The 72089-nt window shown below is 42.8% G+C and overlaps 2 protein-coding genes across 2 annotated transcripts; both read left to right on the forward strand.

Moving 5' to 3' along the window:
* The first annotated feature begins 20405 nt into the window (after positions 1-20405).
* LOC117348598 (interferon-inducible GTPase 5-like) lies at positions 20406-39769 on the forward strand. Its single transcript, XM_033920903.1, has 2 exons — positions 20406-20540; positions 38267-39769. The coding sequence occupies exon 2, from the start codon at positions 38333-38335 to the stop codon at positions 39542-39544; it is 1212 nt and encodes a 403-aa protein (XP_033776794.1). The 5' UTR covers positions 20406-20540; positions 38267-38332; the 3' UTR covers positions 39545-39769.
* A 13265-nt stretch (positions 39770-53034) lies between these two features.
* Positions 53035-54258, forward strand: LOC117348106 (interferon-inducible GTPase 5-like). The gene has a single exon (XM_033919806.1). It carries the CDS (start codon positions 53035-53037, stop codon positions 54256-54258), a length of 1224 nt encoding a protein of 407 aa, XP_033775697.1.
* The last annotated feature ends 17831 nt before the right edge of the window (positions 54259-72089 follow it).

Below are 72089 nucleotides of genomic sequence, written 5' to 3' on the forward strand. Positions count from 1 at the left end.
TGAAATATTATTATTGTGCTCAGTCACCTCCACCAAGGTCATTATCTGGGACAAATATTAAGACCAAGGCCCTCTTTTACAAAGACTAACCGCTAACACGTCCATAGGATAACATGCATGTATCAGCGTTTAGCACATGTTTAGCACATGCTAATATTTAACGCGCGCTAAAAAGCTTAGCGCACCTTTGTAAAAGAGGGGGCAAGACTTTCAAGGAACCATCACAGCACAATATTGTTCCTACTCCTCACTAATTCTGTGTATTTCACATTCTGGCAAAAAACATTAAAAAGGGGGACAAATCCTTCTTCAGGTATATTAGTGACAGAACAAGGAACACAGGCGGGATAGTACGCCTTAGAAGACCGGACGGAAGTTACGTGGAAGCAGATTCCGATAAAGCCGAACTACTGAATGAATACTTCTGCTCAGTCTTCACCTATGAGGCACCGGGACACGGTCCCCAGTTGAAGGCAACACAAAGCACAGAAGACCCGTTTCAGAATTTTGAGTTCACACCAGGTGAAGTTTACAGTGAACTGGCAAGACTCAAGGTGAACAAAGCCATGGGACCAGACAATTTGCACCCAAGAATGCTCAGAGAATTGAGCGATGTCCTGGCGAAACCGTTGGCTGAGCTATTCAATCTCTCCCTAAGTAAGGGGAAAGTTCCCCTGGACTGGAAATTAGCTAATGTCGTTCCTCTGCATAAAAAGGGTTGCAGGGCAGAGGCTGCGAATTATAGACCGGTGAGTCTCACATCAATAGTGTGCAAACTCATGGAAACACTAATTAAAAGCAAATTGGACACGATCTTGAATGAAGGGAATCTTCGGGATCCCAGTCAGCATGGATTCACCAAGGGTAGATCCTGCCAATCCAATCTCATCAGCTTCTTTGACTGGGTAACAAGAAAGTTGGACTTGGGAGAGTCTTTGGACGTCATGTACCTGGACTTCAGGAAAGCTTTTGACAGTGTCCCACACCGCAGACTGCTAAGCAAGATGGAATCGATGGGGTTAGGAGAGACACTAACTGCATGGGTCAATGATTGGCTGAGTGGCAGACTTCAGAGGGTGGTGGTTAATGGTACCCTCTCTAAAACATCGGAGGTGACCAGTGGAGTGCCGCAGGGCTCGGTCCTGGGTCCACTCCTTTTCAACATATTCATAGGGGATCTGACTCAAGGGCTTCAAGGTAAAATAACACTATTCGCCGATGACGCCAAACTATGTAATATAGTAAGTGAATGCAGTTTACAGAATTATATGGCGCAGGACCTGCTTACATTGGAAAGTTGGTCCTCAACCTGGCAGCTAGGCTTCAATGCTAAGAAATGTAAGGTCATGCACCTCAGAAGCGGAAATCCATGCAGGACGTACTTCTTGAACGGAGAAACTTTAACTAGGACTTCAGCAGAACGAGATTTAGGAGTAATCATCAGTGCAGACATGAAAACTGCCAATCAAGTGGAGAAGCCTTCATCTAAGGCAAGGCAGATATTGGGTTGTATCAATAGAAGTTTCGTCAGCCGAAAGCCTGAAGTCATAATGCCGTTGTACAGGGTCATGGTGAGACCTCATCTGGAGTACTGTGTGCAATTCTGGAGGCCACATTACAGTAAAGATGTGCGCAGAATTGAATCGGTTCAACGGACGGCCACCAGGATGATCTCGGGGCTCAAGGGTCTCTCGTACGAAGAGAAACTGAACAAATTGCAGCTCTACACTCTTGAGGAACGTAGGAAGAGGGGAGACATGATCGAAACATTTAAGTACCTCACGGGTCGTGTCGAAGTGGAAGATGATATTTTCTTTCTCAAGGGACCCTCGGCCACAAGAGGGCACCCGCTCAAACTCAGGGGCGGAAAATTTCATGGCGACACCAGAAAGTATTTCTTCACAGAGAGAGTGGTTGATCATTGGAACAAGCTTCCAGTGCAGGTGATCGAGGCAGACAGTGTGCCAGACTTTAAGAATAAATGGGATACCCATGTGGGATTCCTACGAGGGTCAAGATAAGGAAATTGGGTCATTAGGGCATAGACAGGGGGTGGGTTAGCAGAGTGGGCAGACTTGATGGGCTGTAGTCCTTTTCTGCCGTCATCTTCTATGTTTCTATGTTTCTATTCGATGCTATTGTACATATAAAATTCTCCTTCTAACTATTAAAATTAAGACCTCTCACCTCTCTGTCTTTCTAGATAAATATCTCATGCCACATACCCCTCCTAGGGTCCTTAGATCTACGAATAAAAACCTATTGACAATACCTTCAATCAAGGGCCTATACTATACTGTACTAGAAATTCAATTTTCTCAGTAGTTGTACCCTCACTCTGGAATGCAATGCCATTTTATCTCCACAACAAAAATTCTCTAAATAAATTTAAAGCATTTCTTTTTAAAGATGCCTATCAATAAGTGGAAAAGAAAAAAAAAGCTTTTAAGAAGCGACATCCCCGTTTCCCTCTTGTTACTCCCCGTTAGAGAATGACATGGTGACAAAATTCATCACCGTTCCCGTCCCCGCGGATAACCCCGGGAAACCATCTTCATGTCATTCTTTAAGGAGAGAGGAAAGAATTAGAGTATAATTGGGCACAACCACTGACCCTCAAGCTTTGCTTTGAAGAATGCCGGTGTAGAAGGACCAAGATTGAAATAGACACTAGAAAATGACATGGGATTATTTCCCGTGGTTATCCGCGGGGACGGGAACGGTGACAAATTTTGTCACCATGTCATTCTCTACTCCCCATCCCTCTACCCTTCCTTTTATTTTTATTTATCATTGCAATTAAAACTTCCCTATCCCCTAAAACCTCTCATTTCTAATCAGTCTTAATTCGTCATAGTTTTAGGTTTACCTTCTTTTTATTTCATCTCACCTAAATCAAAAATTTTATTAGACCTTTCTAATTTTTAATATTGTAAACCACCCAGTTACATGTGATGGTCGGTATATCAAGCCATGAATAAACTTGAAACTTGAACTTTAAAGTATATTTTTTTATATATTCTGACATCAAAAGCAGAATTGTAAATATTGCACTTATCTGCGGTGTGATTGAGACGTAATCCACTGCGCTTCCAGCCATCTGCAAATAGATGAATGGTTGCAGCTGTCCGTGATTTTATGAACGTAGCAATTCAACTCCTGCAGTGCAGTTTGAAATTCAACGCCACCGTCTTCTGAAAATCAGACCCCTCCTGCCCCAGACGATTGTGATTAAGCCGTCGTGAAAATAAGGTGAAAATATAAAAATAAAAGTAAAAATAAAGTTTCATGACAAAAAGTTTTCAAATGAAACACTGGCTGAGTCTGCTGTGGTATGGCTCTACCGGTTAATCAATACCCTTAGTGAATGTTCTGCCCCAGCTAATGACCTTGGTGGAGGTGACTGAGCACAATAATAATATTTCACATAATTTTTCTTTAAATATTTTAGACAAAATTATATGATCGATGAGTTGTTAAAATTAAAAATGGCATTACACTCATAGAATCCTTCTTTTCACCTACACAAGTCACTTTTCAATCTAATTTTCAAAATGTTTTTCTCATATCTACTTTCTGCTTAATATTTCACACTTTTTTTTTACACCCTTAGGACCCCTGAAGAGAATGTTCTAATCCAGTGGTCTCAAACTCGCGACCCGGGGGCCACATGTGGCCCGCCAGGTACTATTTTGAGGCCCTCAGTATGTTTATCATAATCACAAAAGCAAAATAAAAGTTTCTTGATCCTATGTCTCTAGCTATAAATTACAATATTATTATTAGGACTTAGCCAAAAGGAAAGATTTATAAACTATAAACCTTGAAACCCATTCTGAGCTACCAGGAGGATGGGATAGAAATTGAATTAAATAAAATAAAGAGTTTTACCTCATGCAAAATTGTCATTTCTTTAATAAGACATTAACTATTTTTTTTTCTGAGGCCCTCCAAGTACCTACAAATCCAAAATGTGGCCCTGCAAATGGTTTGAGTTTGAGACCACTGTTCTAGTCGAAACATGGACTGTGTCGGGTCCTTGTATGCTAATATGTGATATTGTATGAGATCAATACTTATGACTGAATAAATGCCTGCATCACATGCATTTGATCCACAGTACAGTGGTGCCTCACACAACGAACTTAATTGGTTCCAGGAGCAAGTTTGTTATGCGAAAAGTTCGTTATGTGAAACGCGTTTTCCCATAACAATACATGTTAAAAAAAATTATTCGTTCTGCAGCATAAAATAAGCTAAGATGACATAAAAAAAGATAAATTTGTCAAAATGGTGAAAATGGTGGTCTTGCTGAGGCCAAACTCTTTGACGAGGTCACACTGTTTTACCCCACATTCACTCCTTCTAATTATTTCCCGTTTCATTTCAACAGAAATCACCTTCCTGCTTTTTTTAGAAGCCATGATATATAAAAAATATTGAGTTTATCTTAAAAGGACGACTGTATACAGTGAGAGAGGGCAGAGTCTCAGCGGCAAAAACTGGGACTTAACTTTTCTTTTTTTTTTTTTTTTTCTAGCATCGGGGAAGCGGCGAGAGTAGCTCCGCCCCCCCCAACGCATCAGCAGTAGGCGCCGGGCCCCTCCATAAAAGGAGGCGAGCCGACGGTCCGCCACTGCACAGGGAGCCAGGCGAAGGGCTGTGAGAGAGGGCAGTTAAGCGCAGTGACTAACGACTGCCTGCAGTGCCTGCGCGGAAGGATGCAATACATCGGCAGCTCGGGCGACTTCGTTGTGTGAAACGAAGTTCATTGTATGAATCAAGACATGAAGTTCGTTGTGTGCAGCGTTCGCTGTGCGAGGCGTTCGTTATGCGAGGCACCACTGTATCTTCGTTGTGCTTGGTTTTCACCTTTTTTTTTTTTTTTACTGCGGACTGGTTGGGTTCCCCGCTTTTTTTTTTTTGTTTATTTGGAACCTGGTTGGGTTCCCCGCTTTTTTTGTTGTTGTTTTTTTTTGGAACCTACTTAGTTTTAGGCAGGCTATAAGTTTCATTAATTAATTAAGGAGTCCTTTTACTAAGGCGCGCTAACCGAATTAGCGCACGCTAAATGCTAAGGCACCCATTACATTCTATGAGCACCTTGGCATTGAGCGTCCGCTAAATTGGTTATCACACCTTAGTTAAAGGACCTCTAATTGCATATTCTTACAATGCATGCGCTTGTGCTAAGAATTGAGAAAGAGTCCATATTGCAGCCTAGTGGAGTATTTCAGGGTTTTTATCTACACTTTTGCTTTTCCAAAAATCACAATAACAAACTTTCCCTGTGCAAAGAGATTATTAATATTGATTTTTTTCCATTGTATTGTTATAAAAGGAGAAACAGCAAGATGAGTGATGTCATCAAAACTGTGGCTTTTCTATTGATTCTAACTACAGTATGAAGTCACAATGTAGGCGGTGACCAGGACATGTTGACATAGGTTTTTAAGTACTTTTTTTTAACAATCAAAATATTATCTTACCATGTCATGGGGAATCAAATATTCAGACAAAGTCTGAGAACAAAGACTGTGAACTCTGCTTTCAGGACTCCATTATTAATGCCCTTGCCTTCATTAAAATCGCTTTGTGTTTTGTCAAGCCCTCACCAAATTATTTCCAAGCAGGTCGATTGCTTTAAAAAGAGGACATAAATAAAATATTGACTGAATTACTATTTAGCTTCTGAATAAGAAAGAAATACAAATCTAAACTCTACTGTTTATGAAAAACACTTCAGCAATGTTGAAAGCCTATTTCTGCATAAGGCTTCTTGAAAGACACTGAGACATCCAGGTTGGGAAACGCACATTTCTCTGAGTATTTTACAAAAGGCTCATCGAATGCTGAGCCCTTTGTAAGACAAGGACATGAGGGAATGCACACTATAGCACATGGACTATAAACAGCCTTTTAAACAAAGGAACACATTTTAAAAAGAGTGGGATCACTCGAGATTTTGAACATGTAAATACTAATTCTACAGCCTACAAATAGTGCCTCAATTTGGGCGCCCCCCCCCCAAAAAAAAAAGTGGTAAGAGCAATTATATAAGGGCACCCAAATTTGGCAACTGAAATGTGGTATAAAACCTTGCACCTAAATTAGACATGAATCTGCCATATTCTATACCACTAAGTACAATGTCTAGGTAAGCCTCTGATCCACTTATGTACCACACTCAAAATATCTGTGCCATGGAAAAAATTGAATAAAAAAGACAGGCAGGCCTGTCAAAAAAAACGGCAGATCTGTCTGTAACAGGTCTGCAGCAGTCAGGTTTGCTAATAGTAAAACCCGATTCAAAATAGCCAAGCAATATCAAGATCATGATTGCATCCTGGATTGCACATCACTATTGGTATATTCTGTTTTATGACATGGGGGACAAAATTTGTCCTTGTCACTGTTCCTGTGGATAACCGCGAGAAACCATCTTGTGTCACTCTTTAGTGTCTGTCTCAACCTCAGTCCTTCTACTCCAGCATTCTTCAATGCAAGACTTGAGGGTCAGTGGCTGGGCCCATTCATACTCTGATTCTTATTTGAGCCAAGTATAGGATAATGAACCCATTGTGACTTCACTGATAAGCTTGGCTCTTATTGGTCGAATGAGACATTATGACATCACAATTTCTGCTCTGGATACCATAGACTGTCATTCTTTACTGTTTATCTCAACCTCAGTCCTTCTACACCAGCATTCTTCAATGCAAGACTTGAGGGTCAGTGATTCTGCCTATTCATACTCTGATTCTTCCCTCTCTCCTAAAAGTATGACACGGGGATGGTTTCCAGCAGTTAACCATGGGGACAAATTCTGTCTCCTTGTCATTCTCTATCTGTTGTACCTCTTAAGTGGGTAAAAATAAAGTGTATTCACTAACCTTGGTTCACTCCTGAACCTAAAATGTTGAAAGGTAAAGGTAGGAAATTAGAGAAAAATTAGGTTTGGATACAAACAGAGGGAGAAAAATTATTATGGTGGAACACAGGCAATATAAAGTGAGATTTTATTAGCAAAGTCCTTTTTTTTGAAGTTAGCCAAGGAGATAATTTTCATGAGCTATTTCACACTGTTAAATCACTTTTTAAAAATCCAAGTTTAGACATGTCCATCAGTCCATCTGCTGATGAGCTGGCTGACTATTTTAGTACAAAAAAAAAAAAAATTATATTAATCAGAACACAGTTAAAATGTTCAGGGACGCAAAAGTTATTAGAAAAGATTTTGTTACATTTATAATTCTTCAGCTATTGCAGAGGATTATAACTGGGATACATTTGTTCTCATTCAGATTGAATGTGCTGTGTTAGGTGCTTTTAATTTAAATCTTGAAATTTTTGGAGATTAACTCTTTTTATATAACAAAAAAAAAGTTATCTACATTAAGGGGGGGAAGTTATCTAATACTTAGGGCTTCTTTTATTAAGCCGCGCTAGCGGGGTTAATGCGCGTGACTTTTCATCAGGCGCTCACCCCCGCGCTGGCCTAAAAACTACCGCCTGCTCAAGAGGAGACAGTAGCGGCTAGCGCGGCCTGCGTTTTAGTGCGCGGTATTAAGCGCGTTAAACTGCTAGCGTGCCTTTGTAAAAGGAGCCCTTGGTTTTGTACACCGAGACTTCGATCTAAGAGAGCTCGACTCGATTTCCAATAGTTAGATTAAGCTGAAAGAAACATAGTGAATCGCAGTTTCGTAAAAGAGGGGAGTAAGTTTCAAGGTGCCAGAATCGGCGTTGTAGGCGCTTAACGCCACTGTGGATGTGGCTAGCACCGGAACTGGTGTTAGGCAGCCTAAAGCGCGCATGGAAGCGTGATTCGCGTCATAGGTAGGTGCCGGAAATGTCAATAGAAAGAGCGATACCTTATTTATACACCAGCTTATGTATTGTATTGTGTTCTATTCATGAGAGGACATGATAGAAACATTCAAGATAATGAAGGGAATAGACTTAGTAGATAAAGACAGGTTGTTCACCCTCTCCAAGCTAGGAAGAACGAGAGGGCACTCTCTAAAGTTAAAAGAAGATAGATTCCGTACAAATGTAAGAAAGTTCTTCTTCACCCATAGAGAGTGATGGAAAACTGGAACGCTCTTCCGGAGGGATTCAAGACAAAGTTAGACAAGTTCCTCCTGAACCAGAACGTACGCAGGTAGGGTTGATCTCAATTAGGGCTCTAGTCTTTGACCTGGGGGCCGCCGCAGGAGCGGACTGCTGGGCACGATAGACCACTGGTCTGACCCAGTAGTGGCAATTCTTATGCTCTTATGCTCTTAATAAAAAGAGTTAAAAAAAATAGCAATGGCCGTCCAGTTCTAAGCTTCCAAAACACAATGGCTTAGATTTCCCACCCCATAGTATGGTTGTTTGCTCAAAGTTCAACTTCAATAGATGTTGATGAATCCAAACCACAATTTTCTTAAAACAGGTTTATAAATTTGAAAGTCTTAAACAGAGACTAAGTTTATTTCCAAATATCATCCACATAATAATAATAATAATAATTTTATTTCTTATATACCGCCAAATCCATAGTAGTTCGAGACGGTTTACAACGAAGAAGGGCTGAACAATCAGCGAAAATGGTACAATGGTACAATCAGAGAAAATAGGTGGCAGAGAAAAAAAATGGAACAATCAGCGAACAGTGGTACAATCGGCGAAGAATGGTACAATCAGCGAAGATAGGTACAATCATGGCAAAAAAAATGGTACATTGGGGCCCGGATTCTGAAACTGGCGCCATTGTCAGCAGTTGCCTTAGAAGCAGCCAGTCATCATGTATCAATCATGGTGACCCGTTATTACCGCGCCAAATAAAAACGCGCCGACAATCCTGCACAGGACTTATGCGCGCTGGATTAAAACACTTACTATTAGCGCTGTGAAGGGTGAACCCCCCCCCCACTAAACTTAGAAGTTCGCGCTCCCGTTGGGGGGTAAGGTGGGGGAAACTACACTAAAAACTGCCAAATACCCCAAAACAGTAGTTTTCAGTGTAGTGAGGGGGGTTTCCCCCTACCCACACCTCCCCCTACAACGGGAGTGCAAACATTTCTAACATTAGTGTGGGTGGGGGGCCCTCATAGCACTAACAGTAACTGTTTTAAGCCGGCACACCTAAGTCCTGCGTGGGATTGTCGGCGCATTTTTGTCTAGCGCGCTTCTGTTATGGTACCATCAATCATACATACCAAAGCATAGTAAAACATAAAATGACAAACCTGGTATGGATTGGCATAGCATGACGATCACTGAATGCCAAAAACAAAAGATGGCAACTTAGCATGACAAACATTCCCCCTCTTTTACGAAACTGCGATAGCCGTTTCTAGCGCGGGGAGCCGCGCTGAATGGCCCACGTTGCTCCCAAAGTTCACAGGAACTCAATGAGCGTCGGGAACAGCGCGGGCCATTCAGCGCGGCTCCCCGCACTAGAAACTGCTATCGCAGTTTCGTAAAAGGAGGCCGCAGTCTTATATATACAAGCATAGCATGGCAGACATTGTATTATATATACAAGCATGATCTTTCATTGTTTTCATAGTATCTTAGTGTGAAGATTTTTCAGGTAAGGCCCTCGTCTTAGATTTCTAGTGGGGATTGTAAGGGTTAATATGGACACTTTGAATGTTTTCAGCCAGATGATGAGATATTTGAAACAACTATATTGTCAGCATTCACTCCAGAAACTGTTGCCACATGAGGCACCATCTGGACTGTTATCATTTTGGGGAATACTTTGCATTTCCTAATCTTGGAAGTTTTTGATTTTAACAGATGGGTGAATGTTTGAGCATAATTTTTTTTAAATTCTTGAGGGACCAGTGATTACAAGTATCCAGGTGATGTTATGAAAAGATACCCTTGGTGATTTATGACTGTCCTTATTTACTGGTAGCCTTGAGATTTGCATATATCATCATTATATTTCCTTTTTATCATAAATTCAAGCTTCACTTCCTTATCTCAAAGCTAATGAGAAAGCCACCAAGTGCTTATAAGTTTCTTTTAAGAAACACTTTACAGTGCTAAGCGATTTTTGCTTTCCTACTTTTTTGCTTCTGTTTTGCTACTTGGATCTAGCTAGGTACTTGGGATCTGGGTTGGCCACTGTTGGAAACAGGATACTGGGCTTGATGGACCTTCTGTTTGTCCCAGTATGGCAACTCTTATGTTCTTAAGTATAGGACAATCAAGCCATTGTGACATCACTGATGAGGTTGGCTCTTAGGCATTGGTGGAATGAGGCATTATGACATCACAATCTCAGCTCTGGAATGTTGCTACTCTTTGGGTTTCTGCCTGGTACTTGGGACCTGGGTTGGCCACTGTTGAAAACAGGATACTGGGTTTGAAGGACCTTCAGTCTGTTCCAGTATGGCAAGTCTTATGTTCTTAAGTATAGGACAATCAAGCCATTGTGACATCACTGCTGAGGTTGGCTCTTAGGCATTGGTGGAATGAGGCATTATGACATCACAATCTCAGCTCTGGAATGTTGCTACTCTTTGGGTTTCTGCCTGGTACTTGGGACCTGGGTTGGCCACTGTTGAAAACAGGATACTGGGTTTGAAGGACCTTCAGTCTGTTCCAGTATGGCAAGTCTTATGTTCTTAAGTATAGGACAATCAAGCCATTGTGACATCACTGCTGAGGTTGGCTCTTAGGCATTGGTGGAATGAGGCATTATGACATCACAATCTCAGCTCTGGAATGTTGCTACTCTTTGGGTTTCTGCCTGGTACTTGGGACCTGGGTTGGCCACTGTTGAAAACAGGATACTGGGTTTGAAGGACCTTCAGTCTGTTCCAGTATGGCAAGTCTTATGTTCTTAAGTATAGGACAATCAAGCCATTGTGACATCACTGCTGAGGTTGGCTCTTAGGCATTGGTGGAATGAGGCATTATGACATCACAATCTCAGCTCTGGAATGTTGCTACTCTTTGGGTTTCTGCCTGGTACTTGGGACCTGGGTTGGCCACTGTTGAAAACAGGATACTGGGTTTGAAGGACCTTCAGTCTGTTCCAGTATGGCAAGTCTTATGTTCTTAAGTATAGGACAATCAAGCCATTGTGACATCACTGCTGAGGTTGGCTCTTAGGCATTGGTGGAATGAGGCATTATGACATCACAATCTCAGCTCTGGAATGTTGCTACTCTTTGGGTTTCTGCCAGGTACTTGGGACCTGGGTTGGCCACTGTTGAAAACAGGATGCTGGGCTTGATGAACCTTCAGTCTGTCCCAGTACGGCGATTCTTACGTTCTTATTTTGAGGCAATATTAAGAGACAGTTAACCAGTAAGCAGGTCCTGCTAACTAAGGCCTTCTTTTATCAAGCTGCATTAGGGTTTTTTATCGCCAGACTCTGCGGTAAAACCTCCGATGTTCAAAAAATTCATATGAATGTAGGAGTTTTTATCGCAGCGGCTGGCGATAAAAAAAACCCCTAACGCAGCTTGATAAAAAGGGGGTCCATATAAGTGCCAGCAAGAGGGAGATTCAGCACCAACCATATATTCCCTCTGAATTCATTCCCTGGCTGCTTAGGCATGACGGGTCAGATTCTATGGCGCTGAAAATTGGGCACACATAGAATTTAGTACACAACGCTTTTCTATAAAGAGCGTCTTAAAATGAGCACTTTATATAGAATAGCATTCGGCACTCAACTTTGAATGCGAGAACTTATGCAAACTGAAACATGGTGTAAATCCTGGCATGCAGATTGGGCGTGGATCATAATAACAAAAGAATTGCTATATTGGGACACAATGAAGGTCCATCAAGCCCAGTATCCTGTTTCCAACGGTGGCCAACCCAGGTCCCAAGAACCTGGCAGAAACCCAAAGAGTGGCAACATTCCAGAGCAGAGATTGTGATGTCATAATGACTCATTTCACCAATGCCTAAGAGCAAACCTCATCAGTGATGTCACAATGTCTTGATTACTGGGACAGACTGAAGGTTCATCAAGCCCAGCATCCTGTTTTCAACAGTGGCCAACCCAGGTCCCAAGTACCTGGCAGAAACCCAAAGAGTAGCAACATTCCAGAGCTGAGATTGTGATGTCATAATGCCTCATTCCACCAATGCCTAAGAGCCAACCTCATCAGTGATGTCACAATGGCTTGATTGTCCTATACTTAAGAACATAAGAGTTGCCACACTGGGACAGACCAAAGGTCCATCAAGCCCAGTATCCTGTTTCCAACAGTGGCCAACCCAGATCCCAAGTACCTAGCTAGATCCCAAGTAGCAAAACAGATTCTATGCTGCTTATCCTAAGAATAAGCAGTGGATTTCCCCAAGACATCTGAATAATGGCCTATGGACTTCTCTTTTAGGAAATTATCCAAACCTTTTCTAAACCCCGCTAAGCTAACTGATTTCACCACATTCTCCAGTATTGAATTCCAGAGTTTAATTACATGTTATGTGAAGAAATGTTTTCTCTAGTTTGACTTAAATCTACTATTTAGTAGGTTTATCACATGCCCCCTAGTCCTAGTATTTTTGGAAAGAGTAAACAACCATTCACATCTACCTTTTCCACTCCATTCAGTACTTTATAGATCTCTACCCTATCATCCCGAGCCATCTCTTCTCCAAGCTGAAGAGCCTTAGCTGCTTTCGCCTTTCCTCATAGGGAAGTCATCCCATCCCTTTTATCATTTTCATCCTTCTCTGGACCTTTTCTAATTCTGCTTTGCATTTTTTGAGAGACGGCGACCAGAACTGCAAACTGCTGTCTTTAACACCATGCCCATCTTTTGGGAACGCCCATGACCTACCCATTCCTCTTCCACGGCCACAACCCCTTCTGAATTGTGTGCTATCCAGTATTGGCACCTATTGTCACAGAGTAGCATGTAGCCATACCAGTGCCCAAATCATAATTACTGCCAATTAAGTGCTTGCTTTGCTCCAATTAAATCATCAGAGCCCGTAAACAAATATTTTGGAGCACCGATCTGTCATCCATGCCCAATTTCAGTCAATCTTTATAGAATCTGGGTGTAACTTGATAGTGTCAGGCTGGTCCAGGAGTAGAGCTTGGGCAGAGCCAGAGGCTGCCACGTTAGTGGCAATATTCAGACCATTAGATAACTAACTGGATAAAGTTAGGAATTTCTGTGGTTGACTATTTGGTTAGAGGTCAGATTATTGTCCTCTAACGAAATAGCATTTTGGATATTTAGCTCCTACCTGTACTGGAGTATTGGTACCGGATATCTGGTTTCATTTTTAACTACGGCAGCAGGTATTGTACTTGTCAGTCCATTTACAATTTCTATAATGATATCTGTGGCTGGCGTAGAACTATGGAATGCCTTGCCTGGTATCCTGTGGTTTTGTATAGGGAGGATGAATTTTAGGATAATGCTGAAAACTCAGTTATTTGCCAATGACTGCTTATGCTAAGGTGCATTTCAGTTGATAATCGCCTTTTAGAATTTTGTTTGACAGCAATGTATGATTTAAAGCTTGTTTGTATTTTTGAATTGATTGAATTTGCGCTCTATCCCTCTTTATAACAGGGACGATTAATGATGTTATTTAGTCATGTCTATGTTATATGTGATAATCGTAGGGAAACAAGATTTTATGTATGTGATATGGAAACCACATAGTTGTATGCGGTATATAAATTTTTAAATAAATAATCCATCTATTTACATATGCATAATCTTATTCTAATCTTTTTGACATTACATTTTTTTTTCTCTTGTTCCTTTGTTTTTAAGTTCAGCTGGGGGGATTTGGCTTCATGAATCGTCTATTCGGTTACCTAGGAGGGTTTCCCCTCTGTTTTATGTCTCTCTCTTTCTCTCTTTTGCCTTCTTATTGCAGTGTAAGTCTTCAACGTTAGGGGGTGGGGGTGTTATTCACTGCGGCTCTTTCCAGAACTCTTCAGTGAGCACTGAGTATCAAGAAATCACAATTAGGTTGACAATGAAAAAACGATACCAAGCCATAGAAATATTTGTCGACAGAAGAATACACATAGATTTCCATCAGCAAATATTTATGTAGTTTGGTATCGTTTTTACTGTTATCCTAATTTTGATTTTGTGATGTTCAAAGCTCATTTCACAGATTTATCAGGAAAGTGCTGTTTAGAAAACAACATGTAAATAACATTTATGACATTTTGTCTGTGCTATTTCTAAAACAAAGCAACACAAAAAAAAGTTTCATTTTCTTTAGTATGTAAGGTCCACTAAGAGGGGAATTCATCAAGGGGTGATAACTCTGTTAGCACGCGCTAGTGGATTTAGCAGACTCTAATGATTAGTGTGTGATAAACACTAATCCCCCCCCCCCCCTTTTACTAAGCCACGGTAGAGTAGAGAATGACACGGGGGGGGCACATTTTTCCCCCTCCCCGCGGAGACTCATTTACCCGTCCCATCCCCGCGAGTTCTTTTCCTGCCCCAATCCTAACATGCGTAACGGACATCTCACCCTCTAGACTCAAATTCATACTATTTTGTGATCTTGGATATTTTCTAGGTTGATAGATTTCAAAGAACTCCTGTAATACCTTCGGGGAAACCTGATCCAAAAATCTGATGTATGGTTGAGAGAATCTTAAAATGTACTCTTTGCTGCATGGGTAACCAATGCGATTGTTTCAGAACTGGAGTTATTTGTGACATTCTTGAAGCCCCAGAAATCAATCTTGCAGCAGAGTTAATTAACATCTGCAATGCCCTCATCTTCCCTTTAGCAGCTCCCAGATATAGTGAATTACAATAATCCACCCTACGCAGGACAGGTCAAACACATTACAACAACCAACAGAAACAAACATGTACATTTTGTATAACATCATAACCACCATGGTCTATTCAAATGCATACATTAACCATATTTCATAATGATTATTAAAAATTGAGAAATATTTATGATATTGTAGATTTTCACTGAATTGAGCACCGTTTTTTTCACCGAGTTACATAATGGGAACCTCATCCTGCAGAGACGCGTTTGAAAACTTCGGCTTGAATTGAAAACCAACTGAACTGAGGCTTTATTTGAACAACAGATAAATGCTTTAGTTAATTATATGACATGATTAAGTGGTTGTATACAATATAATAATAATAACTATTCTTTTATACTGCCATAACCAAAAGTTCTAGGCGGTTTGCACTAAAAAGAGCTGGACAATCAGCGAAATACAATAATACAGTAAAAAAATGCAAATATTTGTAAAATAGAATTTCAATAATAAAACTCATTAAATAATAAACTTATCGAACAAAGTGGTCTTAATTAATTTCCGAAAACTGCAATAGGATAGCATAGCTTCCTGAATACATTTACCTAACCAAAATTGTTGCCTACCAGCTTGAAATGCCAGGGTCCTATCTAAGAAGGTCTTACATCTACACCCATTAATTTTTGGATAAGCAAATAAGTAGAAGTTTCTAGTTTCTCTAGATCAGGGGTCTCAAAGTCCCTCCTCGAGGGCCGCAATCCAGTCGGGTTTTCAGGATTTCCCCAATGAATATGCATTGAAAGCAGTGCATGCACATAGATCTCATGCATATTCATTGGGGAAATCCTGAAAACCCGACTGGATTCCGGCCCTCAAGGAGGGACTTTGAGATCCCTGCTCTAGATGGTCTATGCAACACAAAATGAGGAAAAAGGTAAGCTGGAGACAATCCCGATATCAGCTTAAAGCAGATACAGGAAAATTTGAATAATACTCTTGCCTCCAAAGGCAGCCAATGAAGTAAACGATAATATGGACTAATATGGTCGTTCTTTTTTAAACCATTGGTTAAATGTACATGAAGTGTCACTTATTCTTGATATGGAGACCACTGTTTAGATGATTTATTAGGGTCATAGAAAGTGCGGTGATGGCCCCTTACTGATTTCTTGGTGGCTTATATGTGGGAGACATGGGTACTGAGCACTTTCATATCTATGTATATATCATATTACACTAGGGTTACCAGATTTTACTGTTGTAAAATCCGAACTCATGGCCCCGCCCTCCAGGCCCACCCAGCCCTGCCCTGTTCCACCCAAATCATGCTCCATTCCGCCCCCCACACACACATCTTCTCGTCCTCAGAGCATGTGATGTCACTGCGTTGCATCCACGCATGCGCAAATGCCCTCCCGATGTGGTCCTAAGCTTGGCAACAAATTTTTCCAAAAGTTTTTCTTCCTTAAAAGAAACTGGTGATTATGATAGAACCCTTAAAAATAAACACAAATATAATTTCCCACTGGCTGTATAATGTAAGAATTTTGAGAAACATGATGGTATCTTTAATTGACTATAACGGGGTTTTTTTTCAGTTCAAAAATTGTATTAATTGTAATGATTTTAATGATTTTTGTTTGTATTCAGTGTCTGGTGCATTTCATTGCAGTGTCCGACAATTGTCAGCCAGCATTGATGGATTCCAGTTGACCTGATATCTTTTTTCCATAGTGGCAATGTCCTGGTGAAACCTTTTGCCAAGTTTGTCACTGACTGCACCAAGATTTATACCACATTCTCGACCAAAAATTAGTCCAATTCCCAAACGCCCAGAACAAGACCCTCTAGATGTAGGATGCCCAGTCCATCCTACAGTAAACACCGAAGCTGGCCCCCCACCTCTGAACATCCATGGCATGAGGAGTGCCAAATTCCTCCTGCTGCTGCCCCACTGACACATCCACCAGCAGTAGGGATGCGCAGTTTCTCCTGCCAGAACACCAGAAGCTAACCCCCACCCCCGAATGTCCGCAGTATGAGGAGTGCCGAATTGCTTTTGCTACCCCACTGACACATCCACTGGCAGGAGGGATGCCCACTCCCTCCTGCCGGAACCCCCCCTCCCCACTCACTGCAAAGATCATCAGCAGGAAAGATGCCCAATCCCTCCTGCAAGAACGCTCCTTTGAAAGCTATGCACTATGACCCCCCCTCCCCCCCACCAAGCCCACATGGACCCCATCAAATATCTTTATTATTAGGCCAGCCGGAGGGATCCTTCATGTCTCTGGCCAGCAGGCCCACCTTCACAGAATGGCGGGCCTTCCCTTCCTGGTGTATCGTGGGATGTTTGGGCCAACCAGAATCTTAGGCCTCTCTCCAAGTGCATTCTGAGATGCACTGGGAGTGGCCTAAGATTCTTATTGGCCAGATCCCTTAGGCCACTCCCATGGTCCCCGTAGACCCTCCCACCACTGGGCTTCATTACAGGGCCATATATCTCTCCCAGATCTCTCTGTCAGCGTATAGTTCCCTGTGGACCCTCCCACCAACAGGCTTTCTACTGCTGCACCAGTCCCCCTTGTCAGGAGCGGTCAGCCTGGCCACTCTACCCCACTGCACTGGTTCCCCTCTCAGCGCTGATCTGAAGTGGCCCTCAGGGCTTACCAGGAGTTAGGCTAGAGGCAAGCATTTCTCTTCCCAAGGGTCACCCAGCTCCTGAAGGAGCTCCCGCTTTCCTAAGCTCTCTGTGCTGGGAGCTGTTCTTTTCAGCACCACAATTCACTCAGGATGAGTGGACAGCTCCCAGGCTCTCTCCATGTGTTTCCCTGCTTGGGCTCCCTCTAGTGGAATGCCAGTGACAGGGAACTTCACCCTGTCACACCATGTGTTCTGTATCCAAACTCAGAATATGTGAAAAATTCAAAATATGTCATCTTTTGTGCATTGAAACACGAGTCAGCGTGTTCATTTTTGAAAGCTCATGATTGGAGGTTACGCCCTGAGGCAGCATTATGTGAAACGCTGGCCATTGTTGGTGTCCCAACCGAGCTCGCAAATAAAAGATAAGTTTTAAGTCACTTTTGGTGACTTTTGAGTCATTACAATTTTAAGAGAGTGACCACTTAGCCATTAACTTCACCATTTATTTATTCACTTATTCATAACACAACACGGGAGGTTTTTATGCCGATGAGGTTCTCCGCCTGAACACCTTGGCCATTGCTGTGGCGGTGGGAGGGCATTGTTTGAAGCTTTTCCTCCCCATGGGGGATTTTTTTTTTTTTTTTTTGCTCATATTGTAGTGTGTTTTTTGCCTTCCACTATATCTTTGTGAAAGTGTTTACTGTTGACACCATGTCTTCTTTACCATATGCAAAGAGCTTCTGTTTAAGTAGAGGAGGTTACAAGCAGAATTAAGTGCTCAGTTGACAACTCAAATTTCTCAAGCCAAAATTAAACAATGCTGAGGGATGTCCCAAGGCACAGTTTCATTTTAGCCACTCAGTGTCAATAGTCAATGGTCACCACTGGCCAGCCATAGTTACCTGGGTAATTCAAGAAATCTAAATAGAAGGCCTGAAGTTAACTCACACTGGTATGTTGTATAAATTCCTCACATTTTTCCATAACATCTAATGTTTTACATTTTAAAACACCTGCGCCTTAGGTTAGGAGACTGTAAGAAATGGAATGTGATAATTAATGCGTGATATAAATTTATGTGTTTTTAATTACTTTAATCAGTTCACGGAGCTATACGTATTCCTATGGGAATTCAGAAACTGACAGGAAACTGAAAACTTTTATTCAACATTTATGTAACTTAAGAAGCTTACTTATAAACAAATTAATTTTGTGTGGGTTAATTTTAAGCTTTTTCTGCAAAAGGGTTATTATATGTTGTCTGACTGCACACACACACACACACACACACACACACAGAAAGAATGGGGGGTCAATATTCAGCATGGTTTAAGAGGGCAGAAGAGAGGTTCCTGTAGCTTCTGCCCACTTAAGCCATGCTCAGCATCCTGGCCACTGATATACAGCAGCACATAATTGATCTGTGCTGCTCAATATTGGCTCTGATGTCCATGGCCTTGTCTGGTTAATAGGTGAAGTTAGTTTTTGCAGGCGCAGCCATACCTAGTGTCAATGTCTGAGTAGCTAAGCGAGCAGTTGGGACTGCGTAAAAGGCAGTCCTATCTTTGCCCTTGTACTAATGTTGGTGCCACTTTGGGCTCAGGTAGGGTTACCCGAAGGAAAATCCGTACCCATGGACACGCCCCCCACAGGCCCGCCCCATTCATCCTGTGTCATGCCCCATTCTGCCCTGCCCCCAGATGACATCCGTGAATGCGTGGACGTGACGCAATGACGGGACTTGTGTGTGACCCGCTCATGCCCTGCCCACATGGTTGCTGCCTTTGCAGTTACACGTTAAAGCATTTGGGGTGTGGGAGATTCATCATGGTATGGTAAAAGATTGCCCTTTACTGCACCTTGGTTCCCCGCAGTATTCTGCAGCCTGTGGGAACCTGGTACTGCAGATGGCTGAATCTCGCCTTACAAGAATAATGTTGCTTGCAAGCCACCTCACGAGCAGTGTTATTCTTGCACCCAAAAGTTACTGGTCTGCATGGAGTGGGTCATCCCCCTAGTCTAGTCTGCACTACTCAAATAAAATCCCCCCCCCCCCCATGCATTTCCTGCCACCCCCCACCCCCAACCCCGGAACTCTTTGTAAAATCTCATTGGTAGTCCAGAGGTCCATGTGTGGTCCAGAGGTCCATTTGTGATCCAGAGGTCCAAGTGTCTGGGGGTGGTGGAATCATCCAATGTCCAGGGGTCCCCGAATCTTTGGGCAGGAGCAAGGCCCAATCGATCCTGCCCTATCTGGCTCCTTCCTGAAAATGGTGCTCCTAGAGGTAGTCTCACGTCACTATCTGGATAAGTGCTTTTGAATATTAGGCCATATATAAATAAAATATAAATAAACTATTATTTAAATGTATTAAACAGAATTTAATATCAATAAGAATGTGTTAATAAGAATCTGGGGAAAATATACAAAGAACAGCAGCCAGAAGACGAATGTGCTAAGCTCGTCATTATGTTATGTTGCCTTTGTAAGTCCTCTGCAGTTACTCATTGCATGAATACCTGAATGAGAAGGGATGTTATTTTAGAATGAGGCAAGTCTAGAGAAACATATTATTGCAGATGCGCTATTTTTTGAAAAATAGGACATTTGAATCATAGTAATTGTTCCCAGGAGGGCCGTTGTGCCGGGTGTGCGACCTGGTTTATAGGCATAATTTAAAACATATTATAATGAAATATGCTGATAATATTAAACCATTAAAATCATAATGAATAAGTATTTATACTTAATATATTTTATGTAGCACAAGAAACAGAAGACACATTATCTGTCTTTTGACCTGACAGGAAGTTTGCTGAGGAACTAGCAAAACCACCATGGTTGCTGAGGTGTTGCAACACATACGCTTATGAGACGATGTTGACCGGGTTAAGTGTGATTTTTTTTGTAAGGAAAAGCACTTCATATAAACAGAAACTGAATGACGATGAGCTACTATAAAACGCTAGTTGGTGAAAGGAAGCGCTACTGCAGAAGGAAGGGCAGTGAGAGAGATCCTCAGAAGACATCTGGATTCTGTAGAACCTTCTGTTCTACTGAGGCCATTGACAGAGAGGGACCACGTGTGCATGAGTGCTGCCGGCCCACTGTGGACCTTCCTGCTAGAGAATATTTAGAGCAGTTTTTGATGTGAGTAAAATTAAATCTTTTCATTCTGTTCCTAATCAGTTAATAGTGTATGTCCTCCTTGGACAGTGATCAGATTGACCAATAAGGACACGAGGGGAAATATTTTCAAAATGTAAGCAACAGCCAGATTTCTGCATCTCAATGGCCACGAATTTGGAATTGGCGGATGAGGTGTACAGCATCAACATCTATGAGACAGACTTGGTTTTTCTTGTTGTATAGATCTTTGTTAAGCTACAGAGTTTGAGATGCACTGCTTTAGAGGGTAGGATCCTGTGATTGGTTTTTTTTTTTTTATAACCGAAGTCTTTTCCCCATAAAATTAAAGTAGCCTTAACACATTTTTCCAATATTTGTTGTCTCAGATTGGGTATATATACTTTTTGATGTAAAATAATACATTGATGGTAGCACACATTGATAACTTAGTACCTTTGTGCTAAAACATTTTTTTTGGAGCAAACTAATGCATTTTTAATTTATATTTGTTGGTCAAGAATGCCATCAGAATTTTATATGCTTTATCTTATATATTTATGATCATATTTTTTTTATATATAGATTGGATCATCCCTTAGTTAGATCCAGTTTTTTTTTAACATTTGAGCTGAAGGCAAATTTATCCAGTTTCCAAACATTTGGGGTAAATATACATTTCATTTTAATTTTGATCATTAAAACATGTGCCTTCATTCTATTGCTTAATGTTGCTGATCTATTTAAGCATGAATTCTAGAGAACTACCATGTTTCCCCGAAAATAAGACAGTGTCATATTAATTTGGGGTCCAAAAAATGCATTAGGGCTTATTTTCGGGGGATGTCTTATTTTTTTTCATGTACAACAATCATCTCTCTCTTCTTCTCCTCTACCCCAACCCTTCCTCTTTCCTTCCCCCCCCCCCCCATGTGCAGCATCCTTCCTTCCCTCTCACCCATCCCCTTGTGCAGCATCTTTCTATCCCTCCCTCCCATCCCTCTGTGCAGCAGAACCCCACCCACCCTCTCACCGTGAGACTGACATACCTACACTCTGAGGCCTCCAAAAGCAGCAGCGGCGGCAGTGTTCAGTGATGTGACATAGGGAAGGCCCCAGCAGGGATGGCCGTGAATCAGCCTATTCAGAGTGCTTGCCACTGCTGCTGCTTTAGGAGGTCTCGAAGCGGAGGTATGTCAGGTCTCACCAGGGTGGGGGTTGCTGAATCGACGAGTCCAATTTTTTCGGTGAATAGGGCAGGGATGGAGCCAGGGAGTATCAGGGACATTTGGGGGGAGGGGAGGCTACTACAGAAAGGCATTACTGATTTTCTAAAAATATTTTTGGGGACCGGATATGTCATGGCAGAGAGTAGGTATAGAGATATTAACCAGCTAGCGCTTTATACTTAATGTGTTCTAACTGGCTAATGTAGAGTTAACGAGTGAACACTAAGCGACTCCTAAATAAGAGGTGATGAGATACTCCTGCAATAACCATGCAGAGAGTACCATAAAATATATTTTTTAAATCCCCCCAAAGTGGTGCATTAAATCTGGGTTTAGGGTGGGGTAAAATCCCACATTACCAGATTTTAAGCGAAGATTCTAGTATAGCTTAGTAAAAAGGCCCCAGAGTGTTTCTGCTACAAAATTTGCAGTTGCACCTGCATGCTAACACCATTTTTAATATATTCATGTATAATATTATATGGTGATTGTCTCTTGTTTATTTGGACCCCCTTTTATCAAACCGTGGTAGAGGGTTTTATTGCGGACCGGCGAGGTAAATGCTCCAATGCTCATAGGAGTTAAATGAGAATAGGAGCATTCACCTCGCTGGCCTGCGGTAAAGCCCTCTACCAGAGCCCTTTGATATTTGTTGTATTATTTTATTTATTTGATCATTTATGGATCATATGTTTGTTGTGAATTTATATAGGTATATCATTGAAACATGGCCGTGTCAAGTCTTCATACAATTCTTGTTGAGAGGGAAAAGAATGTGGCCTAGCGGTTAGAGCTATAACCTCAGCACCCTGAAGTGCTGCTTCTTGCGACCTTGGGCAAGTCACTTAATCCTCCACTGCCCCAGGTATATTAGATAGACTGTGAGCTCACCAGGACAGATAGAGAAAATGCTTGAAGTACCTGTATGTAAACTGCTTTCAGAGTGGTTGTAAAACTACCAAAAGGCAGTATACAAGTCTCAATCCCTTTCCCTGATGTCATAATGCCTCATTCCACCAATAAGAGCCAACCTCATCAGTGATGTCACAATGGCTTCATTGTTCTATACTTGCCTCACTTTTGATATTGTATTGGAGTAGAGTGTGGTGCAGTGGTTAGAGCTACAGCGGCCTCAGCACCCTAGGGTTGTGGGTTCAAACCCCGTGCTGCTCCTTGTGACCCTGGGCAAGTTGCTTAATCCTCCACTGTCCCAGGTACATTAGGTAGACTGTGAACCCACCAGGACAGATTGGGAAAATGCTTGAGTAGTTGATTTGTAACCCATTCTGAGCTCCTTTGGGAGGACGGGCTAAAAAAAAAATTGAATAAATAAACAATAAAGTTCCTTTTTTTCTGTTTATGGACTCCTGATTGGCCTTCTTCTTGTGTCTTCACCTTGGCCATCTTGCTCTCATATACTACTTCTTCTATCATTCTTTAACCAGAAATAACAGGGAAATGCACAATTTCATATCTGTTCCCATGTTGTCAATTTTGTCTGTGCACTATTGACAGCATTGCTCCCCCCCACCCCCAAATGAAAGAACATGTGCACTATTGACAGCATTGCCCCCTCAATGAAAGAACATGTTTTAAAACCCACATAAAAAAGGAAAATCCCATAAATCTGGGATCAAAACAAAATAAAAAAATTGTGGACTGCATAGATCTAAATTGATATAATCTGCCTTGTGCATTTTCACACACTTGCTTGTCATATCAAATCTGGCTTATTGCAATAGTTTTCTTTGTGATGTAAAAACTACTACTCTTAGAATCTACAATTGACTCAAAACATAGATGTAAAATTACTGTCAGGGTCAAGGAAATATAATCCTGTAACTCATCTCTTGCGTGAAAGAACACTGGTTGCTGATGACGCACCGGATTTCTTTCAAAATCTTGTCTATAGTAGACAAGATTTATTATTCTGGCTCCCTCCCCTATATCTTCCCCATCTATGAATTCATTATTGTTCATCTAGAACCCTCAGATTCTCCCAATCAAATGCTCTGGTACTACTTCCATCTTTCCATCATATCTATCTGAAAACAAATTTTTAAAGCACATAGCCGACTATTTGCTGATATTCAGTGGGAGATAGATAGCTATCTCCCGATAAACTTCCTGTTCCCCAGATTGGCTGGTGACTGGCTATGTCATACCAATATTCAGCAGCTGGATGGCTAAGGATGATGGTTGCATAAATCTGCTTAAAAAGCAGGTCTATCTTTGGCCACTAGGTTTCAGCTGGCCAGCCACTGAATACCAGCTTGACCGGATAAGTCAGTAGCGGTGAACCTTGACCCGGATATTCAATGTCAGTGACTGGATACGGCCCTAGCATTGAATATCTGGGATCGCCACGGACCACAAGAAATAGCTGGGCTGTCTCTCACAGTCTCAATATCAGACCCGCAATCTTATTTTCATTTCTTTCCTTTTTTTTTTTTTTTTTTGGGGGGGGGGTGAGAGTGTTTTGTGTCAGTGAAAAGAAAGAAGAAATAACTTGCCTTATGACTACGAACAGTGCAACAAAGAAGTCAAGGGAGGAGACCAAACAGCAAAGGATGACTCTTTGTTCAGAAAATGCAAGTCCCAACAAGGATCCTTGTTGGGACTTGCATTTTCTGAACAAAGAAATAACTTCATGCAGTTTTGCCTAACTTTCAAAGGCCAGAAACACCTTCCTCGGGACAGTAGGTTCCTGAGTATTTATATTATCCTGACCTAAGGACAATAGTCTCATTAAGCTAGTGAAAAATATATTAGGTTGAGTCAATAAAAAGATGTGATCTTATTGCCTTCTTTTGGCTTGTTTTCATATTATTTATTACCTTTAAAGTGGACTAACATAGCACCCAAACAACTTCATCTGTTAATACAGGGAATTGTGCTCTGTGATACTGAGAAGAATTTCTAAAGTGCCACTATATTAAGTTTGAAAATGCCTTCATTGATTGTACTTGATTTGAGTTGTGAAATGAATAAAGTTTTTTGGGGAAAAAAAAAAGAAATGCCTTCATTCACCAAACACAGACTAGGCCAGTTATTCTTGTTTACACTACGATCTTGTGGCCACTACCTCAGGTTCAGAAAACTTTTAAAAACATTTCTGTGCCATGACAAGGAGCCCATCCTAAAGGAACTGTATTGCAATTGCAAAAGCAAAAAACAAAAGGAATTGACCCCAAATTATCCACAAAGAAGAAAATCCAGAGAAAACAAAAAAAAAAACTCTGTGGAGTGACGATGTTCCCAAGCAGTGTCTCACTTCCGGTTCACCACACATTTGTTTCCCACGTACACACCTTTATAGGACCCCCAGGGACCCCTGAAGAAGACTTTTTGTCGAAACGCGGACCGTGTTGGGTCCTGTATCCCTAGCGGACTAGGTCCTTTAAAGCTCTTATGTGGATGATTTACTTTTATGTGGATGGAATTATTTAATGTGGATGATTTCAGTGTACCTTTGGAACTTTGATACTTTCAAATAAAGTCCATTTGGGAACATCGTCACTCCACAGAGTTTTTTTGGTTTTCTTTGCAATTGCAAAAGCCCATTTCTAAATTGTCTAATGCAACTCCTGGGACAAAACAAAGAGCCAACGATGACCTACTTGTACTTGTAACGATGTATTTGTAACTACGACCTAACTGTTCTCTTAGGCTTCCTTGGCTGGTGACATGATTGTAGCAGGTTTCTGGGTCTCGTCGCGTCTGAGTAGAAAGAACTGACATTTTAGCCTGAAGAAAGCCACAGCATCATGGCTGAAATGTCGGTTCTTTCTACAGAGACGCGGCGAGACCCAGAAACCTGCTACAATTAAGACCTAACTACATTGATTTACTAGTATTAGCAACCATATTGAATGGCTGTGTTAAACTGTTCATTGTAACTTCTTGGGTAACTGACCCAACCTCTTGTAGAAACGTAGAAACATAGAAAAAAGCAGCAGAAAAGGGCTATAGCCCACCAAGTCTGCCCATTCCAAGTATCCCCTCCCCTGAATTTACGCCCTTAAAGATCCCACGTGAGTATCCCATTTTCTCTTAAAATCCGTCACGCTGCTGGCCTTTATCACCTGGAGTGGGAGTCTGTTCCAATGATCCACTACTCTTTCGGTGAAGAAGTACTTCCTGGAGTCGCCATGAAACTTCCCTCCCCTGATCTTCAGCGGATGCCCTCTGGTGGTCGAGGGTCCCATGAGCCAGAAGATATCATCTTCTGACTCGATGCGTCCCGTGATGTACTTATATGTTTCAATCATATCTCCCCGTTCTCTTCTTTCCTCAAGTGAGTACAGCCGCAATTTTTTTAATCTTTCTTCATACGTGAGATCCTTGAGCCCCAAGACCATCTTGGTGGCCGTTCGCTGAACCGACTCGATCCTCAGCACGTCCTTTCGGTAGTGTGGTCTCCAAAACTGAACACAGTACTCCAAGTGAGGCCTCACCATGGCTCTGTACAACGGCATCATAACTTCAGGTCTCCTGCTGACGAAACCTCTGCGGATACACCCCATCATTTGTCTTGTAAAGGCAGATAACATAACATAGCACCATAGCCAGCAGCTCATAGCCCTGTTGCATATAGCTTTTTTTATTATATAGGTTTATGTATATCTTAATTTACCTTTGGTTTGTGCACTTATAACTAAAGTGGCACCCCATCTTTTGCCAGCCCTAGAGCACCTTATCTCCACTGAATAGAGTAAAGGAAGTCACAGTAGATGTTACGCCATTATTGATCGACTCCCACTGGCTCCCTATCAGTCATCGCATTCTCTTTAAGGTCATGCTGTTAATATTTTAAACCTTAACCTTTAATGAACCTCAGTTTATAGCTAGAATGTTAACACCCCATAACACTATACGACCACTCAGATCATCCTTCCAAAATCTCCTATCGATCCCCTCTCTGAAAATAGTAGGCACGAGAAGATCTGAAATGTTCTCCGTAATGGGCCCCCAATGGTGGAACTCATTACCACAATATATTAAAAATGAAAAAGATCTCCCCTCCGTTAAAAAAATCCTTAAAATCTCATCTTTTTAAAGATGCTTTTAACATTTAAATTTTAGATTTGTTAAATATTCTCAGCTTTTTAACTTTCCCGTTCCCCCATTGTTCTCTTCCTTTTTTTTGTCTATTTCTTCTAAAAAGAGTTGTAACTTTCCCCTCCTTTCCTCCCAATTCAAGTTTGTCCTGTCTTCAAGAATTTTGTCATTTGGTTTGTCTTTTTTGTAATTTTACCTTTTTTATAATTTTGTACATCGCTTAGTAAATCGAATAAGCGATTCATCAAATACTAATAAACTTGAACTTGAACTTTTCCTGTCTCTAGAGGGCTCATAATTTTTCCAAAAAACAAAAATTACACAAAGCTAAAATTTACATTCAAGTTTTGGATTATAATTTTGTAAATGTGTGATTGATACTGTCCAAACATGTGGGATATCTGTCTAAACCTAGGACATCCTGTAATAAAATTAACCCCATACTGTGGATGTACACGCATCTGTGCATGTAATAAAGAAATCCAGCGTTTGCTGTCCTTGTAGACTCGGAAAGTCTGCAGATGGAAGCTGGGTATAATCAGAGCTGAAAAAAGGATGCTTGTGGTTAGATAATCAGATGTTTTCATCCTATGCAAGTCCTGTATTATGCATGCTGTATCCACTACCAGACGACAGTAAGGAACTTTGGTGTAAAGAAAAGGAAAGTTAGTTGCAGTCGGCCACTGGGGGAAAAATTAAAAAACATTTTCATGAGCTTTGATGTCAAAGAAATAAAACTTAGTAAAAGTCAGACTTTAAGCGGCGGAAGTCATTATGCCATTGTATAGATCCATGATGAGGCCCCACCTGGAATACTGTGTGCAATTCTGGAAGCCGCATTATCGCAAGGATGTGCTGAGACTGGAGTCGGTGCAGAGAATGGCCACCCGGATGGTCTCGGGGCTCAAGGATCTTCCATACGAAGAACGGCTTGACAAATTACAGCTATACTCGCTCGAGGAGCGCAGAGAGAGGGGGGACATGATCGAGACGTTCAAGCATCTCACGGGCCGCATCGAGGCAGAGGAAGATATCTTCTTTTTCAAGGGTCCCACGACAACAAGAGGGCATCCGTGGAAAATCAGGGGCGGGAAACTACGAGGTGACACCAGGAAATTCTTTTTCACTGAAAGAGTGGTTGATCGCTGGAACAGTCTTCCACTACAGGTGATTGAGGCCAGCAGCGTGCCTGATTTTAAGGCCAAATGGGATCGACACGTGGGATCCATTCACAGGACAAAGGTAGGGGAGGGACATTAGGGTGGGCAGACTGGATGGGCCGTGGCCCTTATCTGCCATCTATTTCTATGTTTCTATGTAAGAAACAAAACAAAAACATTTCAGTCCTGCTAAATTATAAACATCTGACAAATGCTTGAAAACGGTTAAGAGGTAGTTTCGATGGAATACAATAACGGAGGGAAAGCTTAACGCGTGAATAAATTGAAAGCCCTATAATACAGCTCTAAAATGCAGAATGGAAAACTGACCCACTTTCATGGGAATGTGGAAGAAAGGATGAACAAGCAAGTAAGAAAATCTAAAGAAAATGTCACCAGTTCACTCAAAGAAAAAATGTAGAAACCAACATTGCTTGAGTACCTGACTGTAAAACCGCTTAGATAACCTTGATAGGCGGTATATAAAATCCTAATAAAACTTGAAAACTTGATTTCAATTGTTTCAGTTCAGTTATTAAAATAGAACCAATAGCTTTACAACTTATGTTCTGTATTCAAAATGGGGACTTCTATACTGCCTTTTTGTAGCTTTGGCATCTCAAAGCTGACATTCAGAGCGATGAGCACTGGAGGATTAAGTGACTTGTCCAGGGTCACGAGAAGCAGCACAGGGAGTTGATCTCACAACCTCTGGGTGCGGAGGCAGAAGCTCTACCAGTAAGGAGGAGAGCCAGTTGCCTCCAGTTCTTGGAAGAGGGTGATCCAGTCCTGGTTTTGCCTTCAATGTATACATGTGAAGATTTCGAGATTTATTTAAAATTTGATTAATCGTTTAATCATACTTCAAAGCGATGAAGAGGCTCCTTGGGTTCTTTGCTAGGAATGGACATGCCAAAGTTTATACCTGGGTGAATTCCATGTACAATATTTAAAAATTCTGCATTATTTGCAGTGTTTTCCCAAAAATTTTCCCATCATTAGTCCCCGCCTTAAGAACATAAGAATTGCTGCTGCTGGGTCAGACCAGTGGTCCATCATGCCCAGCAGTCCACTCACACAGCGGCCCTCTGGTCAAAGACCAGCGCCCTAACTGAGACTAGCCCTACCAGCGTACGTTCTTGTTCAGCAGGAACTTGTCTAACTTTGTCTTGAATCCCTGGAGGGTGTTTTCCCCTTTGACAGACTTCGGAAGAGCGTTCCAGTTTTCTACCTCAGGCACTAACCTCTCCAGTTCCCTCTCTCACTCCAGCTGCAGCTCTCTCTCTAACTCCCAGCAATACCCCTAATTTTGACATCCAAAGTCTTCCCCCACATTCAGTACCCCCACTTCTCATATCCTTCCCCCCCCCTCAGCTATCATTTTATCTCTCGCACCTTCCCCATGGTACACCTTCAAGCTATATTTCCCCCCCAGACCAATGGTACACTCTCATCTTTTTCTGCCCCCCAATCCCCATAGCACATGCTCACCGTACTCTGTTGCTCTGTCCCTTCTCCCACTCTTTTTTGGCACACTCACTTTGCTGGGCCACTCGCACCATTCCCATGGCACAGTTGGCATACTCAGCTTACTCTGCCTCTTGTCCCACTCACTCTCAAGGCACACTCACCTTACTCTGCACCCCCCCCCCCCCCATACCACCACCACCATTGTGGCATCTTATCTTGTTCTTCCAATGCAGTTCACAAACACACAAACAGCTGAGTCTAAGCTAACAGAGGAAGAGGAAATACTTCTGTGAGAAGGGGGAAAGAACAGCTGATGCTTGCAGCTCTGCAGAATTCTGCGCAGCAAGCCCAGAATTCTGTGCATTCAGCAGGGGTGGGGAATTCTGTGCATATTCTGTACTATGCAGTTGCTCAGAATTCTCAGGAGTAAAAGTTCTATACAGGCAGTCCCCGAGTTACAGACATCTGACTTAAGTAAGACTCGTAATTAAGAATGCGGTTGCGGCTTCATTTAATTTCACTGAGCAATATTTCCAGTGGCATAGACTCCTACACTTCTCCTGAGTCAGATTCATGGCCACATTACGAACAGTGTGTGGTTGTCCATGATGTACCTTAGAAGGAACACTGGTGGGGACAGCTGGCCCTTTTGTCAGCTGGGAGCGGAGTTAAGCAGCAAGAATCTTAAAATCTACAAGTTTCAAGTTACATACAAATCTGACTTAAGAACAAGCTTTAAAAACTCATACTTAACCCAGGGACTGCCTGTATAGGAATAATCAAGCCACTGTGACATCACTGATGAGGTTGGCTCTTAGGCATTGATGGAATGAGGCATTATGACATCACAATATCAGCTTTAGAATGTCGCTACTCCTTGGGATCTTGCCAGGCACTTGTGACCTGGGTTGGCCACTGTTGGAAACAGGATACAGGGCTTGAGAGACTTTCAGTCTGTCCCAGTATGGCAACTCTTATGTTCTTATGTGAGTCAAGTACAGGCAGTCCCCAAGTTACAGACGCCTGACTTAAGTAGGACTCGTACTTAAGAACACGGTTGCAGCTTCATTTGATTTCACTGAGCAGTATTTCCAGTGGGCATAGACTCCTACACTTCTCCGGCGTCAGATGCAGGAATGATGTATGGCCACATTAAGAACAGTGTGTGGTTGTGCATTCTGTACCTTAGAGGGAACACTGAGACAGTTGGCCCTTTTGTCAGCTGTGAGCAGAGGTAAGCAGCAAGAATCTTAAAATCTACAAGTTCCGAGTTGCATACAAATCTGACTTAAGAACAGCTTTAAAAACGTAACTCATTCTTAATCTGGGAACTGCCTGTAGTTAGAACGGAGAGTGGTTTGGCTGGAATAAAGATGGAGAGAATTCATCTGTTGAATTTATAATTTATCTGTTCAAATGATAATGGGTAAATAACAAGTATAACTTTAAATAGATGGAAAATCCATGCATTAATTTTTAGTAGTGGCACTTAATGTGTTTTATGCTGCTGAAAATATATATAATTTTAAATGGATTTCTTGTCATTTAAAGTTATATAGCAGCCCTGCCACATAAAATACCTTTGATAAAGTATTATCCATTATTCCATTGAGAGGAACACTGAAGATGTACTTAACTTTTATATATATATATATATCAGCATTCAGTTGCAAAAGCTCCATGAATGGCTGCCAAACCTTCTACATGGACCGTTAAGTTAAACACATCAAATCTGATCTCACATTTTGATGAATAATATCTTATTGGAAATTCTTTCTTGTGTTAGGATTAGAATGAGAAAAATGTATTCCAACACTCTGCGCCACATACACTGTTTACAAACATATTTTTTCCTTCACATAAAGATTTTGTTAAAAGGGTTAAATCGGTGTCTCTCAAACTTTTTAAGCTCTGGCACACTAAACAGAGCAAATGTTTTTTGTGGCACATTATAATTGAAATTCTAAAATTGCAAAACCAACAAAAAATTAAATTTGAATTATTTATTTAAGTTCTTTAAGCTATGTATGGGTAATTGTAACATTTTGGCCGTGCGGACATCAAAGCAGCTGGATTTTTTGAAAGTCTCCTCAGTAAGCATGAGACTACATCTGAAGAAGGGGTGTCAAAGTCCCTCCTCGAGGGCCGCAATCCAGTCGGGTTTTCAGGATTTCCCAAAGAATATGCATGAGATCTATTAGCATACAATGAAAGCATGCAAATAGATCTCATGCATATTCATTGGGGAAATCCTGAAAATCCGACTGGATTGCGGCCCTCGAGGAGGGACTTTGACACCCCTGATCTGAAGTAACAACTGAGAATTTTTTCTACTATCTATCGGCTGCTATCCCTTCATTAATATTGTCAGCTACTATAGCTTCTTCAATAATGATGCCAGGTTATGTGGAAAAGACTCTGTTACCAACCTAATCTTTTCCTGGAAATAACATGCCAAGTTATTTTCATCAGGTTGTGGTAAAGCAAGATCAATAGTTATATCCCTGGTAGATATTAGCTTACTAAAACATACAAATCAGCTATTATTTGTTGCTAAAACGCATTTTCTTTTAATTAATTTAATAACTTAAACACCATCAAGCACCCTATACCTCTGATCAATTAAAAATATTACAGAATTTTTCACGTTATAAATATTTTTTTCATATAAATATTTCACAGTTGGTGAATCTTTCTCCCATAAATCGACTCATACACAATCACTTAAACACCAATAACAGCAGCAGGAGGCTATTAAACTCTATTCAGGGAGCACGACTCAGGCAACTGGTATTGGAGCCAACAAGGGATCGGGCAATACTGGACCTGATACTTACCAATGGAGAAAGTGTCACAGAGGTCTCGGTGGGCGACAGGTTGGCCTCCAGTGACCACAACTTGGTATGGTTCAATCTCAGGAAAGGTTTCACAAAATCTAACACATTAACCAAGGTCCTCAGCTCAGCTTCAATGTGATTGCAATTGTCCAATAATGGATTTTAATTCAGTACGCGTCAATTCTAATTGAGGGGTATCAGACTGGAGGTTGCAAAACAGTCTAACGGATATATGGCAACTCCTCAATCACCATCCACTGCTGCCCTCTTTCTTTTCAACTTCCATCACTTTAGCGAGTTAAATATCTTAAGAAAGCATTTTGAGGAGTTTCTTGATTGGTTAATCAGATTATCGTAATGCATTTTCTTAGCCTCAGTTACTGCCAACTTATATTGTTTTATTTACTACTATTTACTCTTGTTTCTGATACTTCTTCCAGACTTTTTCTAATCTTCTTTCCTTTGTTCTTAGGGATAATAATGATTCTGAAATCCATGGGTTATTTTTCTGTTTCAATTTTATATTTTTAATTGGAGCAATCTTTTCTGTCAGGAGATTAGGTCCTTATCTATATCTGTGTTGATCAGTTCTAATTGTTCCATTACTTCATTACAGAATTTTACTAAACCTTTTCATGGTCTCTTCTTTAGGCTTCAATGGATTTAATTCAGGCAATTTGAGATAGAAATGTAAAAGATAGTGATAATTGATTCCCAATTAACATGGTTTAATCCTTTGGATATAATAGCGATGACATCTAAGCAGTGTCCACCTTTATGAGTTGGATCACTTGAGAAAGTATTGAAGTTTGATTGGTTCAGTAGTTTTTTGAAGGTAATCATTAGGATCGTTGGTTTATTAAAATATTTGATATTCCAAAAGAGGTCAAAGCGGCTTGCAATAAAATATAATCCCCAAGAATTATTAAATTAGTAAACATTGTGGAGCAGTGAGAAATCTGATTAAATAGTATTTCTTCTATCTTGTTCCAATTCCCAGGTGTCCTGTAAACTAGGAGTATGCCAAGATCATTCCCTCCTTCAGGATTATTCATACTGCAGAGCATATATTCTAATCCCTCGATCGTTGCAGCTGTCTAACAACGTTAAGGAAAGAAATGATGTATATCATTAAAAAAAAGTCCTCCTCCTCTTTAATTTTCTAGGGCAACTCGTAAGCTTTTTTCATGAAGAGATTCACACAAAGTGATTTACAATTCATTGAATAGTAATCAGGTACTCTTAAGTATGTTCGTATGTTCCCTATCTGTCCTGATAGGCTCACAATATAACTGTGTTACCTGGGGCAATGGAGGGTTAAATGGGGTCACAAGGGGGCCGGCTGGGATCAAACTCACAACCTCAGGGTACTGAGGCAGCAGCTGTAACCTCTAGGCCTGTGTTTCTCAACTCGGTCCAGCAGTAACCTATTGCCAGTCAGGTTTTCAGGATATCCACAATGAATATGCAGAAACTTAATTTGCATACACTGCCTCCATTATATGCAAATTTATTTATTTTTTTTCATTAAATCTTTATTGATTTTCAATTTAAATTTCAAGTATTACACTTGTACGGAAAGCAATAATAGAGGGCACATTAAATACATTGTAATTATGACTCATAAAGTTAACAGAATTTTAACTATTTATGTTCAAGTCCTCAACTTAGGATCCAAGACTCAAAAACGGCGAAGCATAAAAGAAAATACTAAGAGTTTGACAAGAAACTGAAAGCTGTAGCTCTGAAATGAGGTCATCTGATAACAAATTATAGGGCTCAAAGATTTCTTCCATCCAGACGAGACTTTGCCACAAAAGTTGTCAATTGGGATGTTTCATAGAACACATACTTAACAGTACGGTAACTCACAATGCATTTACACGGATGTCTCAGATAAAAAGTCGCCCTCGAAGATATAACCCCAGGTTTCAAAAGAAGAAATTCACGGCGGCGCTTTTGCATCTCCCGTGCTAAATCTGAAAACATTTGTATTTTATGACCAAGAAAAATTTTTTGTCTATTTTTAAACATATGCGAATTTCTTTCATGTGAATATCCTGAAAACCTGGCCGGCAAGGGGGTACTCCAGGACCGAGTTGAGAAACACTGCTCTAGGCCACCTCCTCCACAATCAAACCCCTAATGAAAGATTTCTGTCCAAATCGAAACTTTGAATTAATATTTCAGTTTGAAAATTGCAAGGCAGATCCTTAAGGAATCAACTAGAGCAGTGGTCTCAAACTCAAACCCTTTGCAGGGCCACATTTTGGATGTGTAGGTACTTGGAGGGCCTCGGAAAAAATAGTTAATGTCTTATTAAAGAAATGACAATTTTGCATGAGGTAAAACTCTTTATAGATTATAAATCTTTTCTTTTGGCTAAGTCTTAATAATAATATTGTCATTTAAAGCTAAAGAGACATACAGTCAAGAAATGGTTTTATTTTACTTTTGTGATTATGATAAACATACCGAGGGCCTCAAAATAGTACCTGGCGGGCCGCGAGTTTGAGACCACTGCTATAGGCTAAGGCTCTTTACATCTGCATTGTGATGTCATAGAACTTTATGGTTATAGAAACATAGTAACACGATGGCCATCCACGGCATCCACTATCTCCTCTTCTCCCTATTGGCTAAGGCTCTTAACATTTGCATCTCCTCTTCCTATAGGCCAGTGGTCTCCAACTCAAATCCTCTGCAGGGCCACATTTTGGATTTGTAGGTACTTGGAGGGCCACAGAAAAAATAGTTAATGTCTTATTAAAGAAATGACAATTTTGCATGAGGTAAAATTTTTTATACTTTATAAATCTTTCCTTTTGGCTAAGTCTTAATAATAATATTGTCATTTATAGCTAAAGAGACATACGATCAAGAAACTGTTTTATTTTACTTTTGTGATTATGGTAAACATACTGAGGGCCTCAAAATAGTACCTGGCGGGCCGCATGTGGACCCTGGGCCGCGTGTTTGAGAACACTGAACTAGAGGTAATCAATTAGCAGCAAGGTTAAGAGCCCCATATGACTTCTGAACAAAACGCCTTACGTTTTTTCCTTCTAGGCTGAAGGATTCTGAGAACATTAGATTCAGATTGAGTTATTAGAAGTGGCAATTAGAAAAAAAAGCAATTGAAACGTGTAAGAAGCAGCACAAAAGGAAGTAGAAAACAGAAAAAAAAAACTAACAGACAAGTTCGTCTTTGAATTGAACAATCTAAAATGAAACAGTTTAATAAGAAAAGGTCGCAGCAATCAAAGAGATGTGAAGGCAGCTATTCTTAGGAAAAGACCTGGTCACTGGCCAAACACATGTGGGCTGTTAAAAAGCTGGTTATTGTGCAGAATTGAGTTGGGCAATCTTGGCTAACAATGCTAACAGCTTAAAATGCAAAATAAACTCGTGGCCTGGAAATCACCGGCGTGCCCATTTTGCACAGGAAAGAGAGAGCCTGCAAATGGGCCTGTACCCTGGGCGGTGAAGTCACTGAAACATCCTGTGGTTCAGTTCTCATGCACAGCAGGTGCAGCAGGATCGGTAAATATTGTGGGCCATGAAACGTTTGCAGAATCTACTTCGCAAGCCATAACTGCAGTCTGTCAAGAATAATACCGGCAGTTATGGACTTGATTTACCAGCAGCACTTCAGAGTTATTTTCCATCAGTCACTGACTCAAAAACACAAAACGACTCCAGCTATGTTTTACAGCACTAAAAGGTGAAGGACTGGTAGGCAACAGGCATATCACTGTCTTTCAGTTGATAGCACAATCAGTCCATAGTAACTGAGAAGAAAATGTCCTTGTCAACAGAATTAGACAAACTGTGGGAAGGTAACTTAACAAATTTCAAATTCCAAGGAAATGTTACGCCAGTTCCCTCCAATCTCACTGCAGTATTCATTTTACTTGCCTAAACTACATAACAACATAAGTATTGCCATACTGGGACAGACCCAGAATCCTGTTTCCAACAATGGCCAATACAGGTCAGAAGTAGCTGGCAGAAACCCAAAGAGTAGCAACATTGCAGAGCTGGTATTATGATGTCACAATGCCTCATTCCACCAATGCCTAAGAGCCAACCTCATCAGTGATGTCATAATGGCTTCACTGTCCTATACTTGGCTCACATAAGACCATTAGAGTTGCCATACTGGGAAAGACCGAAGGTCCATCAAGCCCAGCATTCTGTTCCTAACAGTGGCTAATACAGGTCACAAGTACCTACCTATTGTAGCTAGATCCCCAAAAAGTAAAGATAAAATAAAACGTTGCTTATCCTAGATATAAGTAGTGGATTATCCCCAGTCCATCTTAATAATGGCTTATGTACTTTTTTTTAGGAACTTATCCAAACCTTTTTTTAAAACCCTGCTAAACTAACCTGCTTTTATCACATTCTTTAGCAATACATTCCAGAGTAATTACATACTGAGTGAAGAAATATTTTCCCTGATTTGTTTTAAATGTATTACTTAGTAGCTTCATTGCATATCCTCTTGTATCTTTGGAAAGAGTAAGCAAGCAATTCACTTCTACCTGTTCCACCCCACTTGATATTTTATAGCTCTCAATCATATCGCATTTGAACTATCTCTTCTCCAAGCTGAAGAGCCCTAGCCTCTTTAGTCTTTCCTCATAAGGATGTTGTCCCCTTTATCATATTGGTTGCCCTTCTCTGTATCATTTCTAATTACACTATTTCCCTGTACCACTATTTCTCTGTACCACTTTTAATTCCAATAATTCCACTTATTTTAAAAAAGAGAAAAACATTTTTAAAAATGGCATAAAGTGGCATTTGGACGTTTTGTTTATAAAAACATCCAAATTGCCATTTTTAAAACATTTTATAGGCAGTTTTCTATACTGGGAGCTTATTGGGAGCAAGTTTGGACTAAATTAGGGCAACAAACCATTTTGTAAGTAAAAGTAAGAGAAAAAGAAGTCCGCTTTGGCTCTCAAAAGTAGTAGCTGAGAAGGTAAAGAAAAAGTGGTTAGCTTTCATAAACTACAAAAGATGGCAGAAAGAGGAAAACAGGCAAAATTATCTAGAAAAGTTAAAAGAGGTTGGTCGAGCAGTCAGGAAAGCAAAGATGCAAATGGAAGACAAAATAATTGACACAGTAAAATAAGGGCAGATTACAGGTTGCAATTTGCCATTGTTACAATGCAAGGTTTTTCAATACAATGCCTAACTTGACACAAACTAGGGATCTAAAATCAATATACACACAGGTACAGTCTCAGGGATGTTCTCTTTTGAATGCACAAGAAATTACCCCCTCCCCCCTTTTACAAAGCCACGTTAGGCTTTTGTTTTATCGTCAAAGGAATTCTATGAGCATTGCAGCTCTTACCGCTGCAGCCAACGATATAAGAGTGTAGTGCAGCTTTATAAAAGGGGAGGGGGGTAACTTTGTTGTGTGGCCTGTTATAAAAAGGGGCAATAGAGTTTGAATCTCTGAAAATTCAGGTCTTATTGCAGTTATTTTATGAATTGTATTAGGTAACTCCTGTGGCGTGGTGAGGGTAGGAGTCACCCCCCCCCCTTTGCACCCTCCTCTCTCCACAGCTCCTTCCACACCAGTCCCCCCCCCCCGCCACATTCATGTCCTCCTTTCCCACCTCTGTACCTCTTTACATCTTTGCTAGGGCAAGCAGCTTCTTTGGCCTGCTGCTTATGCTGGCGTTGGCTTTCCCTCTGATGTCACTTCCTGACCCTGCAACCCCGAAGTGATTTCAGAGGAAGCCAGGCTGGCGTGAGCAGCAGTCCACAGCAGTTGCTCACTCTGGTGAAGTTTTAAAGAGGTACAGGGGAGGGGAATGAAGAGTGCAATATGATGTTTGGGGGGCGGAGAGGTGCCGTGCTCCCCACCAAGATGGCACCTGGGGTGGACCACCCCCTCCCCCCCCCCAACTATGCCACTGGGTGACTCATTAATATAGAAAAATAATCATTGTGTCTTTTTTTCTGTTTTTAAGCTTAACTGTTTACGAAGGCTGTTATTCTAATCGCAATTTGAAGAAGACACGACTCTGTTAACTAAAATGGCTGATACTGATTTCCTCAAGGAATATGAAATAATCTCTCAAGAGGAAATTGATGAATTCAAAGCTGCTGTAGAATTAGGGGACCTGACTGAGGCTGCTTCTAAAATCATGGAAAGTCTGGAATCAATGGAATCTGCCCAACTGAATATCGCTATCACTGGTGAGTCGGGATCTGGAAAATCATCATTTGTTAATGCCATGAGGGGTCTGGGAGATGAAGAAGAAGAATCAGCTAAGACTGGGGTGGATGAAACTACAATGGAGCCTACTGCTTACCATCACCCACAATATCCAAATATAACACTGTGGGACCTTCCAGGAATTGGAACTCCAAATTTTCAGGCACATTCATACCTTGAGCAAGTGAATTTTGAGCAGTATGACTTTTTTATTATCATTGCTTCAGATCGCTTCAAATCCAACCATGTCAAGCTTGCTCGTGATATTCAGGAAATGGGGAAAAAATTTTACTTTGTGCGCAGCAAAGTGGATCAAGATTTGATCGCATCAAAAGAACGTCGTCCATCAACCTTTGATGAAGGAAAGATCCTGGAATCAATCAGAAGAAACTGTATAGAAAACCTGAAGAAAGAGAATGTGAAATCCCTACAGGTGTTTCTTCTATCCAGTTGGAAGTTAGCAATGTACGATTTCCCACTGCTTCAGGAAACACTGGAAGCAGAGCTTCCCAAGCATAAGAGGCATGCTTTTCTGCTCTCCTTGCCCAACATTTCTTCACAGGTTTTAAAACAGAAAAAAGAAGCATTGCAACAGAATATATGGAAATTAGCCACCGTGTCATGTACAATTGCTGCCATTCCTGTGCCAGGGCTCTCTGTTGCTTGTGATACTGCCATCTTGGTAAAAGCTCTGAGAGATTATTGCAAAACATTTGGTCTAGATGAAGAGTCACTTGCCAATCTTGCTAAGAAGGTTAACAAGCCCATAGATACCCTGAAAGCTGCCATAAAGTCCCCAGTGGCCAAAGAAATATCGGCTAATCTTGTCTTTAAACTGCTAACTAAAGCTGTAGGTGGTGGACTCATGGCAGTTGGATATTTCTTGAGTTTCGTTCCTGTGTTTGGCTCTGTGACTGCGGGAGGAATATCCTTTGGGACTACATATTATATGTTAAAGAGCTTTCTAAACGACCTTGAGAAAGATGCTCAGAATGTTTTGTGTGTGGCTCTTTATGAGACAGAGATTTAAGTATATGCAAATGATCAATGATTAATTTTTGATATGGATAAAAAAATTTTAATTGTATGCATTAATTATAGTTTATGTTTTTATTAGAATTGCTATGACGGAGATGTTGATTGCTTGCCATTTTTAAAAGAAAAAAACAACAAACATTTTTTTTACTTTTGCTTTTTTTCTATCCTATTTTTAAATGGAGTTCCTTTCTTATTGAATATGTATTATATTGTACACCGTGTGGATCCTTTTTTAGGCTTTTATGCAGTATAGAAAGTTTTTAATAAACATAAACATTGATTTACTCTATAGAAAGTGTCAGAAGTCTGTTATCTTTATCCTCAGCAGTATCTTGATTACTAGACACATTTGCTTATTGTGTTTCCCTTTTTCTACTTTTTATTATCTTCAGTTTTACAGAACAGTGTGGCCAAAATCATCTCCCAATCTAAAAGCTTAGATTCTGCCCTCCCCTTCCTGGTTTTCTTTATCTGTGTGTCCCATCTCATTGTGAGACAAGCTCTTCACTCTATTATGCAAAATCTCACAGCATTTCACCCAATATCTCAGTCCTCATGGGCATAATTTAACGCAGAAGGGTGGTAGACTCAAGAGCAATGTAAGGAAATTCTTTACGGAGAGGGTGGTGGATGCCTGGAATGTGCTCCCGAGAGAGGTGGTGGAGAGGAAAATGGTGATGGAGTTCAAAAAAGCGTGGGATGAACACAGAGGATCTAGAATCAGAAAATAATAGTAAATATTGAAGAACTAAGGCCAGTACTGGGCAGACTTGCATGGGCTGTGTCTGTATATGGCCGTTTGGGGAAGGATGGGCTGGGGAGGGCTTCGATGGCTGGGATGGTGTAGATGGGCTGGAGTGAGATTTGACGGAGACTTCAGTAGTTGGAACCTAAGCACAGTACTGGGCAGAGCTTTGGATTCTTGTCCAGAAATAGCTAAGAAGAAAAAAATTAAATTGAAACAGGTTGGGCAGACTGGATGGACCATTTGGGTTTTTATCTGCCGTCATCTACTATTTTACTATTTTTATTCTCTATGAAAACAAATCTCTTTTTAGATACTCTTCATTTACCGATCATCAGTCAACTGCCATATCTTCCCTTAGTTTACCTCTTTTTTGCTACTATATCTTTTCACTTTCTACCTTGAAAAGCTTTTCACTATATTACCGTATTTTCACGCATATAACGCGCGCCTTATACATGTTTTTACAAACCGTGCATAACCTTGCGCGGTATACGCGTGAGCGCGGTATATAAAATTTTTTTTACATAGTTCCCATCCCGCCCGATGCCCGATTCATCATCCGGAAGGACCGCTTGCACCACCACCGCTCGCACTCCCATCCCGATGGACCGCTCGCACTCCCACCCGAAGAACCGCTCGCACCCCCACAGCCTCCCCCCCTCCCCCATGGAGAAGCTGTCTACCTTGTTTCCGGATTCCAGTGAGCCCAGCTGTTTCCTCTGCCGGCAGTCCTGCCCCTTCTCTGAGCCCTGCTGCGCTGCTTCCTCTTCCGGCGGTCCCGCCCTTTCTATGACATCAGAGAAAGGGCGGGACCGCCGGAAGAGGAAGCAGTGTAGCGCAGGGCTCAGAGAAGGGGCAGGACCGCCGGCAGAGGAAGCAGCTGGGCTCACTGGAATCCAGAAACAAGGTAGACAGCTTCTCCATGGGGGAGGGGGGGAGGCTGTGGGGGTGCGAGCGGTTCTTCGGGTGGGAGTGCGAGCGGTCCATCAGGATGGGAGTGCGAGCGGTGGTGGTGCAAGCGGTCCTTCCGGATGATGAATCGGGCGTCGGGGGGGGGGGACATCAGGCTTTCAGGGTGGGGACAGGACTTCAAGGGGGAGAGGAGAGTCGGGGTGGCCGAAAGTAGAGTCGGGGTGACCAGAGGAGAGTCGGGGCAGTGAATGGAAAGTCGGGGCGGGTGAAAGGATAGTCGGGGCAGCCAGAGGAGAGTCGGGGCAGCCAGAGGAGAGTCGGGGCGGCATGCGCGGTATACCCGTGAGCGCGGTATATAAAAATTTCTTTACATAAATTTGTGTTTCCCGCGCGCTATACCCGTGTGCGCGTTTTACACAGGTGCGCATTATCTACGTGAAAATACGGTAGTCCAATGCAAAAATATCTCCTGTATAAACTTTTGGTTTATTAACCTTTAGTTATCATGAAACTTTAGGAGAGTTAACTCAGGCATGAATTTGTCATCGAGTGACAAAGCCGTTAACTCAGGCAAACAGAGAAGCAGCTCCTTTGGAAAGGATGATGCTGGTGCAAACAGCAATTCTTTTGAAGCAGATTCTGTTGACGCGTCCAGTGAAATGGGCAGCTCCAGTGAGCAGATGAGAATAGCTTCAAAGATAAGTGTTGAGAAACGTTTGCACTGCATTTGTACAGCACTAAAAATCTCTTGAACTGAATAATATGGATGTTGGTGGACATTGTATTTGAATTGAGTCAAAGACTAAGGATGTGGCAGTTGTGAGACAATTCCTATAAGTCAAATTAGTGGCATAGTGGTGCCTGGGGCTGAGCCATCCAGCATTGCTGCCCCTTGGGCCCTCCCTATGCACTCTTCCCCACTGGCCCAACATCGCTGTGCCCCCCCCCCCCCCCGCCACAAAATTATCACATTGTGCCTTCCCCTTTTACCTTTTTCCCATCTTCATCAACAGCAAGCAGGCCAGAATAGCCACTGCTCGTGCCAGCTGAAGCTTCCTTCTAATATCACTTCCTGGCCCAGCGCAGAGGAAGTGATGTCATAGGAGGGGTGGGGTCAGTGCAATCAGCACTTAAGATAACCTGCTTGCTGCCAGAGAAGTTGTAAAGAGATATTGGGGGCATGCTGATGTCAAGGCAATGAGAACAAGCAAGGGGATGAAGAAGAAAGCCACCAGTACCTACACCACTAAAGCTAGTTTAGTCACTGACATCTTTTCCTCCTCTCGTGTGATGAGTCAGTGTGAGTGGATAAGATTGAATTAGAATTTCACATAATAAAATTGGCTTTGCTAAGTGGTATCCATTTTTTTCTTGTCAAGTTTTGCATACAGAGCAAATCCTGGATGTGAAAATCAGGAGTGCTTGCCCTAAATTTCCCAGAGAAAACTTCTCTCTTGCTTTTGCTATTGTTATAAGGGTATGAGTTTATTTCAGATTGATCTGTTGGCAATTCAAACCTTATACCTGATAACCAATATTATAATTTCCAGTGCAATAGACAAGCGAGTTATCTCCCTATGGCCGCAAGCCATCTGCAGAAGGAACCCACTCTGGATTTTTTTCTGTGTCCATCCTACTTCACTGTGAACTCTAAGGCCATCTGCAGTTTTTCCTTTCTGCACTTGAGCTCACCCTAGATTTATTGGACTGCTTTGCTTTGTCTAGAATGACTCACCTATTGCACTAGAAAAGAGATTATGTCCTTACCTTGATAATATCTTTTCCAGTAATTAGGTGAGTCATTCTAGACTCGCGCCCTGTCCTTCCTGCACCTGATTACTGTTTTCGTGCTCTATATGCTTCCCCAAGTTGTATCTTGGATGCCAGTCTGCCCTTTTGGGCCCTGAAGGATACTGTGCATGTTTTAGTGTCTCCAGGTGTACTATCTGAGCTCCTTTGATACTTCTGTTGGGTGTTGCTAGTTCATTAAATGTTACGGTGTTAATGCAGAACAGTTGTATTGTTGGGGTGTTCCCGCTCTGTCCTTACTTCACATACTGGGTTGGAGCTCTAGCATGCTTAGGTACTACCTTCAGGTGGCAGCAGAATTTACGGTGAATTAAGAGGGACACAGCTAAAAATCCAACGTGGATTCCTTCTGCAGATGGCTCACGTCCATAGGGAAATAACCCGCTTGTCTAGAATGTCACACCTATCGACTGGAAAAGCTATTATCAAGGTAAGAACCAACAAGCCACAGTGGTGGTCCAAGAAAATTTAGTGTGCAATTTTATTAGTCAAATCACTGTTTTTGTTCAGTGTTTGTCCGTACTTTTTCAATTGATTTTCTTGTACATTGAGAAACTGAGTTTGTGATTTACAAAGGCTCCTGAGGGAGGCCATAGAGGCCGAAACATGTGCTTGTCGAGCCCCCGCACAAAATCATGATTTGACTAATAAAATTGCACACCAACTTTTCTTGGACCTCCATTGTAGTTTGTTGTTTTTGAACTTGTGTGTGGAGGTTTTTTTCTCCTGGTTTCTGAGTTGTTATTATCAAGTTAAGGATATAATCTCTTTATGCTTTTTAACCTGCAAAATGCTATTGTCTTGTAAGATTATTTAATAAATGTTGCATGAAAAGTGAACAAATGGAATTAGTGTTTTGTACTGTCTTCTGCTGGGTAAATGATGGTCATATCATGCAGGGTGAGTAATGGAAGTGATATGTGGAGAAAGAACAAGCTCCGATCCCATATAGGGAGGAGCGAGGCCAAATCGGCCAAAGCCGGAGCGAATAGATAGGGGGGGGGGGGAAGGGAGGAGGCTAGGAAACGCCAATCAGTGAGGGAGGGGGTGGGGGGAGGGTTAGGAGAAGAAGGGGAAGCGGGAGGGAGGTCGCCCCTTTTCCCGACTGCGGTCCAGGGAGATCGACGCAACTTGGAGGAGGCTAGGAAAGGAGATCGACCTGAACCACGCGGCATTCCCGCGTACACACCTTTATAGGACCCCCAGGGACCCCTGAAGAAGACTTTTTGTCGAAACTTTTTGCCGAACCGATGGTACCCAACCCCGACAACCCTCGAACCCTTGGCACCCTACCCCAGCTTAGCGTTATTTTAACTGCCAGGAGCAGTTCCTGGCCAGTTCAATAGTACTGAATATGAAGCCCGTGGTGATGCTGTGGGTCTCTAGTTTGATTACTGGGTCTTTAGCTCTAGACCAGAGCAATCAGTAGACATCAGACAGGGGGGGGTGGGAGTGCTGCAAATGAAAGCGCATGTCCCCAGGATCACAGTTCTGCTTATGATTGAACTGGAATCTAAAAAAAAAAAAAAAAGGAATATGCTATATCTAAGCCCCTATACAAGATGCCGTTAAAATGTTCTCAGCCCAACCAAGAAGAGAATGATCTGGAGCCATGAAACTTACAAGTTATTCCGCCCTTTTCTTGATACTTTTCGTTTCATTTCATATCATTGAAGCAAAAAGTGTCAAGAAAAATGTGCCTTTTTACTTTTTACAGCACAGTAAATGTACACTACATAGTTACCTTCAATTTAAAAACTTACAGGCCTAGCACAGGACAAACCCCCGCATCGGCACTTCTGGTTTACATCTTAAAAGCTCAACTTGGTGATGCAACTACTGTTCAGGTAACTATTAATTCACAAATTGATACATTTGCTAAAATATTTAAATGAACTGCATCTGATAAACACAAAATATATATATATGTATACAAAATATCTGATAGAAGAAAAAAAAAAAAATGTGGAATAACTTGTAAGTTTTATGGCTTCACTTCTTGGTTGGGCTAACTTTACTGCAGACCCTCGTAATATATTCCTTCCAATATTTAGCACTATTTAACCAGCCAGAAATGTCTCTTGGCCAGTTAAACAGCATTTGGCTAGCTAACCGCTAATATCAGCAAGATATAGCCAACTATCTGCACTGAATATTAGCGGTCAGCAACTAGAACTTGGCCGGCTGTATCACACGATAGCCACCAGGAGCGCTGACTGGCCAAGCTTAGTGGCTAAATCAGGCCACAGAAAAACAGGTCTATCTTTGCCCTCTATAACTTAGCTGTCCAGTGCTTAAAATTGACTTAGCTGGCTAAGTTTGGATGGCCAAAAATGAACTGGACAGACAATGCTGGTCACCAGAATTAGTCGGCCTGCCTCCTGAGGTCTGAATATCAGCCCCATTAACTATAACTATGGACATATGTAGAAATAAAAGGTCTAAAAGCCTGACCCAGGGGGAAAGTGGGGAGCAGTCACCCAACCCTCCATTGTCTCCTGTAGCACAGTTAGATTGCAAGTTTGCTGGGACAAAGAGGGAAGATACTTAAGAGTACCTGATTACTCTTCAAAGTTGCAATGAACATATTAGAGGAGAAACACCATTGGTAGACGATTACACCAATGTGTACGTCTATAGCTATTATCTCTATCTTTAACGAAAGCTTCTGTACCACCCTAATGGCTGGGGAGTCAATTCAGAGCGGTTTACAAAGACATCTGTAAGTTCTACTGTGATTGTTGTCGGTCTCCTAGCTGCTTGGCTAGGGTACCATGGTTGCATTTGCATTATTACACTATCATATATGTGTACTATGTCTACACAAGATTACTAGTAACCATTCTAAGTGTGCTACTGGAGACAATGGAGGGTTGGGTGACTTGTCAAGAGAGTAGACTCACACAACCTCAGGGTGCTGAGTCAGCAGTCTTAACCACTAGGCTCCTGCTCCCCCCTTTACCCCTGAGTTCCCCACTTTCCCCGGCCAAGTTCTAGTTGCTAACCGCTAATATTCAGTGCAGATAGTTGCCTATATCTTGCTGATATTAGCGGTTAGCCAGTAATCAAACTAGAGACCCACAGCATCACCACTCAGCCACCATGAGCTTCATATTCAGTACGATTGAACTGGCCAGGAACTGCTTCTGGCAGGTAAAATAACGCTAAGCTGGGGTAGTGTGCCAAGGGTTCGGGGGTTGTCGAGGGTGGGTGCCTTCGGTTTGGAGGGTGTCAGGATGGGGTGTCATGAGTTCAGGGGTGTCGCTGTTTGGGGTGGGATGTCGGGGTTCGATGGGGCCCTGTGGCAAGAGGGAGTGGGCAACCCTCCTGCCGATTTTTTTTTTTTCTGAAGGTACAGAGGGGTGTGGGGATGTTGGGGGAGAGGGGTGGAGGGTGGGGGCTCTGTGGAGGGTTCGGTGCTTGTGATAGAGGGAGAACGGAATCTCCGTGTCAGTTTAGCTGAGTCAGTAGGACTCCCACATAACCAGATCAGCTGATTGGGATTGCCCTACCGTGATCAGCTGATGGGAAGCCTACTTTTTTTTCCTCTTCATGGGTGGAGGGAGAGGGTCGTGACCAATGGAGGAATAAGGGGGGATCATGGCTTAAACCCTCCAGTGGTCATCTTGTCAGTTTGGTCACCTTTGGGGCACTTAGATGTATGTAAAACAGGTCTAAGTAAATTTTGCCTTGAATGTCCTGGGAAAGCTTCGATTATTGCTGCAGGTCTTCCAGGTTTAAACCCACACGATGCCCATCCATAACACACCTCCCAACATGCTCCTTTGGGCTCTGGACATTCAGCTGCTTGGAGGTCCTCCTAGACATCCAGAAAGTTGGTTTCAATTATCGGCACTTTGACATCCCAACTATTAGGACGTCCAAGTGTTGACTTAGGCTGGCTTCTGAACATCTGAATGTTTCGATTATGAGCCTGGTACTTTTAAAAGTGTGATTTCCAAGAAAGCCATACGAAAGTGAAAGCACTCTGCGAAAGCCAATAAAAAGAAACGAGTCTCGCTCAGCCTATAACACCTGAAAAAGAAGAAGAAAGAGCAGCACAGCTACACTGAGGTATGGTGTCTGAAATCTATTGCAGTAAGAAGGAAAATGCAATGACAATTACTTTCTCTTCTGGTTATTCAACCAAATTCCCACTTTTCTATTTTATATAATTTATTTGTTGTGTATCTCCTTTTGTTATAATTCGGCATATACTGTACACAGCATATAACCTTTTTGTACTTAATTTAATAATGGATACAAAGAATAAATATTATACAAAAAAATACATAGCAAAAAATATAATGTGATAACGGAAAGGAATGTATCTTTATTATTTTATGTAGATTTGATTAGGAATTTCTCAGGACCAAATCAAATAAAAAAATATAAATTGCAGGAGATGGCTCTGACTTTTCTCCTCCCTCTCAGCTTTCTAGAGGAGTGGACTGTCTATGGCCATGACAGTTTCTCTTCCGGAAAAGACTCTACACAGCGGGGATATAGGGGTAGTTTTCAGTTGGGCAGCAGTTTCCAGTTTAGCCTCATATATTCTAGATGGCTAGGTTTGTGGCTAAGTTTTGTTGATAGTCACCTCTCTCAGCCCATAAATTTAAGGAGAAAGCAGAAGTAGACTTAGGGGTGGGGGGCAACACTTTCCTCTCCCCCTTTCCCCTTCCCCTCCATGGGGTATGCTAGTCATACCCTTGCTGACAGATGCTAAGAACATAAGAATAGCCTTACTGGGTCAGACCAATGGTCCATCAAGCCCATTCAAGTACGTTCTCACAGTGGCCAGGTCCCTAGTACTTGGCCAAAACCCAAAGAGTAGCAACATTCCATGCTACCGATCCAGGGTAAGCAGTGGCTTCCCCCATGTCTTTCTCAATAACAGACAATGGACTTTTCATCCAGGAAATTGTCCAAACCTTTCGTAAAACCAGCTACGCTATCCGCTCTTACTACAACCCCTAGCAATGCATTCCAAAGCTTAACTATTCTCTGAGTGAAAAAAAATTCCTCCTATCGATTTTAAAAGTATTTTCCTGTAACTTCATCGAGTGTGCCCTAGTCTTTGTAATTTTTGATGGAGTGAAATCGATCCACTTGTACCTGTTCTACTCTACTCCCTGCCAGCTAAATGCATGGACTGCTGCCACCCAGAGCATGCGTGAGAAGTCCCGGCATACTACTCAGAGCCGGAAACAAGCAGCAAGAAGTGGCAGCTATTTATTTAATTGGCAGGGCTCAGTATCTACCCCAGCAAAGATAAAAGGGTGTTCAGTACGGGGCCTGTACCCAAATTTGGGTGGGTCCACCGTCCTCAAGACCCCCATGGCTACCTTAAAAACTAGCTCCCAAAATTCTTAAAAACCTAAATGACTTTGCGAGCCAGCTCCAGTACACACAAACTTCCTGCCTCACAAATCTGAATGAAAGATTAGGTTTCTTACCTCTGCTAATCTTCCTTCTTGTAGATATCCTCTGAAGCTTGAACTATCGGGTAATGCATCCATTCCAGCCTTGGCTGCAGAACTCAAAAATAACACCAAACCCTCTGCAAGGTCACCTGTGTGGCCTCTCCCCTTGAAGTTCAGTAACTAGCAAAGCCAGGAGTATCTAATACAAACAGGAAACACAAGAAATAGAGAGAGGGTGTGGAGATAACCAAATACATAATCAACAACCGCCACCAAAAGACTAAGTTAGGATAATAATAAATTGAAACATGTCACATCTGCAAAACTGAGGAACAGGTCACTAAAGAAGACCCAGCCTAAAGAACAGAAAGGGCATCACCCCAGGACCCCTAAACCCCCAAAAAAGGACACTCGGGGAAATGTTAGCGAGGCTGGTCAAAGAGAGAAAGCTAACTTACCAGTTACTGGCAGGCGACCTGCAAATCTGCAGGCTGTCCAGAGGGCTTACTGCAGTTTCAGGCTTACAGAGCACTCTCCAGAAGCAGACAAACTTTAAAATGTCTGCGATCTCCTGCCGAAGTATCACTCACACAGAGTTGATCCGCAGCACGAGGGCAAACCCGCGGTACCGAAGAAAATAAAAGACTAGGAATTGGGAAATAAAATCATGAGCGGAAGAAAACTAGTAGTTCTCAGCTAGGCTGCAGAATCAAACTGAACTTCAAGGGGAGTGGTCGCACAGGTGACCTCGCAGAGGGGCTTGGTATTATTTTTGAGTTCTGCAGCCAAGACTGGAATGGATGCATTACTCGATAGTTCAGGCTCCAGAGGGATTGTACAAGAAGTACTGTTCCAAAGATGCTCCCGCCTAATCCATGAACTTAAATGAAAATTCTCTTCTCTTTCTGTAGCCAGTCTCTCTGTTGAATCAGATGTTATTTGTACTGCATAGAACTCTGTAGAGAAGCTCCATGGTTCAAGTAAAAGGTTTTGAGTCATGCATCCCTACTCATGTAAAACGGAAGGAGCTGCTATGAGACTTGGGAAAGAGTAAGAAGAACAGAAGCTAGACAAGACTCAAGGGAAGTAAAGGGGAACCTAAATTGGATGACACTTGGGCCAAGGCTGGGAGAGCAAGAAAGGGAAGAGGAACAGAAGCTGGATGGTACTTGAGGGCAGGAGGAATGGCAACAGAGCAGAAGATGAATGGGACTTGGGGGGGGGGAGCGAAGAGAAAGGGGAACAGAACATAAGAACTAGATTTGGAAGAACTGAGACACGGAGATTCAATGGGAGAGTGATAGGACAAAGCAGTGAATTCTGAATGGAAAGAAGCTGAACAGGATTCGTAGAAACATATGTAGCTCTGGTCTTCACTTCGAGATACAGTCTCACTCTCGAGCTTGGGCATAGGCCGGGGCTGGGCATCTGTAGTAGGCTGGAAGACGTGTGATCTTGGGGATCACCTACCCTACTCAAATGTCTCATTCTCCCTTCAAATGAAGGACAGCGCAGTCCAAGGTGCAAGTGCAAAAAACTGGAACTTTTATTAATCACTCGATTGTAGAACAGGTTTTACTATTTACAATCTCTGATGACATTTCACAGTCAGCAAGTCATTTCATATCAAACAGGCATTTTTCAAAAAACCTTATTTGGATTCTTACATCCAGAAGATAGTTACTCAGACTCTGTCCCCTTCTAGAAAATCCTTTAGAAAGACTCCTGAAATTTCCTCTGTTGAACCACCCTGGGTTCCCTTTATCTCCTTCTAGTTTGCCTGCCTCCAGCAGACTTCCCGCCAGACCTTTCCTCCCTAAGGAATTCCCTACTCCAGAAGTCTCCCTTGAATACTGGGCTGTTCCGGGAGAAAGGGATAAATCAACTTATTGTAGAAGAAAACAATAATTAGTTCAAACAAACAATAATTGCATATGTCAGAGAACAAATTGATATCAAGTCAAATTGATTTAACCAAACCTCAAATACCCAAGGCACTACTTAATAATTTTTCATGCCCTTACTGGGGTGGTAATTCATCATTGGTCTTGGTAAATGACATGTACTCAAGTCTTTTTAATTTAATGATAATTAATAAATATAAAGTGCATTTAGTGCTTCAGGTGCTAAAAAGGAAGGCACTTATCTTTTGTGCCCGACGGCTGCCCAACCGTTTCAAACCATGTTTCTTCAGGGGCTATGCCTCCTTAAATAAATGCACCAAAAACTGAAAGACACAAGACTTGATTGTTATTTATATATTTATAGTTTGAAATCTTAGCTTAACCAATTAAAATTTTTTTTTATTTAATATATTATATGAATTACTAAGTGATAATAAACTTGGGGACGGGTGGGGATGGAGAGGATCCTGACAGGGACGGGCGGAGACGGATAGGATCCTGATGGGGACGGGCAGAGATGGAGAGGAACCTGACGGGGACGGGCGGAGATGGAGAGGATTCTGACGGGGACGGGTGGGGACGCAGAGGATCCTGACGGGGACGGGTGGGGACGGAGAGGATCATGACGGGGATGGGTGGGGACGGAGAGAATCCTGACGGGGACGGGTGGGGACGCAGAGGATTCTGACGGGAACGGGTGGGGATGGAGAGGATCCTGATGGGGACGGTTGGGGATGGAGAGGATCCAGATGGGGATGGCTGGGGACGGAGAGGATCATGACGGGGACGGGTGGGGACAGAGAGGATCCTGACAGTGAAAGGCGGGGACGGAGAGGATCCTGACGGGGATGGGTGGGGACAGAGAGGATCCTGACAGTGAAAGGCGGGGACGGAGAGGATCCTGACGGGGATGGGTGGGGACAGAGAGGATTCTGACGGGGATGGGTGGGGATGGAGAGGATCCTAACGGGGACAGGTGGGGACGGAGAGGATCCTGACGGGGACGGGTGGGGATGGAAAGGATTTTGACGGGGATGGGTGGGGACGGAGAGGATCCTGACGGGGATGGATGGGGATGGAGAGGATCCTGACGGGGAAAGGTGGGGACGGAGAGGATCCTAATGGGGATGGGTGGGGACGGAGAGGATCCTGACGGGGACGGGTGGGGACAGAGAGGATTCTGACGGGGATGGGTGGGGACGGAGAGGATCCTGACGGGGACGAGTGGGGACGGAGAGGATCCAGACGGGGACGGGTGGGGATGGAGAGGATTCTGATGGGGACAGATGGGGACGGAGGTAATTCCTTGCAGGGATGGGTGGGGGTTCGGAGAGGATCCTGACGGGGACGGGTGGGGACGGAGAGGATCCTGGGGGGGACGGGCAGGGATGGGTGGGATTTCTGTCCCTGCACAACTCTGTAATCCAAATTGTGCCCTGGACATATATTCGATTAAAGCAGAAGAAGATCCAAGTCAAAAGTCCATCCTAGTCGTGCCCACAGCATGCCCCCTAACACGCTCCTTTGAGATATAGATGCACTGCAGATGAACAGCAAAGAAATCTGTTTTGAAAATAGGTTTCAAAAATGGCAACTGGAAGGGTTTGGCAAGAAAAAAGTCCACCTGCCCCTTTATGTCACTTTGATGACATTTATCTTTTTTTAAAATGAGCTCTATTTTATATAGTCCTTATTGATACTTCCTGCCTTTGCCATATGATTGCATCTACTATATTGTATTTGTTTTGCTAAAAGACTTGATTTCAGTAATCAGCTGGTTTGGGAATACGACTTTGGGTTTCTACCTACCCAGATGCGGCGAGACCTGGACAGCTGCAACAATCATGACGCCAGCTGCGGAAACCTAAGAGAACAAATTTTGGGTTAGACTGACTTATTGAGAGCTCAAAGGAAAAAGAGGAGTGTGAAAAAAACAGTTTACAGCCTCCCAGGTAATCTGGTCCCAAACCAATAAATATTATTTATCTAGTGGTCTATCGCTATAAAGGCACACATTAGAGAATGGCACGGTGACAAAATTCATCACCGTCCCCGCCCCCGCGGATAACCGCGGGAAACCATCTTCATGTCATTCTTTAAGGAAAGAGGGAAGAATCAGAGTATGAATGGCCACAACCACTGACCCACAAGCTTTGCTTTGAAGAATGCTGGTGTAGAAGGACCAAGGTTGAAATAGACACTAGAAAATGACATGGGATTATTTCCCGCGGTTATCTGCGGGGACGGGAACGGTGATGAATTTTGTCACCGTGTCATTCTCTAGCACACATCACAGGAATCCCATCACTTAAAAACTGGTTAATCTGTATTACCGATAAATCATAATAGCAATTCATTTTATAATAACTAGAATAAAACTTGGCATTGATACCCATATGTCCCCATTTCAGTTTTCTAGTGTACAGTATTTGTCTTGAAGGTGCAATTTCAAAGATGCTGTCTATTTATGTTCCAAGAATTGAACTTTGTCACGTGAATTATTACAAAAAAGGAGCAACAGAATTTGAATCTCTGAAAATTAAGATCTTATTAGGTCACTCTCTAATATATTAAAAATAATCATGTGTCTGCTTTTTATTTTTAAGCTTTCTTTGCTTAGGAAGGCAAAATCTGCGGGCACTTGTCCGAATTGTAATTTGAAGAACACACAACTATGCTAGCTAAAATGGCTGTTACCGAACCCAGCACGGCATATGGAATGCTGCCTCAATTGAGTGATGTGATGGATTTAATAGAAACGGGGGATATCACTGCAGCTGCTTCTAAAATCATGAAAACCTGGGAGTCCGTAGAATCTGCTCAACTGAACATTGCCATCACTGGTGCGGTGAGATCTGGAAAATCAACTTTTGTTAATGCCATCAGGGATCTGGGGGATAAAGAAGAAGGATCAGCTGTGACTGGGGTGAAAGAAACTACAGTGACGCCTACTCCTCATTTTCACCCTAAGAATCCAAATATAACATTTTGGGACCTTCCAAGAATTGGAAGTCGAAATTTTCAGGCACAAGAATACCTTGAACAGGTTAATTTTGAGCAGTATGACTTTTTCATTATCATTGCTTCAGGACGCTTCAAATCCAGCCATGCCGAGCTTGCTCGTGCTATTCAAAAAAAGGGGAAAAAGTTCTACTTTGTGCGCACCAAAGTGGATGCAGATTTGCGTTTATCAAAAAGATATTGTAAATGCACCTTCAACGAAAGGAAGATTCTGAACCGAATCAAAAAAAAATGTATAAAAAGTCTAGAGAAAAAGGGTGTTGGATCTCCAGAGGTTTTTCTTATATCAAGTAGGGAATTAAAAAAGTATGATTTCCAACAGCTAGTGGAAACACTAGAGCCAGAGCTTCCTACGATTAAGAGGCAGGTTTTCCTGCTCTACCTGCCCAACATTTCTGCAGCGGTTTTAGCAAAGAAAAAAGAAATATTACAAGGGCATATATGGAAATTAGCCCTTGTGTCATGTGCCGGTGCTGTCATTCCTGTGCCAGGTCTCTCTGTTGTTTGTGATGTTAACGTGTTGGTAAAACCTCTGTCCAACTATCGCGAAGCATTTGGTTTAGATGAAAAATCACTTGCTAAACTTGCTAAGAAGATTAACAAGCCCATACACTCCCTGAAAGCTGTCATAAAGTCCCCAGTGGCCCATGAAATGTCTGCTAATATCATAAAGGAGCTGCTGTCTAAGGCTGAAGGTGGTAGACTCAAGAAGCTTGGATATTGGGTGCTGAGCTATGTTCCTATGGTTGGTACTCTGGCTACGGCAACAATATCCTTTAATACTACATATAATATGTTGCAAAGCATTCTTAATGATCTGGAGAACGATGCGCAAAATGTGTTGTGTATGATCAGAAAAGGTGAAAAGTTTGACCTTTCTCTTGACTAATGCTTCTTTGGTCTTGCCTTCTCCCTTTCAGAACTGAGTAGCCAGAATCATTTCATAGTAACATAGTAGATGACGGCAGATAAAGACCCGAACGGTCCATCCAGTCTGCCCAACCTGATTCAATTTAAATTTTTTCCTTCTTCGCTATTTCTGGGCAAGAATCCAAAGCTCTACCCGGTACTGTGCTTGGGTTCCAACGGCCGAAATCTCCGTCAAAACCTACCCCAGCCCATCTACACCCTCCCAGCCATTGAAGCCCAAACGGCCATATACAGACACAGACCGTGCAAGTCTGCCCAGTGCTGGCCTTAGTTCAATTTTTTACTATTATTTTCTGATTCCAGATCCTCTGTGTTCATCCCACGCTTCCTTGAACTCCGTCACCGTCTTCCTCTCCACCACCTCTCTCCAAGTCTCAGAGCTTTGCTCTGCCATCCCCTTCTTGATTCTTTGCACGTGCATGTTCCATCTTACTCTTAGACAAATTCATCACTCTGACAATGCAAACTTTTAAATCATAATGTTTGCTTATTTCTTCTTACACTTTGTGTAAAATCATCTTGCTTTAGCTCCTTTTAACTTGCACATTATTTCCCCCCATATCTTCTTCCATGATCTTACCCTTGAAACCCCTTTCCTTTTCTTTCCCATCATGGGGGGGTCGCTATTCAAAGTGATTTAACCAGCCCAAAGTGGTACCTATCTGGTTATACTGCTTGTTATAGGAATAGTCATACTGGTCAGACCAATGGTCTATCCCAGTATCCTGTTTCCACAGTGGCCAATTCCGGCCACAAGTATCAGGCAAAAACCCAATTAGTATCAACAAACAGGTGAGAGTGTAGAATTCAAACCCAGGACCTCTCTAATAGGGGGCAGGACCACTTTCCTCTGAACCACAAGTCAGCCATAAACACTACCAACCCCAGGTATTGAACCCCAAACTTTGGTACTGTGACACCTCAGCCCAAGCCAGTACACCACATTGTTTAATGCTATCTGCTGATATTAAGTAGCACTTCATTGCTTACTGCCACGGCGCATCACTACAGATCGCGCTAAACGCATCTGTATCAAGACATTCCAGAAGACATTCTCAACTGGCTGAGTAGACTGGTCAATACCACACTAAAACGAGGCTGGTTCTCAAAGGAGTTCTGCGACACACAACTTACACCCATCCCAAAAGGAACAAACGTAGACTTGACCCAGGCAGCATGCTACAGACCAGCAGCTAGCATCCCATTTATAACAAAATGGATAGAATTTGCAGTAGCCTCCCAACTAAAAAAAACTACATCACACACTGGAATGTACTGCTACCCTCCCAACATGGTTGACCGTCGTGGGCAATAAGTTCAGCTAGAGGTACAGGGAAGAGAATGAGGGCACGCGTGGCGGGCGGGGGGTCGGGGAAGGAGCGGGAGGGTGGAGATGAGGTTGGGGGAGGGACACCACCACTCCGTGCGCATCTCACCCCTACACCACTGATGAACCATGGCTCCAGTACAGGAGCATGTACAGCACTGAAACATGTCTAAAGCCATCCGGTATCTACTGTACAGCAAGAACCGCACTAAGTAGGGGTGAACGATTATTGTTGTTACCATTCGATATCTCAGCAGCATTCAATACAGTGAGTCTAAACTTACGTCTACACAAACTATCTGAAAGAGGAATTACTGGTCCAATAGTGCAGAGGTTTCAAGGCTTTCTAACAAACAGAAGATACAGAGTAATGAAAGATGGCTCCATGCGGTGTACCACAAAGATCACCCATATCACCACTACTTTACAACATCTTCATGACCACCCTAAACTCAATTAGTTTCTTGGACCGGATGGGATGGCTTCTCTCCTATGCAGACAATGTTTTTCTATTAGTTCCCGCATAGATGAGCCCAGTCAACAAGGCTACCAAGTTAACCAAAGCGCTAGCCAAAGTACAAGAATGGTCGGCAAGATATCATCTTAAAATAAATGTAGAAAAAAACCCCAAATACTATGGCCCTCTTTTACAAAGGCGCACTAAGCATTTTAGCGCAGATTTAGCATGTGCTAAATCAACGCATGCGCTAACCGCTAATGCATCCATAGTATAACATGGACGCATTAGCATTTAGCGCACGCTAAAAAGCTTAGCGCACCTTTGTAAAAGAGGGGGTATCTTTTAGACAACAGGTACACCTAATCCCATCAGCCATCACTCTAGCAACTGGAGTCAACTTCAACGCTGAAAAGCCATCTAAATTACTGGAAGTTCAATTAGACAACTCGCTGAGCTTTAACCTCTGCGCCATAAGGAGTTGGCCGCAGGGAGCTAGGGAATGCGCCAACATTCTTCTTCTTCTTAATCTAACTTAACAGAGGGCCACTTTCACAAAGCTGTGGTCGTGATGTCCTGGCGGAGCCACTGTCCAAGCTCTTCAACCTCTCCCTTAGGAAAGGCAGCGTCCCGTCAGACTGGAGGACGGCTAACGTCATTCCACTCCACAAGAAAGGCTCCAAGATGGAGACAGCAAACTACAGACTAGTGAGTCTAACATCGTTAGTGAGCAAACTAATGGAAACTCTAATCAAACACCAATTGGATAAGATCCTGGATGAGGAGAATCTACGGGATCCCCGCCAACATGGATTTACTAAAGGGAGATCGTGCCAATCCAACCTAATCAGCTTCTTTGACTGGGTGACGGGGAAGCTAGATATTGGGGAGTCCCTGGACATCGTGTACCTGGACTTTAGCAAAGCATTCGATAGCGTACCACACCGCAGGTTGCTGAGCAAGATGAGTTCTATAGGATTAGGTGACACATTGATGAAATAGGTTGGGAACTGGCTTGGAGGTAGGCTTCAAAGGGTGGTGGTGAATGGCACACCCTCTGAAATGACGGAAGTGATCAGTGCAGTGCCACAGGGCTCGGTCTTGGGCCCAATCCTATTCAACATCTTTATAAGGGACTTGGCAGAAGGGCTTCGGGGTAAAATAACATTATTCGCCGATGACGCCAAACTAAGTAATGTAGTGGGCAAATGCACAATAGATGATGTTTCAATGCCCGACAACATGATGCACGACCTACTCCTACTGGAGCGCTGGTCTAGGTCCTGGCAACTCAGCTTCAATGCCAAAAAATGCAAAGTTATGCACCTGGCCAGCCAAAATCCATGCAAGACTTATACCCTTAATGGCGAGATCCTTACAAGAACGGTAGCAGAACGCGACTTAGGGGTGATCGTCAGCGAGGACATGAAGGCTGCCAATCAAGTGGAGCAAGCTTCATCCAAAGCAAGACAAGTCATAGGTTGCATACGCAGGGGTTTCGTCAGCCGTAAGCCAGAAGTCATTATGCCATTGTATAGATCCATGGTGAGGCCCCATCTGGAATACTGTTTGCAATTCTGGAGGCCGCATTATCGCAAGGATGTGCTGAGACTGGAGTCAGTTCAGAGAATGGCCTCCCGGATGGTCTCGGGACTCAAGGATCTCCCAATAGAGGAACGGCTAGACAAATTGCAGCTATACTCACTCGAGGAGCGCAGAGAGAGGGGGACATGATCAAGATGTTCAAGTATCTCACGGGCCGCATAGAGGCGGAGGAAGATATCTTCCTTTTCAAGGGTCAAGGGTCAAGGGGAGGGAAACTACGAGCTGACACCAGGAAATTCTTTTTCACAGAAAGGGTGGTTGATCGCTGGAATAGTCTTCCACTGCATGTGATCGAGGCCAGCAGCGTGCCTGATTTTAAGGCCAAATGGGATTGTCACATGGGATCTATTCACAGGACGAAGGTAGGGGAGGGACATTAGGGTGGGCAGACTAGATGGGCCGTGGCCCTTATCTGCCATCTATTTCTATGTTTCTATGTGATGCTCTAGTGACTGATGCAATTGCTATGGGCTTCAGCGCAATTGTCGCAGAAGAATCACTACCATGGCTTAGTAGAGAAGGCTCATAGTGTTTTCTCTTTTACTTTATTATATTGCATTATTTCTTATAAACAGCTTTGTTGCATCTTCGTCAAAGTTGAAAGGCAGGATATCAAATAAACAATGGGCCCCTTTTATCAAGCTGCGCTAGAGGTTTTTAGCCCGAGCTGGTGTGGTAAATGCTCCGACGCTCATAGAATTCTTATGAGTGTCTGAGCACTTACCTCGCTGGCCCATGTTAAAATCCTCCAGCACAGCTTGATAAAAGGTGGGGTGGGAAGTAAACTAGAACTAAGTACTTGACCTCCCGCTCACCACCACCTTTTTACAATTGCTTCCACTGTGTGTCTCCAGTAGCGCTATTCCTTCTTTCTCCACAGATGCAATAGGCTGAGCACTGCACCTCTACCAGATCTCTTCCTATTCTCCTGTTGGTCTTCTCTTCAACAGGGTAGTAAGGGTGGAGGAGTCCACTCCGGGCGCCATGTTGGTAGGGGGCACCAGCTCCCCTCCTCCTCTCCGCCTCCCGCCTCGTCCCATTCCTCCCCTCGGCACGCGCGTACCTGCCTTCCCTTCCCCCGTCCCTCTAGCTGAAGTTGTTGCTCGCAACGGTCAACCACGTGCTCCTCGCGACCCTGTCGGCTCTCCTGCTGACATCACTTCCGGGCACCACGCATAGGAAATGACGTCATAGGGAAAGCCGACAGGGTGGCGAGGAGCACATGGTTGACCGCTGCGAGCAACAACTTCGGCTAGAGGGACGGGGGAAGAGAATGAGGGCACGCGTGGCAGGGAAGGAACGGGAGGGTGGAGATGAGGGTGGGGGAGGGGCACCACCCCTCCGTGTGCCTCTCACCCTTGCTACACCACTGCTTCCCTGAATCCACTGCAGATTCCTCCAGATTATCCACGACTCCAGTACAGTTAGCAGCTTTGGGAAACGCATTCGAGTTCCGAAGAATGAATTTATAAGAAGCAGGCAAGCCATATTTTTGCAGCCATGGCGTGAGAAAAGTATTCATTTTAATAGACAGCAGTGCTGCTCATTAAACTGTAGAAAACTAATGAGGAAAGATAAAATTAGAGGCTATGCAAAAAATCAAAATTATTTTCCCTATCACCGCTAAAACTATTAATGTGCTACCCATAAAGCGAAGAGGCAATTCATTTTATAATAAATAGACTAAATTGACATTTTTAAATGTACCTTTTCCCATTTTTAATTTCCTGGCGTCTTTGCCTTACAGGTACTATTTCTTGCTTGCTTTTTACTGAAGGCCCAAGAAATGAACTTTGCTGTGCGAACCACGAGAAAGTAGCAGCGGAATCTGACTGACTGAAGATTGAGGTCATACTTTAGTGGTAGTGCCAATTTATTAGGTTAGGGTGGGGATTTTTTTCCCCCCCTGTTTTAAGCCTGATTGCTGAGGCAAAACTTTTAAGCAGGCGCTCACCTAAATTTAAGAACACTGCTAGTGAAAATGCCTGATACCAGTCCCAGTGAGGATTATGGTAACATTTTATCAGGAGGAAATGGATGTTCTCGAGGCTGCTGTCGAATCAGGGAGCCTGAGAAGCTGCTACTAAAAAAAAAATAAAAATAAATAAACTCTAGCTCCAGACCTATTTCTGGACTAAAAGGATGAGACTCTTCTCTTCAGCCACTATACTACAATCCATTAACATGCTGTAGTATAGATCTCTATGGATCCCTCATAATCTATCCTGAACTGGTTTACTGGTAACTGACAAGGATATCTGTCGGAACTGCAGTTCTTCAACTGTTACACTCCTCCCTCCGAATCCGCAGTTTCAGTATCTGCGGATTTGGTTATTTGTGGGGGGGTTTTGGCCTGGGACCTCCCCCTAGTGAATTGCTCCATCCCTCACCTCCCAAGACCTTACCTGGTGGTCTATTATTATTATTATTAGGTTCTTATATCCCGCCATACCCAAAGAGTTCTAGGCGGTTTACATTCGTTACATTAGGATCCGGTCTGAACCCGGATTTACAAAAAATTTTTTCGGAATTGCAGGTAGCGCGGAAGGAGGCACAGGTTTATCGTAGTTGGGTTAGAGGATAAAATGGAGGGAGTGGGAAACCAGAAGAGGGGGGGGGGAGAGGGAGGTGGGGGTGGGGGGCGGTTGGTCTAGTGGTGACGCGGAGCGGGAGCGATCTTCCTGCACTCCAGCCCCGTGCAGAGCCTTCATAAAAAATGGCTGCTGTGAGTTCCCGTGGTCTCACGAGATTACAGCGGGAACTCACGGCGGACATTTTGGATGATGGCTCTGCATGGGGCAGGAGTGTAGGAAGATCGCTCCCGCCCCGCGTTACTGCTAGACCACCAGGTAAGGTCTTGGGAGGTTGGGGGACGCAGGAGAGAGGCATGAGGGAGGCGGGGTGGGTCAAAGTCGGCCCAAATGTTATTTGTGAATTTTCCATATTTGTGGGCCAGCTCTGCCCCTAGCCCATATGGAATATGGAGGGAGGAGTGTACTCTACTTCACATGATGTAGGAATCTAAATACACTAAACCTTTTGGGGAAAAAAATATGGTCAACCATGAAAACATTCAACTTATGAGTTATCTCCTTTGATAGACCACTTTAAAGTGTGTGCACCTTGAATTTCATGAACATAAAATAGCTATTTTTCCTGATGCATCAAAGTGGACGCAATCTAGGCGTAAAAATTTTTTGGTTTATTGGCAATCTGTATTGAATTTAGGGGCTACCTTTCAACTTCGTTTTCCTTGTAAATGTTTTCTATGAACCAGATCAATTACAATATTTTTTGGAAGGCCAAGCGGCATCAATAATCCCGGATGTACCAATTGATATCATTAACCAGGCATTAAGTAATTAATCCAACAGTGCTCTGTAATTCTTATTATATAATTTATTTAAACTCAACTACCCTTGAAGTGATTGTTTTCTCCTCTCTATTTGTAGTGGATTATAATCATAGTAGAAGTATATGAATATACATAGGACGATTTGGTATAAACATATGCATATAAGTAGGACGATCGATGTGCCAGTAACATAAGTAAGATGATTGATTATGGCATAATTATGCCTATATTAATAACTCTGTATTGTAACATTGTTACAGAAGCCCCTGTAGCTCTGTCTAGAGCCCATGTATTGTAACACCTCGCAGAAGTTCTTTGTAACTCGGTATTGTAACACCTCTACAGAAGCTCATGCATTGTAACACCTTTACAGAAGCTCATCATGCAAACCGTTCACAATAAACAATGAAAGCAAATTGTATCTACAGTAGCTCTGTATTCACTTTTAGTGGCACTCTGTCCTAGAACATCATAAAGCTGAGATTTCCATTGCTGAAAATTAAGTGCTACTATGCATGAACGATCAGTATGGTCAGCTCCTGAAATATATCTGGAAAATAATGCTGTACAACTTAATTGCATTTCTCTATTCATTTCTCTGTATATCTACAGTAAATACTGAATTGTATTAGATACCTCTGATAACTGGCTACAGAGGTATGAATCTGGGTGGTGATAGTGGATGGGAAACCAATGGGTAACCAGGATCCTTCTAAGGTAGTTTCCCTTATTTTATATTGAAACATTACATGTTGTACAGGGTGGCCAAAGGATCTTTAGAAGTGCCTCACCTCTATCTCAGGTATATTATGCAGTTAGCCCATAGCCACTTGTTAGAGGTTTACTTAGGGGAGGAGAAAACCCAATGACCCAGATCTTCTGGCCAGACTTGTACAAACAGGTCCATCTCTGTTGCCAGTCCTGCCCAACCTACCACTTAAGCAGCCCTGCAAGGGTTCCACCTACCCCTCTCGCGACCATGCACATTGTTGAAACCTCATTTGAGAGAATAGCCTTGGATTACGTGGGACTCTTGGACTGAGCCATCCAAGGCAACAAATACATCTCGGTCATCTTAGACTATGCAACTTGCTACCCAGAAACCACTGAATTGTGCAACATGAAGGTCATGACAGCAGCCAATGCATTCTGGAAAGCCTTTTCCCACATGGGAATTCCAATGGAGATCCTGACTGACCAGGAGATAACCTTTGGAGTTTGCTGGATAGTTGTGACTCATACTGACCACTATTGGAGATAGTGGGTTTCAGTAGATACTGGGTTTCAGTAGATCTTTATTTGACTTAGCATGGGTTTTCTGTTCTTATGCAAGCATATATTGATACAGAAAAAGGAAATTCCATGGCCTCAGAGAGAAACTGCCAAGAACTGACTATTTGATCAAGTAAGTCAAAAAATTATTGTCTACAGTGGGTATCTCTTGATATGATTAAAAAAAATCCTAAGAGACAAAGTATTAGAAGCATGCCTACTGATTTGGCTTGCTGAAAGACATTGTCTAAAGCTTAAGTCCTCCACAGCAGGTAAGGTGAGATTCCTGATGGCAGACATTTTAGCAAGGATGTCTAACTCAGAATATGGATGTCAAGTCTATAGATCACATATGGTTGTCTATTTCTTGTGCATTTTAGAACAGGATCCGCCGACATACAGCTTGTTCTAAAATGCATGAAAAATGGACATCCAAGTGATGGCTAAGTCCAATATAAACAGGCATAGGAATGTCCATATAATGGTCACACAACTATTCAAGCAGAAGGATAGGCTGATGATTAAAAGCAGTAGGTTAAGAAGTAACTGACACAGGTTCAAATTCTAATTTAATTTTTGTGATTTTTTTTTTAACATTGTGAGTCCTCCAGGGACAGAAAAATACCTACTGTACCTGAGTGCATACCACTTCAATAACCTTCAGGCTTGCATGTTTGTTTGTTTTTTAAATATTCAGATCAGTACCTGATTAACTCCATGCAGAAAGTTAGGACAGCCTTTTCTCTGACTTTATGTGCTTACTTTGCTGGTTAGCGGACTGAATATCACTGATAATCAGCTAAGTTGCGGCTCTACGCACTGCCCCTAACCTAGCTGGGTAAAGAATAGCAAGTTAGTGGAGATATTAAGTGGCATAACCCATTTAAATGCTGCTGAGTATCAGTGGCCAACCAGCTCAGCAGGGTTTAACTGGGCAGAAACCTCTCCTGCCCAGTTAAACCCTTTCCAATAATGATCCTTAGCATTGTACAAGTATCCTTTGTCAGTTAAATGCTGGTACAGAGGATACTTGTACAGAGTAATACATTTAAAACCAATAGGAGGAAATATTTTTTTTTCACTCAGAGAATAGTTAAGCTCTGGAATGCTTTGCCAGCGGAGGTAGCTGGTTTAAAAAAAAATGTGTGGACAAGTTCCTGGAGGAAAAGTCCATAAACTGCTTTTGAGACAGACATGAAAGAATCCACTGCTTGCCCTGGATCAGTGGCATGGAATGCTGCTAATATTTGGGGTTTTTCCAGGTACTTGTGACTTGGATTAGCCTCCGTGAAGACGGGGTACTGGGCTGGATAGACCATTGGTTTGATCCAGTACGGCTATTCTTATGTTCTTTTGAATAATGATCCTCTGTCAGCTAAATGCTGAACATATCGTGCTTAGCTATGTAATGCAAATATTTAGAATACATACATAATTGAGAAAACCCTGCAGCCACTTTCTTCCTGGAAAAGTATTTGAATGCTCTCTACAGTAATTGATATGAGATCACAAAGTATGCAAGTGCCAGAAGGGAACTCATCTGTCTCGTTATTCTGTATACATAAACCACTGGATTCTATATACATAAATCACCCAAATTCCAGCACAGAGCTCAAATGCACATGTAAATGAATTGGTCAATTAGGTGCTAACAACCAATTATTAGTTTTAATCAGAGTGAACTGAGACTAATCTGGGTTTATGTGCATATCTGCCTATACGCTATTCTATAATGCTGCACACCCAAGTGACTTGCACACACCCAACAGGGGGCTTGGCCACGGGAGGGTCATGGGCAGCTCAGGTGTATTCCCAATATTTAGTTGCGATGTTATAAAATACTGGGGTTATGTGCCCAACTAGTGTGACAGGATTTGCATCAGGCTTCAGCAGGTGTATGTCCTTGTGCCCAAAGCTGGGCACAGGAATCCACTCTAAATGGTAGTCTATAAAGGGAAGCCAAGGACAGGCCTCAATGACGAGACAAAAGCACACAACCAGGGAGTCGTGAGGGCAGGATGTCAAGAGATCAACACACCCGTTTAGGCCAAAGAAAACCGGATCTGAATACCTGCATCTAAGTTGCGCGCAGATTGGTCATATTCTATGAGTGCTTCTCCCCTGGACACGCCCTCTTTTGAGAAGTGACGCACACCACTTTATAGAATGCACCTACCATGTTGTGCACATAACTTCTAATGAGTGCCAATTAGTGTCAATTATGTGTTAATTGCCAATTATCAGTGCCAATTGGCTTGTTAAACAATTAAGTTGTGTGTGTAAATCAGGTATGAGCACAAATTTGCACATGCAACAATGGACGTCATATATAGAATTTGGGCCTAAGGCTATAGAATTATGGCTAAGTGCAGTTACACACGTCTCTGCAAATTATTGGCAATTAACTCCAAATATAGCTATTTGGTAGCTAGTGGCAATTAGCGCCTAATATTTCAATTAATGTAATGGTCTGTTCTAGAGAGTTGCGTGGGGACAGAAATCCCACCCATCCCCGCCTGTCCCCGTCAGGATCCTCTCCGTCCCCACCCATCCCTGCCAGGATCCTCTCCGTCACCACCCGTCCCCGTCAGGATCCTCTCCGTCCCCACCCATCCCCGCCAGGATCCTCTCCGTCCCCATCAGGATCCTCTCCGTCCCCACCCATTCCCGCTAGGATCTTCTCTGTCCCCATCAGGATCCTCTCCATCCCCACCTGTCCCCACCAGGATCCTCTCCATCCCTACCCGTTCCCGATAGGATCCTCTCCGTCTCCACCCATCCCCGTCAGGATCCTCTCCGTCCCCACCTGTCCCCGCCAGGATCCTCTCCATCCCCATCCGTCCCTTTCAGGATCCTATCCATCCCCACCCATCCCCGCCAGGATCCTCTCCGTCCCCACCCGTCCCCGCCAGGATCCTCTCCGTCCCCATCAGGATCCTCTCCGTCCCCACCCATTCCCGCTAGGATCTTCTCTGTCCCCATCAGGATCCTCTCCATCCCCACCTGTCCCCACCAGGATCCTCTCCATCCCTACCCGTTCCCGATAGGATCCTCTCCGTCTCCACCCATCCCCGCCAGGATCCTCTCCGTCCCCACCAATCCCCTCAAGGAATTACCTCCATCCCCATCCGTTCCCGATAGGATCCTCTCCGTCTCCACCCATCCCCGTCAGGATCCTCTCCGTCCCCACCTGTCCCCGCCAGGATCCTCTCCATCCCCATCCGTCCCTTTCAGGATCCTATCTGTCCCCACCCATCCCCGTCAGGATCCTCTCCGTCCCCACCCGTCCCCGCCAGGATCCTCTCCGTCCCCACCAATCCCCTCAAGGAATTACCTCCATCCCCGCCCGTCCCCATAAAAAGCAGCAATTACTTCTGACCAGATCATCAATTTCACAATTTCTTTTGTGTTTGCGCTGCTATTTTCCTTGTGGAATCTCTTTGGTGGAACCCTTGTTTTGTTTTCTGTTCAGGTAATTAACTTATAAACCCCCTCTTTTACTAAGGCTGACATGTCCATTATATTATATGGATGAACCCTGCTTCCAAAGCCTTCCATCCCCATGGAAGTCCCGTTGGCTAGAGGGGGGTCCCCGTGGGAGTCCCATGGGTTAGGGGGGATTTCCACGGGACCCCCACGGGACCCAGGGGATTCCCGCTATCCCCGTTCCCGTGCAGTCCTCTAGTCTGTTCCAGTGACTTGGGAGACCCCCAGCCAGTCCGGTTTTCAGGATATACCTAATGAATATGCATGAGACATGTTTGCATGCCTGTCTCCTCCATTATAAGCAAATCTCTCTCAAGCATATTCATTAGGGATTTTGTGAAAACTTGACTGGCTGGAAGTCCCCCAGGACCTGGTTGATAACCACTGCTCTATTCTATAACTTTAAGAGGCTTTTATAAGGGAAAACACCCTCCAGGGATTCAAGACAAAGTTGGACAAGTTCCTGCTAAACTGGAATGTACCAGTGCTCTAAATGAGGCTCATTTAGAGCACTGGTCTTTGACCTAAGGGCAGCCGCGTGAGCAGACTGCTGAGCAATATGGACTACTGGTCTGACCAAGCAGCGGCAATTCTTATGTTCTTATGTGTACACAAAAATGTGCACACAAGACTATAGAGTGAAGTAAATGGTGGCAAATGGTGGTAAATGGTGGCAAATGGTGGCAATGGTGGCAATGGTGGCAAATGGTGGCAAATGGTGGTAAATGGTGGCAAATGGTGGCAATGGTGGCAAATGGTGGCAATGGTGGCAAATGGTGGCAAATGGTGGTAAATGGTGGCAATCCAATGGAAATTGACGGCAAATACAAAAGGCAAGGAACTGAACCGAAAACACCCAAGGAATTTAACATCTGATTAGTGAATTAGGCCAGATTTAATAAGTTAATGAAGGATGAGAGACTTTAGGTACATGGGTGTATTGCTATACATGACATTGATGATGAAATGTAAGTCAATAAATTAAGGAACTGTCAGAGAGTGATGACTAATTTAGAACCTGACATAAATGACAATGATGTGCTCTTCAGGGCTCTGGCAATAAAATGGATGTCTAGGTGATATGAAGGATGTGACAAATAATTTCTTCGGTACCATTCCAGAGTCATAACAGTTGTAAAAAGGCCAAGGATACTGTGATAATTAGCATCGTCCTGTTGAACTGGTAAAAACCTAGTGATGAAACAAGTTTTAGCACGAAATGCACTGCAACATACCTTGGAATAATAGTCTGGTTTTTTTTTCTTGCAGACTGAAATATTGGATATCCACCATTCTGCTCATGCGTTAGATGGATGGGAAAGACTTATATAATGGAAAATGGATTACAACTGACTTCAACTGATCCAGACTACTGCTGCTAGGCTGATCTTTGCAAAAAGTAAATTTGATCACGCCTCTCCGCTCCTGCAAAAAACTTCATTGGCTTCCAATAATTTGCAGGGTTTATTTTAAATGTGCCTGCTTAACATTTAAGATCTTGCAGGGCATCCTTCCTCCTTTAATTCCCCCGTCTTGGAATTCTATAAGATCTGGCATTCCCTTTCTGGTGGGCTAATCTATGCACTAGTTATAAATATGAAAAAATGAATGTGGAATTGTTAGGGAATAATAAGGGGAAGGAGTAAAATGCGGACCTCACGGACCTGACGGACCTCGCGGATCTAAACCCGTACCGCCTTAAAAATCTGAGGTCCGTGTCGGTCCGTGTCCGTGGCGCTTGTAGTTTCTGTCGCTCAGGTCCGTGTTTTACCCCTTCCCGCCCAAAACCTATGTCCCAGGAAGGGGTAAAACGCGGGCCTCACGGACCTGACGGACCTCGCGGATCTAAACCCGTACGGCCTTAAAAATCTGAAGTCCGTGTCAGTCCTTGTCCATGGCGCTTGTAGTTGCTGTCGCTGACAGACCTTGATGAGATTTTTGCACTGACGGATCCGTCTCAGCATAGGGAGGGAAAAGTGTTAGGATCCGTCAGCGCTAAAAATCTCTTCCAGGTCTGTCAGAGCCAGAGACTAGTGCTGGAGCGGCAGAGCAGAAGCCAAGAGAGCGGGGACATAGGTTTGGGACGTGCGTTATGGAAAAGAAGTCTCCAAACTCCAGCACGAGTCTCTGGCTCTGACAGACCTGGAAGAGATTTTTAGCGCTGACGGATCCTAACACTTTTCCCTCCCTATGCTGAGACGGATCCGTCAGTGCAAAAATCTCATCAAGGTCTGTCAGCAACAGCCATTACAAACGCCACGGACACGGACCGACACGAACCTCAGATTTTTAAGGCGGTACGGGTTTAGATCCGCGAGGTCCGTCAGGTCCGTGAGGTCCGCGTTTTACCCCTTCCCAATATTAAGGTGTTTAAATTAGTTTGGGGCCCCTTTGGCAGATTTTACTGCATCTATATAATTGATATCGCTCTTTAATATAAGTTTGTTTATTATACACATGCATGTCCAGGAGGGTGGGGAGGGGAGTGGTATTTTATAGTACTATGAATAATTTTGTTTATGTCTTTGTTTAGTAATAGGGTTGGGGGGAAAATGATGACTTTAAATTCTGTAAGTTAAAGGTGCTTCTTTCTGTTATTGTTATGTATTCAGATATATATATATTGCACTGTTTATACTTGAAAATTAACCTTTTCCTATCGTAATAAATTTTACGTTACGCTGGTTCCAATCATAATTATCGCTACTGCCTGCTACATTTTCTGCATCAAAGTCTGAATTATTATCCAAATCAGACTCTGAACTACTTGGTAATAAATAGATGGGACAAATGATAGGTAGAAGGTGTACTGTATGTCCCATGCATTCTAATTGGCTAAAGCGGCGTTAACACTGAAGCACTTCCTGTCTCCTAAACAGGAGGAGGCAAGTGCTCCTGTGTTAATTTTTTGACAGGTAATGCTCACTAACAATAACATTAGTATACTAACTAAAATAAAAAAGATTAGACAATGGCCTAAAAGGTGCCGCATTGAATCTGGGCTTAGCATGCGGGAAAGTTCCACATTAAGATACGATTGAAGGAATCTTGGACTGGTTTTCCTAAGTGTTGAACTAAGTTTTCTGTTTAATAAAATGCTGAATTATGTTTAGCTGCAGACCTAACTTATCTCATGTTCTAGCCTGCCTGCACGGGGTGTTTTAGCTTGGGCATTCTAGCTTCTTATGGCTATCTCAGCATAAACGACATGTAACAGAAAGACTGCAGGGCTTAGATAAGTGACCTGCTAGTGACCTGCTAGTGTGAGCTTAGGACCAATGATTGTTAAGAAAAGTAACACGTGAAAAGTTTTTTCTAGAATTCAGTTGTATAGCCAGAAGAATGTATAAATATCTCTGTAACTTCCTGGTTTCGGGACTTCTGAAGCCAGCTTGGAGCTCAGGAGTCGCATATGTATGCTAATAAACCATCTGTGCTTTCTTCAAGTCTCTAAGTTTTGTGGCTGCCCAAAGTGACCGCTCACGATAAGCCGAGATTCTGGTGCACTTTAGTAAAAGGGCTCCTGAGAGATCTGTGCTTACCTAGTACTTACATGGGTGAAAGCACATTATCTCAGGGGATGCTCAGGGGAGATATGATAGAGACCTTCAAGATCATGAGGGGCATAGAGAGGGTGGATAGGGACAGATTCTTCAGACTGAAGGGGACAACAAGTACGAGGGGGCATTCGGAGAAACTGAAGGGAGACAGGTTCAAAACAAATGCAAGGAAGTTTTTTTTCACACAAAGGGTCGTGGACACTTGGAATGCGCTACCGGAGGAAGTGATCAGGCAGAGTACGGTACAAGGATACAAACAGGGATTGGATGGATTCCTGAAGGATAAAGGGATCGTGGGATACTGAGGGAGGAGCTGGGATGTAACACAAGTATAGGAAGTTACCCAGGTAATGAGTATAAACCAACCAGGTCGTGCATGTGCAAGACAGGAGGGCTAGGACTTCGATAGGAAGGCAGGACTTAAATGGGAAACCAAGGTGGCAAGGGAGCCCCTTCTGGTGATTCAGACAGGTCTTGACCTGTTTGGGCCGCCGCGGGAGCGGACTGCTGGGCAGGATGGACCTGTGGTCTGACCCGGCAGAGGCACTGCTTATGTTCTTATGTTATCTCTCATATTCAATATATGGCACTAAAAATTGTATATGCAAATTTGGGCACACACCCAATTTGCACGTGCAATTTAGTTCAGCAATGAGCCAATCAACACCAATAATTGCGCTCTAACAATCAATTACAGGAATTAATTGGCATCAATTTGGATTGATGTGCACATCTTGCTAAGCGTTAGACTATGAAGATGCGTGTGCACATTTTTTAGCCTGTAATAGGGAAAAGGGTGTGGCCTTGGGAGGGGCCTTGGTAGATCAGGGATGTTCATTAAAGTTGCATGCGCTATTATAGGATTTGGGGAATCCGAGCCTAATTTGCAAGCAAGGATTAATGTCGGGTTTCAGCTGGAGTAAATCCTCACGCCCGGACGTGTCTCCCGGCGCCATGCGCTATTCTATAAATGGTGCCCAACTCGGAGCACTGTTTATAGAATAGTGCACACCCAAATTTGAGCGCCGTTAACTGAATCTAGTCCTTGGTGCACATAAGGACCAGCAATCTATAAGTGCAATCAGTGGCATAGTAAGAGGGGGCGGGGCGGACCACCCCGGGCGCTGTCTTCGCAGGGGTGCCTGCGTCGGTGCATTTCCTCCTATCTTCCCCCCACCCCCATATACCTCTTTAAATGTTTGTCGGCACAAACAGCATCTTACACTTGCTGCCTATGCCAGCCTCCGCTCCCTTCTGACTTCACTTCTTGGTCGCGGGACCAGGGCTTGATTTCAAAAGGGAGCCAGGGCCGGTGCGAGCAGCAGGTGACAGATCCTGCTCGCGCCGGTGAACATTTCAAGAGGTACATGGGGGGGCTGGGGGGAGCTCAAGCAGCGAAGAAGAGTGGGGGGCCCCAAGCGGCAGGGAAGAGTGGGTGGCGCTCAGCCCAACGACGCTAGGTGCCCCTGTCCCAGGCGCCAACCTCCCTTGCTAGGCCACTGAGTGCAATCATTACCTGACTTTAAGGAAATGAGGAGGTCAACAGGCTCCGACTTTGGCTGTGGACACATATTAGATGAAATACTGTAGCACAACTTACTAAATAGTCCCTGTAAAGTGATAAAGTTACTTCCCTCTCCATGACTTGCAAAACCATGTAATTTGGACTATTTTGTATTCGCTGCCGATCTGTGCATGGCACAATAAGCAAATAAAAATAGGAAGAAATGCTATTAAAGCAATTTATGGGTCATCAAGAATGACAAATGAATAGAATAATTTAGTATATGAACATATCTAGTGAAAACTAATTTGTTTCAACCAAATAAAACCTAGCTAAATCTATTGGGAATGCAGAATATTTTTTTTTTACTTAGCGTTGGCAGAATGCACCACACTCTGCAAGATATTGCACAGATAAATCAATACCAAGGTACAATAAATTATTAATCTGATTCATACAGTCTCAAAGAAACTCCACTGCAGATTTGTCCAGGTTTTACACCTTTGTAGCGCAGACCAAAACGCCGATTGCCCGCGACTGAACGAATTGGGCACTAACAAGAAGCTATGAAGATGGATTGTTTCCCGTGCATTTGTAATGACTAGGTTTTTGATGTTAATTTTTTCGAGACTTGTAAAGGGTTTGTCTAGAAGCTTTAAGAGTGAGTCTTTGAACTGAAATTCTTCACATGTGAAGAAAAGTCCTTTGTGGTTTTGAAAGTCTATGGACTTCAACCATTTCTTGTTGTTGTTGTTGATCCAACTAAAACCATTTCAGCTAGCAAAGATAAGAACTCAAATCTGAAACTGAAGTTCATAGGTCTCTCCATAGCAAAATAATAATAATAATCCAGAACTTTCACAAAAACCCAGAGGTGTGTTTGAATAAATTTCCCAAATTTCTTATCATCCCCTCTGTAATTCCCCTACCTGCTAAGCACTAATTTTTGTCTTATCATTTCCTCTGTAATTCCCCCACCTGTGCACTGTGCATTTATGCACTTTCTTGTCCACTTTGTCTGTCTTGACTAGATTTGTAAGCTCTTTTGATCAGGGACTGTCTCTTCTATGTTTTGAAGTACAGGGTTGTGTATGTCTAGTAACACCATAGAAATGATTAGTAGTAGTAATTGCAGTAAAAAGTAAACAAAATCTGCCAGTGCTCATGAATATCTGAAATATACGAGTTTAAAAATGTTTGGGTACAATAACAGTCTTCCAATGA

Source organism: Geotrypetes seraphini, chromosome 14 (assembly GCF_902459505.1).
Source record: "Geotrypetes seraphini chromosome 14, aGeoSer1.1, whole genome shotgun sequence".
In the NCBI taxonomy this organism is placed as follows: Eukaryota; Metazoa; Chordata; class Amphibia; order Gymnophiona; family Dermophiidae; genus Geotrypetes; species Geotrypetes seraphini.

Excerpts from the sequence above, each read along its gene's own strand:
- LOC117348598 (XM_033920903.1), top strand. The coding sequence starts at position 38,333 with ATGGCTGATACTGATTTCCTCAAGGAATATGAAATAATCTCTCAAGAG.
- LOC117348106 (XM_033919806.1), top strand. The coding sequence starts at position 53,035 with ATGGCTGTTACCGAACCCAGCACGGCATATGGAATGCTGCCTCAATTG.